Here is a 70,687-nt window from a genome sequence, read left to right as displayed (position 1 = left end):
TCTTTTAAAACTTCCTAGTTTGGATTATGATATTTATATTTTACAAGAGACTCATTTTAATGATGAAAGGGATAGGAGTCAAGCACAAAGGATGTGGACTTCAGGCCCTTCCTTTTGGACATATGGTGATGATTGAAATGATGGAATAGGGATACTTTTTAAGAGAAAAGAAAGCTTAACAATAGATACTGTTATAGAGGCAATACCTGGTAGATTACTGATAGTGGATTTTTCCCTTAAGGAATTATTATCTGATGGTAAAACAGAGATGAAAGGTTTCCGTTTATTTGGTGTGTATGCCCCTCTTGTGATGACAGCCAGGAAGAAGTTGTGGATACAATTGAACAGTTATTGTGTCACCAGGAGAAATATTATTATTGGGGGAGATTTCAATAACAGAGCAAGAATGTCAGATAGGACTACTACTTCTTTTGATAATGGAAAGAAAAAATGTTGTAAAGTTTTAACCGCTGAAGGAAAAATGTTACAAAGTTTTTTAGAAAAAATGGTGCTTCAAGATAAAGCCCTGGACATTAATAATGAGTTAGATTTTTTCCCAGTACTAAGTAGAAAGGTTTACTTAAATAAATATCCTGCACTGGATGGAGTAAGATTTACTTATTATCACGCAAAATCTGCTAGTAGAATAGATCGTATATGGGCTCCGAAAGATCTTTTAGTAGATAGATGCCGAGTAATAATAACACCTTGGTCTGACCATGGGATGCTTGCCCTTGAGTGTCATACTGGTCAGATATATCCAAAAGGTAAGCTCCTGTGGAGGTTGAATCCAATTAATCTTGACAAATCGGAATATAAAGAGTTTGTTGAAACGATTTTAGCAGAAGTGTTAACTTTGTTTGATGTTTATACTGATGATCTGCTAGAGTGGTGGGAAAGATTGAAAAGGACAGTTGTAAAAAGATGTCAGAGATTTGAGAGAAATATATACAAAAGAGAGATAATGAATTATCATAGAGCTATTTATCAGTTTTTGCGATGTCATGCAAATGTTAATAAAGGTTTTCCTGTAGATGAGACCCTTTTAAAAAACTCTAAGCAGGTTATCACTGATTTTCAAACTAAACAAAGATTAAAGAGAAGGAATTATAAACAATTTCGGGCTAGGGGAGGAATTGTAGATATTGACCAATGGGCAAAAGCTAGAAGTTCAAGGACCCCAATAGAGTGCATGGGACTGAGAGAGACAAAAAGTCAACCTGTGAAACATCATCCTAAAGAAATGATTTTGGTGATGGAACGGTATTATCAGCAATTATTCTCTCAGAAAGATATTAAAAGCCAAGAGGTTACTAAATTTTTGGAAGAGCTGCCAAAGAATGAGTTATACAAAGGTTTAACTGAGGAAGATGCACAATCCCTTCTCAGTCCCATAGAAGAAGAAGAAGTAAAGAAAGTTATAATTAGCGGGAAAGGAAACTCAGCTCCGGGACCCGATGGGTTAGGGTGGAAATTTTATAAGACTTTTAGTAGTTGGTTAGTCGGACCACTTACTAAGGTTCTTAATTTTTGTTTAGATAGTCATCAGTTGAGTACGACTTTTTATGAAGGTACGCTGATATTTTTTCCAAAGCAAGGTGATTTGACCTTTCCGCAAAATTGGCGTCCAATAGCTTTAACAAATGTGGATTACAGAATATTAGCAAAAATTTTGAATAGACGATTAGTAAAGGTGGCAAGTAAAATTGTTTTAGCCTGCCAAACTAATGCTGTCCCAGGAAGATACATGACAGATTCTCTTTGTTTATTTAGAGAAATCTTTCAGCTAGTTAAAAAGGGACAATGGAGAGGGAATCTTATTCAATTGGACCAAGTAAAAGCTTTTGACAACGTGCACCATTTCTATTTATGGGAGGTTTTGCATTGGAAAGGGATCCCCTCGAGGTTTGTTGACACACTTGAGCTTTTGTATCGAGGAGCCTCTATCAGGCCACAACTGAATGGTTGGCGTGGTCAGCGGATTCCAATTTTGTCAGGCGTACGACAGGGGTGCCCTTTGAGCCCTTTGTTATATGTCCTGGCTCTGGATCCAGTTTTAGCCCTGGTGTATATAGATAAGCATATTTCAGGGATGAAGTTAACTGTTCCTGAACAATGGGGTCTTTTTAAAAGAATATCTGATGATTTTGAAGAAAATGGAGATTTAGAAGAACAAGAACAAGCAAAGAAAAACAGTGTGGTTGTAAAGCTGGTTGCTCATGCAGATGATGTGTCTGTTTTAGTAAGAAATAACTTTGAGTTAAGAAGGCTATTGTTATTGTTTAAAAAATATGAAAAATGTTCAGGTGCAAGTTTGAATGTTCAAAAAAGTTTTTTGATAGCACTGGATGGCAAAGAGATGATAACTGTCACTTCAATGGGAGATGTATTGGGTCAAATTCATAAAAATACAGAAAAAATTGAAACAGTTAAACTATTGGGGATATACTTTTCATTAAAAAGAGATGGGTGGTTAATTAATTGGAAAATGTGGGAAAAGAAAGTAAAAGAGAAATTAGAGATTTGGAAAAATTGGAAATTGAGTTTTTATCAGAAATCGATTTATATTAAAACATATTTGATGTCTATAGCAACCAATATAGCCACAGTATTTCCTCCTCCGCAGTTAATGATAAAAGAAATAGAGAAGTTAATTTTTATTTTTCTTTGGGGAACTGTTCATTTTCCAATAGCAAGGGCTATGGCCTTTAGACCAATTGATGAGGGTGGTTTTGATCTCCCAGCGATAGGACCTTTTTTATTGTAAATTTTCTGAGTTTTAATTTTGGAAGGTGGGCAGAGATAGAGGCCCAAAAAGGCGGAATCGAAGAAATAAAGTTTTGGTTGGTAGCTTTTGCTATAGGCTGGAAGGGGAGAAAATGGGGAGATGTCTGGTGGGAAGCAGGAAATATTACTTATAAAGCAACCTTTGCAATGAAATGTACTGGACCGGACTATTTATGGGAAGTTTATAGTTATGTTAAAATTTGGAAAATTCAATCGGAATGGTTAAAAGGAGGTTTTACTGCAAAAATGATGAAAAAGAAAATGTACAGACAAATTTTAGAGAACTGCTATTTTGTGCCAGATGTCAAAAAGAAGTTGATAAAGGTTTCTTTATCCCAGTATTTGCGGAATCCGGTGTATCCTATCAGTATTGGCAACCTTCAGTCTCGAAAGACTATGGTATCGCGCTCTGAAAGGTGGTTCTGGCACAGCGTCTAGTGTGGCTGAAAAGGCCAATCCGGGAGTGACAATCCCTTCCACACCGGGAGCAAGTGCAGTCTGTCCCTGGTCTGTCTCCCTGGCTATGGGCCTTCCTTCTTTGCCTCTTAGCCTCAGACTGTTGGCAAAGTGTCTCTTCAAACTGGGAAAGGCCATGCTGCACAGCCTGCCTCCAAGCGGGCCGCTCAGAGGCCAGGGTTTCCCACTTGTTGAGGTCCATCCCTAAGGCCTTCAGATCCCTCTTGCAGATGTCCTTGTATCGCAGCTGTGGTCTACCTGTAGGGCGCTTTCCTTGCACGAGTTCTCCATAGAGGAGATCCTTTGGGATCCGGCCATCATCCATTCTCACGACATGACCAAGCCAACGCAGGCGTCTCTGTTTCAGCAGTGAATACATGCTAGGGATTCCAGCACGTTCCAGGACTGTGTTGTTTGGAACTTTGTCCTGCCAGGTGATACCGAGGATGCGTCGGAGGCAGCGCATGTGGAAAGCGCTCAGTTTCCTCTCCTGTTGTGAGCGAAGAGTCCATGACTCGCTGCAGTACAGAAGTGTACTCAGGACGCAAGCTCTGTAGACCTGGATCTTGGTATGTTCCATCAGCTTCTTGTTGGACCAGACTCTCTTTGTGAGTCTGGAAAACGTGGTAGCTGCTTTACCGATGCGCTTGTTTAGCTCGGTATCGAGAGAATGTGTGTCGGAGATCGTTGAGCCAAGGTACACAAAGTCATGGACAACCTCCAGTTCATGCTCAGAGATTGTAATGCAGGGAGGTGAGTCCACATCCTGAACCATGACCTGTGTTTTCTTCAGGCTGATTGTCAGTCCAAAATCTTGGCAGGCCTTGCTAAAACGATCCATGAGCTGCTGGAGATCTTTGGCAGAGTGGGTAGTGACAGCTGCATCGTCGGCAAAGAGGAAGTCACGCAGACATTTCAGCTGGACTTTGGATTTTGCTCTCAGTCTGGAGAGGTTGAAGAGCTTTCCGTCTGATCTGGTCCGGAGATAGATGCCTTCTGTTGCAGTTCCAAAGGCCTGCTTCAGCAGGACAGCGAAGAAAATCCCAAACAAGGTTGGTGCAAGAACACAGCCCTGCTTCACTCCGCTTCGGATGTCAAAAGGGTCTGATGTGGAGCCATCGAAGACAACAGTGCCCTTCATGTCCTTGTGGAAAGATCTGATGATGCTGAGGAGCCTGGGTGGACATCCAATCTTGGGGAGAATCTTGAAGAGGCCGTCTCTGCTGACCAGGTCGAAAGCCTTTGTGAGATCTATGAAGGCTATAAAGAGTGGCTGTCGTTGTTCCCTGCATTTCTCCTGCAGTTGTCTAAGGGAGAATACCATATCAGTGGTGGACCTGTTGGCTCGGAATCCACACTGCGATTCTGGATAGACGCTCTCTGCAAGTACCTGGAGCCTCTTTAGTACAACTCGGGCAAACAGCTTTCCTACAACGCTAAGGAGAGAGATGCCGCGGTAGTTGTTGCAGTCACCCCTGTCACCTTTGTTCTTGTACAGCGTGATGATGTTTGCATCCCTCATGTCTTGAGGTACTCCACCTTCTCTCCAGCAGAGACAGAGGATTTCATGCAGCTCAGTGACGATGATCTCTTTGCAGCATTTTAGGACTTCAGCAGGGATGCTGTCTTTTCCAGGTGCCTTGCCAAAGGCAAGGGAGTCCAGGGCCACGTGAAGTTCTTCTAGGGTTGGTTCACTGTCAAGCTCTTCCAGCACAGGCAGGCACTCAATGTTGTTCAGTGCTTCTTCGGTGACTACATTTTCTCTGGAATATAGCTCAGAGTAGTGCTGCACCCAGCGTTCCATCTGCTGCGCCCGATCCTGGATGACCTCGCCTGTGGCAGACTTCAGAGGGGCAATTTTCTTCTGTGTTGGACCTAGGGCCTGCTTGATACCATCATACATCCCCTTGATGTTGCCCGTGTCAGCTGCTATCTGTATCTCGGAACAGAGCTGGAGCCAGTAGTCGTTAGCACATCTCCTGGCAGTCTGTTGGACTTTGCTGCGAGCAGTTCGGAGGACCTGCAGGTTGCGCTCACTGGGACAGGCCTTGTATGCTGCTTGAGCTCTCCTCTTTTCCTCAATGACTGGTGTCAACTCCTCAGAGTGGGCTTCAAACCAGTCTGCCGCCTTGTTGGTCTTCTTGCCGAATATGGACAAGGCGGTGTTGTAAACGGTATTCTTGAAATGTTCCCATCTGTTGGATGCGTTTGCGTCGGCCGGGCCTGGAAGAGATTCCTCAAGCGCTTGTGCAAATTCCTCCACTTTTCTCTGATCCCGGGTCTTGCTGGTATCAATGCGAGGTCTTCCTTCCTTTTTCGTGTGGTACAGTCGCTTTGTTTGCAGTTTCACTCTGCTGCACACCAGGGAGTGGTCAGTGTCGCAGGCAGCACCATGATAACTGCGTGTGATCTTGATGCTGGGAAGGCTGGAGCGTCTGGTGAGGATCAGGTCGAGCTGGTGCCAGTGCTTTGATCTTAGATGTCTCCAAGAGACTCTATGTTGGGGCTTTGTGTTGAAGAATGTGTTGCTGACACAGAGACCGTGATGACAGCAAAACTCTAGCAGGCGTTGGCCATTTTCGTTCATCCTCCCAGTGCCAAACTGACCTAAGCAAGTGGGCCATGAACTGTTATCAGCACCAACTCTAGCATTGAAATCGCCGAGGATGAACAATGGCTCTTTTACAGGGATTTTCTTGACAGTGGTGGCCAGGTCATCATAGAATTTGTCTTTGGCTTCTGCTGGAGACGACAGAGTCGGTGCATAAGCACTGATGAGAGTGATAGGTCCTGCTGATGACTGGAGCTGCAGGGACAAAATTCTTTCACTTCCCACAGTAGGTGGGATGATGGATTTCAGCAGGGTATTTCTGACCGCAAAGCCAACGCCATGTTCCCTGGTTTCGTTTGGTGGTTTTCCCTGCCAGAAAAATGAGAAATTTCTCTCCTTGACAGATCCGGAATCTGGCAGCCTAGTCTCTTGAAGGGCGATGATGTCCATCTGCAGTCTGCTCAGCTCCATGTCGATGACAGCTGTTTTGCGTGCGTCGTCTATTTCTTGCAGGTCATCAGAGAAGCCAGGTGTCATTGTCCTAACGTTCCAGGTGCCCAGCTTTAGGGCAGTAGTTTTCTGTTTTCTGTTGCATGGTGCAGAGTTGTCGATCCGCTTGTCGGTTTTCACCCTAAACCCCACGCACCCCATGAGGTTAACAGACCGTGGCGAGGCAACACCTTACTGGCTGGGGACTGCCCAGCTTAAGGCGGGCGGTAGCTGCCCAATGAGATGCAATGATCTCTCCCACCATCGGAAGCAGCCCCTGGCGTCATGCTCTACGCCAATCGAGCAAAGACTTATAACCGGTAAACTGCTGCTTCCCGTGTTGTGCCGACGCCGTATGGCGAAGTTGGAGTGTCCTCTCCAGTGCGCGAAGCCTGGGTAAAGAAGGTATGGAGGATAGGCTGTTACCCATGCAGCAAATCCCCCCTCTCCACGTCGCTGGAATGGTCCAATGGAAAGGCAGAAGCCAATACGGTTGGTTCCAGCGGCGTCGCAGGAGTTGCCAGAACGTGACTGTGTTCAGCCATGAACTGCCTCAGGGACTCCGGCTCCTGATTTTGCCTCGAGGTTGACTCCTGAAGCCTTTTCCAGAACTGGATGTAGCCACAAGGCAGTGGAGGTTTGAGGTCAGAGTTTCCTTCTCTTAGATGAGCTGCCTTCCTAGGCTGACGAGTCCCATCTACCCGGTGGCTGTTTAGTCGCCTCTTACGACAAATACAGCCAAACTGAGGGCCTATTCTTAGCCCCCAGCCCCCAGGGGTTCTATATCCTATAGAGACGTTTAAAGATAAAAGGGTACCCTTTTACTTGTGGGACTTACGGTGGCGTTTTTTCCACCAAGTATATGGGGTTCAAGCAGCCAGACCATGGCTATCAGAGAAAGAACAACTTTGTCCTCGGCTGGCTTGTCGGCGCCAGATGATAAAAGCTAGCATGGAGAAAAAAGAGACAATTGAACATTTTATACGAGATTGTCCACCGGCCAGGGCAACCTGGAAAGGGTTGGCAAAGAAAATGGACTGGCCTGATTTGAAGTACCAGTCTTGGGAATCGATTGTTTCTGGACTGAGTAATGAGGAACATTTCAGGGGACCTAAGAAGACATTACAACGGAAGCGACGAGCAGAAAATACCGAAGCCTTAATTATGGATTATTGGATGGTTCCATGGTCCACGGTCAGATTAGTTAATCTTTTTGTCCTTATGGCTCTGACCTTTCAAAGAAGAAGGGAAATTAAAACAGGGCAAGAATCAAGTGTGAGTCAGTCAGTTTCTTTCATTTTGAAAAAATTAGAAGAATTTAGCAGATATGAGAAAGAAAGAATGATTTCTCAAAAATGGAAAAAGTTTTGGCCATGGGACCAGTGTACTACATCCCCAATAACTTAAGAGTTTTAAAGTTATTAAAATATATAAAATTTAGAAATAGGAAACTATAATGTATTAGAGGTAAGTTAGATAGGAATGTTAAAAGTATTAGTAACATTGTGAGTAAAACAAGAATTGTAACGGCTTTTTGCGATCGGGATTGTAAAAAGAAATTTAAAGTAGTATGGAATTTATAAATAAATAAAAAAATCTATATTCCTAAAAAAAAAAAAATCTATATTCCTAACCCTAACCCTAACCCTAACCCTAACCCTAACCCTAACCCTAACCCTAACCCTAACCCTAACCCTAACCCTAAGGCCAGCCCCCCGCATGTTTCAGATGCGGCGCTTTCGATCATTTGCGCAGGAATTGTTCCCTGGCGTTCTGTTCAAGATGCAGTATTGGGGGTCATAACGCGGCGGACTGCACGGAAAGCATTTCCTGTGGTTTGTGTGCAGGGAAAGGCCATGTATACCGATTCTGCCCTGAATCGGAGTTGAATATCCTTTATCCGGAGTTTTATCGCAGGGACCGAGAGGGGGTGGAGCGAGCCAGGGGGGCAGGCAAGAAGGAGGGGGAAGGGAAAAAAGAGAAAGAGACAGGAACATCCTGGTCAAAGGGTGACGGAGAGGAATGGGAAGAGGTGAGGAGGAAAAGGAGGGCGATAGCGGCAGATGGTACCTCAGCAGCAAGGGAGGAGGGGACGAGAGATGGCTGTTCTACAGGCAATAGGTTTGCAGTTTTGCAAGAGGATCAGAGGGAAGAAGCTGGGGAGCAGGAGGCAGTGGAGATGGAAGTGGTGGAAGGGGGAGAGAGTCAGCATAAAGTAGGAGAGCTGAAGAAGAGGAAAAGAAAGCAGGAGGAGATATCCCGAGACATATCTAAGGGAAATGAATCACAGCCAGATCTTTCATTCACGCACAGAGATCAGCAGTTTTTAATAGGATCAGAAGCTAGGATGGAGATGGAAATAGGGAGAGAAAGGGGTGTAAAGGTCAAGGGGAGGAATTTAACTGAGAAATCGAAGTCTGAACTGCTTTTAAAGCAAAGGGAAAAGAAAGTATTGGCAGCTTCACTGCAGGGGGAAAGAGAATGGTATGAGGAACAGCAGAGGATCAACCCGTCTGCAGAGGGGGAGGCGCACATTGTAGAATTGAAGGAAAAAGAGAAAGACTGTACAATTGAGTTATATATATTGGGAAGGCAGCTAGAGGCTCAGGAGCAAAAAGAAGAGGATAAGAAGGAGCAGAAGAGCAGTGAGGAGGGGAACAGAAGGGATTTAGGAAGGGGAGAAGGGAAGGAAAAGGAGGGAGAGAGAGAAATGGGAATGCAAACAGAAACACAAACACGAGCAGAAGCGCAAGCAGGAACACGAGCAGAAGTACAAGTAGAAACACGTGCAGAGACGCAAATAGAAATGCAAATAGAGACACGAAAAGAGGCGCAGGCAGAAACAAGAACAGAAGTGCAAGCAGAAACACAAGCAGAAACAAGAACAGAAGTGCAAGCAGAAACACAAGCAGAAATACAAACAGAAATGCAAACAGAAACACGATCAGAGATGCAAAGTGTAGTGGAGGAGAAAGGAACCTCCCATAACACTGGTTCGGCTGACAGTATTAGAAAAATAGCTGAGTCCAGTCCAAAGGAGGAGAGAATAAAAAGGGCAAAGGTAAAGAAGAAAAGGGCGAGGGAATGGTGGGGCAGGTGGACAGAGGAAATTTTGGAAAGTAACTTAACTTATAGAAAAGCAGTAGCGGAGCGAAAGGAAAGGGAAAAGATTCAGACGATTTCCTCTGTTTCAGAGGGTTTTCAGGATCGCCAGGAGCGCCTGATGGCTTCTCTACGTGAGGAAAAAGAGTTCGGGAAAGCCAGAATTCGGCAGATTGGGTACTTATTAGATAAGGGGAACAAGGTGTACGCATCGGGGGTTCTATCGGGATCTGATTATGAGAGGGCTGGAGACCAGTTGGATGATGCTGAGGAGGAGGAGCGGAATATGCTTGAATATGTGAACAAAATTAGGAAACAGATTCTGGTAGCAAAAAAGAGTCTGTTTTATGGGAAGCAGCTTTGTGAGAATGAAGTTCAGGGATATCTCAGTGCAATGGATGAGGGTAAGAGTGATTTTGATGGTATAGATTACTCAACCAGTGAAGGGAGTCCAGAATTTTCTACCGATGAGGAATTAGTATGGAAAGAGGAAAAGTTTAAGTTTACTTTTGTCAAGTCTGGAGTATAGGGTCGAGGGGAGGGAGAGGAAAGTAAAGAATAGAATGATAAGGTAATGAATGTATATGTTTCCTGTAAATAGCGTCTGTAAAAAGAAATTAGTAACTGTGTGTATTCTGTAACTAAGTATGTGCCTGAGTAATCTGTGTAAAAAGAAATTAGTAACTGTGTGTATTCTGTAACTAAGTATGTGCCTAAGTAATCTGGAATGTAGAATGGTTTTTTTACAAATAAAAATATATATTCCTAAAAAAATATATATATATATATATTCCTAACCCTAACCCTAACCCTAACCCTAAGGCGGGAAGCCCACCGAGGCCCGGGCGTGGACAGACTTCGTGCTGTCCCGCCTCCGCAACCAGGCCGGCTATGAGAGGGGCGTCCTGCCTCGGGACAAGTGGCGGCGGTGGTGGGGCTGGCTGCAGGGGGTGCACCCGCCCATCACATAGAGGGGCCTTTTTGCACTGTAAATATCTGTAAATGTTTGTATATCTGCCACTGTTTTTTGTACATAGTTTTTCCAATGTTACTTTAGAAATGTATCTCAGCCAAGATGGACCTTTGTGTATATGTATTTCTGTTTTTTCCCCTTGGCTTGCACCAGGAGGGACTTTGTTGGGGTGTGGAGGGTGCTGTTTTGGGGAATGTAACTTTTTAACTCTGTTTCTGTATTTGCTTTGTACCGGGGAGCTCTGCTCACAGTTTATGTAGTGGGCATCTCCCCTCTCTGTATTTGTGAAATGTAGAACGGTGGTTTTAACCCAATAAAAATTATATTTTCCTAAAAAAAAAAAAAAAATTATATTTTCCTAACCCTAACCCTAACCCTAACCCTAAGGCGCTCTTGTAGGACGGTTTTCTTTGCCAATAAAAATCTCATTTCCTAAAAAAAAAAATCTCATTTCCTAACCCTAACCCTAACCCTAACCCTAACCCTAACCCTAACCCATTTATTCCTAAAAAAAAATCATTTATTCCTAGCCCTAGCCCTAGCCCTAACCCTAAACCCTAACCCTTAACCCTAACCCTTAACCCTAACCCTAACCCTAACCCTAAGGCGGTGGGCCTGGCTGCAGGGGGTGCACCCGCCCATCACATAGAGGGGCCTTTTGCACTGTAAATAGCTGTAAATAGTTGTATATCTGCCACTGTTTTTGTACATAGTTTTTCCAATGTTCCTTTAGCAATGTATCTGAGCCAAGATGGACCTTTGTGTATATGTATTTCTGTTTTTTCCCCTTTGCTTGCACCAGGAGGGACTTTGTTGGGGTGGGGAGGATGCTGTTTTGGGGAATGTAACCTTTTAACTCTGTTTCTGTATTTGCTTTGTACCGGGGAGCTCTGCTCACAGTTTCTGTAGTGGGCATCTCCCCTCTCTGTATTTGTGAAATGTAGAACGGTGGTTTTAACCCAATAAAAATTATATTTTCCTAAAAAAAAAAAAATTATATTTTCCTAACCCTAACCCTAACCCTAACCCTAAGGCGGGGGAGGAGGACGTCAGGCCGCCGGAGATGGAGGCTCACGAGCCGCTCCAGTTGTGGATGGCCCCGTCCCTGGAGAGGGTGGCAGAGGAGGGGGATGGGACGGCCATGCTGCAGGCGGGCGACCCTCTGCCATCACTGCCCCTCGGTGGCGAGGGTGTCCCACTCCGTAGGGCTACACCTCTGGCATCGGAGGGGGTAGAGAAGATGGGGGCTGCAGGGGATGGGTCCGCAGATCAGGTTCCTCGGAATCCTGAACCCCCTGACGGTGTCGGGGACAAGGAGGTGGAGGTGCCCCTGCAGTAAGGGCGGTCTGTGGGTACGGGGGTTTGCTTGTACATCTCCCTCCTGTGTTTCTCTTTCCATATGCTCTGTTGTAAATAGTTGTACATAGTTGTAAATAGTTGTGCATTTCTGATTATGTATCTGTTGCTGTAACTCTTTGTATACCTGTTTTGTAATCATTAAGTATTCGCTTTATATTGATTATGTACTGCTTTTGGTTCCCAGGTCTGTCCTGGGTTATGTACAGGGGGCTGTACTTCTCCGAGGGGGGTTTGTTTCTTTGCTTCTGTGTTTTTATGATTTGTATGCCATTGCTTTGTATTTTGTCCTCTCTGTTTGCTGTGCTTGTGTTCCTTGACAACTGTTTTTATGTGCTGTAGGACGGTGGCTAGTCCAATAAAAATCATTTATACCTAAAAAAAAAAAAATCATTTATACCTAACCCTAACCCTAACCCTAACCCTAACCCTGCCCATCACATAAATGGGTCTCCTTGCACTGTTTCACTGTACATAGCTGTGTATATATGTAACTCTTCGTATTTTGTACTTTGTTTTCCGATGTCATTTAGCTTTGTATTTGAGCCCGGATGGACCTTTGTGTTTTTGCATTTGCATTTCTGTTTCTTCCTTTCTGTTTGTGCAAGGGGGACTTTGTTGGGGGGGGAGGGCTCTGTTTTGGGGGGAATGTAACCTTTTAAATTTGTCTTTTTATTTCTGTTGTACCGGGGAGCTCTGCTCGCGATTTATGTAGTGGGCATCTCCCCTCCTTGTACTTGTTTTTTGTAGAATGGTGGTTTTAACCAAATAAAAAATTATATTTTCCTAAAAAAAAAAATTATATTTTCCTAACCCTAACCCTAACCCTAAGGCGGATTCCCTCTTGATGGGTGTTCTGGTTTTCTTTGGCTCTTGTTCATTCTGTAGAGTTTGTGCTATGACATGAAACTGTTATGTTCTTTGAAAGTGGGTTTCTTGTGTGTCTATAGTGATATGAATGGTATGCAATTTAAGGAGTTCAAGATGTGCAGTGGCTAGTGATTCTGTATGTGGTTTTGCTTATTACTACAGTAATGTAGTTATAGTTCTGTACATAGTTATGTAACAATTTCTGTACTTTCTGTAGTTCTGTATTTTTTGGCTGAGTCCCTGTTCATTGGTAAATGGTATATGATTTCTTGATTCATGTATTGTTGCTTGTATCTTTGTTTTGTAACAGTTGTTCTTGGCATTGTAGGATGGTGGTTACTCCAAATAAAAACATTATTTTCCTAAAAACATTATTTTCCTAACCCTAACCCTAACCCTAACCCTAACCCTCAACCTTCTGGCTCAGGGTGTGGTAGCAGTTTTGGAAGCCTCTGAGTCAGTGCTCTGAAAGCTAAGTGTTTTCAAGGGGTTTTAGGAGTGCAACTGGGGGGTCCCCTCTCTCTGGGGAGGGGAACCTCTGGGAGTTCTGGGGAAGGGGTTTTGGGGTGTGGAGGTGGAAAGGTAGTGATGGAACAGTGTGAGGAAGAACTGCAGCAGCAGTCTTCTGCCTTGGTAGCCATTATGGATGGGAAGAAGCAGCAGGAGAAACTGCTGAATCAGCAGCAGTCTCAGTCAAAAACTTTTCAGGAGGTGGCTGGAGAATGAGGAAGTTTTATCTCCTTCTGTGCATGGAGAAGGGTGTTCAAGAGTGTTGGAAAGATCTGTAGTCTGTTGAATGTTCTGAGGAGAGGAGGGAGAGGGGTGTGCAGAGGGAAAGGTAGGTAATTTGTGTTGTGGAAAGGAGACAAGTGGAAAAGAGGGGGTCTGGATGTTCAGGCTTGTCCCAGGTTTCTGGGTCACAGGGGCTTGTAGCCCAAGAGGGGCTTCATGGATCTCAGGGACCCCAGGAGGTTGTACAGGGAGGTGTGGGGCTCCAAAAATTGAGCCAGATTGTATGGTTACAGGGAAGGCAAGATGGAGGACAGAGACTGCTGCTGAGAGAGAGTGGAACTTTTAGGGTTAGGCAGATGCTCTGCCATGGCTTGTAATCCATGCTGGACTTTTCCTCCAGAAATTTGTCCAATCCTCTTTTAAAGGCATCTAGACCAGATGTCATCACCACATGTGGCAAGGAGTTCCATAGACCAACTACATGCTTAGTAAAGAAATATTTCTTTTGTCTGTCCTAACTCTAAATTTTAGCAGATGCCCCCTGGTTCTGGTGTTATGTGAAAGGGGGGGAAAGCATCTCTCTCTCTCTGTCCGCTGCATAACTTTGTGTATCTCAATCATGCTAAACCTCAGGCACCTTTTTTATAAAGAGCACCAAATGCTTTCTGCAAAAGGGAGATGCCTCAGCCCTGTCTCCTGTAGAGTTTATAGCCTGGGGTTGCGGTACCCCACTGGTTCTCTGTCTTCCACCAGGTTTCCCTTTTGCCCACGGAGGCTTGCTTCTTTTGTGTTCACCTGGAAGGCATGCAGATGATGTAGGGGCTGCTGGAGGGGGTTACCGAGATGAGCAATGAGCTGTCTGTCCCACTCTGCGTGTTATGCTGTGGAGGTAAAACCCCTGACATTCAGCGACCTGGGCTAGCTTTATACTAGTTGCTAGTAGCTTGAAGACTGAATAACTTTAGGCCTACCTCCCTGTTGTTCATCTAATGTGACAAGTTGTGGAATGAACCCCGCAGATTGTTGTTGTTGTCCAACATTAAACCATGTCATATTAGATTATTCTTGACCATCAGGGAGAGGTTCATCTCCCCACTCTTTGCTTCTTCTTTGTCTTTTATTGGGTGGGACCTTTCTAACTGAATCTGGAACTTCCTCAGGTGATCCCACTTCCATTGTGATTTCTCCTTTCTCCTGCTGTCCCTTAACTGGGGTAAAAAATTGATCTCCTGTAATTATTTCTGAAACCGCTCCTTTTTCTAGCTTACTAGATTCTTCTCCCAATTTAGGGGATTGGTGTCCTTCCTGGGTCTGGTGAGGTTGGTGTTGCTTATTTATCTTCTGTCTTTGTTTTAAACCATTAATGACACAAATTGCAACTGAAAATTGGTAAATATGTGCATAGCTGTATCTTTGTTTGCACGGTACTTGCAGGTACCACAGCTGGTGCCATATTATAACTTCTCTGGCTGGATGAGTGAGCAACTCAGTGTATCAGACATTTTGGTTAGACTGTAACCTACAGTCTCTAGGTCTGGACTCTGCACAGTCCAGAGTCTACAGTCTCTGGCAGGAGAAGAAGCAACACTTAGTGGGCAAAGAACAGCACCTGCCACTGATTCAGCCTGGAAACCCACCCCCCACCTTGTGTGGGGTGGGTGAAGCAGCCAGAGAAGCACCTGCCATAGCGGAAGCCTGATGCCATGTGGGAGTAACCCCTAGCAAGCTTCTCTTCTTGACCTCTTCAGTGACCTCTTCTTCCCAAGGTGGAGTGTGTGCATGTGGCAGGCCGAACAAACCCTCCTCTGAGGCACCTCAGGCTGCAGGTCTGGTTCTGCAGCCCCTCCCATTAGCAAGGGCATGCTAGCCCCACTTCTGTGGGAGCCAGTGCCAGCTTGGGGGCCTCTGCAAACCAACCCTGAGATGGGCCTGCAGCCACCCTCCCCCATGAGATGCTCTGCCTTCCTCAGAAGAGGAATTCCATTACGTGGGAATGTGGCATATGCTTGGCCTCAGACAGTCTCACAGCAGGTTGGTTTCTTGCAGATGGACAACCCTGTTTGCCCAGGCTGCTCAAGCAGGCACCACAGCTGGTGCCATATTATAACTTCTCTGGCTGGATGAGGAGCAACTCCCTCCTCAACCCTCTGGGACGCAACAGTCAAGGTGCAACCCCACACACCTGGAAGGCCTGAGCTAGAATTCCTTTCTGTCTCAGTGGCACATGCGTTAAATGCATGAGTCTTGTATTAGAGGTGGCACATGCACTGAATGCATGACTCGAGTCTTGTCATTTGGCCAAGAAGAAGCTTTGTGGCGAAGGGAGGGGAGGGGACAAAAAGAAGAGGGGTTGCGCTTTTGCAGCTCCTGCTGTTGGGCCCTGAGGCACCATGATGGCAGAAGCTTCGCATCCCCATCTTACATTCACATGATGGTAGGCATTACAACTAAAGCAAGCCAATGCCCAGTGGAGCGGTCGAGTTTCTGACCTCCTACAGAGAAAGTTCTTCTCCTTAGCCAAAGAGCAGGTCCCTTCTTCACTGAGGTACAGAGCAGAGGGAACAAGATGCTTGCAAAGTCGTGGCCCAGGGTGCTGGAGCAAGGGAAGGACGACACTCAGATAGCACAAGCAACGGGGAGCCTTCACCCTGCACATACCTGGCAACCACATGACATTCCAGGGCCTTGCACCTCCCCGGGATCAGTGGTGGCAGGGCAAGAAGCTGGCCCAGTCTGGCCCTGGCCAAGAGGCCAGGACCACCAGCGGCACCGCCGGACCAGACCGAGCCCTGAATCCTCGGTGCCCTGGCAGTGGCAGCACTCAATTCACCCGGAGAGGGTGGGGGTGCAGCTGGGCACTAATGGTTCAGTGGACGGCATCAGTGGCAATTTTGTGCTGGACCAAATGATGTGTCCAACACAGCCGAGTTATGCTACGAAATAGTGACTAGAAACATGGTCAATCACACACTTTTATATTTAATATAATGCAACAAAAATAGTTAAGAATGCAAGAACTTTTACAGATTAAAAAAATAGTTTTTTAAACCATCTGATCTTAAAAATAGACAAGGGTAGTGAACCTTAAAATACAAGCAGAGTCCGGTCATCTTGTGCCACCTGCCGGGCTCTAGCGGGGCGACTGCAGAAACACCTCGCCTCGCAGGGCAGCGGCTCGGTCGGCAGGAACGGCACTTCCACACTCCAGATCGACCACAGTTCGGACTCTTGGGGGAGCCCCTGAGCATTCCTGATGTGGCCCCTCAGCAGCTGATGTGCTCAGCTTGGAGCTAGAATGAGTCACGGAGCCACTCTGGCTGCCATTGGTCTGAGAACAGACATTGTTCACTTTAGCTTGAGTGTGTTTGGGATGGTTGGTGTAAACCTTGTATTTCATCAGGAGAATGAAGATGAAAACAAGGACTGAAGCCACGATGATGCCTCCAATGATGATGATCATCGTCCCGCCCAGGAACTGCGTGTGGAGGGACCGGCACTGTCTGTATTCCTCCTCCGTGGTGAACTGCACGCACCCAACCACCATGGTTGCCGTCAGCGATGTCACACCATCATCGTAGACCGCCAGGACACAGAGATCGTAATCGCGGCCAGCAACCAGATCGGTCAGGAAGAAGGACTTGCTGGCGGCTGGAATCATCCTGCAAAGGTAGACAGAGTCAGACCATAGCAGAAGATGCACAAGTTGTGAGCCCTTGGCAGGCTCCGGAGAGCAAAGAGCCACCACCTCCTACTAGATCAAGGGTGCCGAAACTCTGACCCACAGGCCATTCGGTCCCTCGGGGACCCCTGTCTCCAACAAGCCTCTGGCCTGCCAAAGACTTGCTGGAGCCCACACTGGCCCGACACAACTGCCCAATGCAGGCTCAGGTTGAGTTTTCTCTCTGCTGCTTCACATCTGAAGGTCTCATGATAGCTTAAGGTCTATAAAAGGCTTTGCGCAAAGCAAGGCTGGGCTTTCCTTCACTGCTTCTGCTTCACAAATTTGAAACAGTTAACTCTGCCTCTGGTCTTAATATGATCGTTAGCAAAAAAACTGTGCCATGCCTCACCCAGGACCTTGGTCCTTGAAGACCAGGCAGAGCCAGTCTGTGTTATCTTGCAAATGCAGTCCACACTCAGTGTGGCAAAGGGTGGAGTAAAGGCTGGAGGGACTGAGCAGAGAGGAATTTTACTGGACCTTTGTCATCTGATGAGTATAAAAAGCTGGCTGCGTCTAGCTACACTTGTGCATGATCTGAGGCAACGGCCTCCTTGCTGCCTTGCTTCGGTACGGGCAATAAACAAGCTGTGATCTGCTACCCCTTCCCCCCAGTGTGTAATTGGATCATGGCAGCTGGGTAATGAACCTCATGCTGCCTTTGTGGGTTCAAGGATAACAGATTTTAGCATCTCAAGGTGAGACACAGCTTAATGCATCCCCCAAAATTAGCCTTGCCCGGAAAACTGACAGATGGCAGAGGACCTGGATGGGTGATGGTTTCCAGCCGGCACCAGTGAATTCACCGGGGAGACCTATTTCTAGATGGGACAGCTGCCACCCGGCAGACATGAAGGCGCAACGCGATCCCTGGAAGGTGGCAGACCAGCTTTGGGTGGAGAGGCAGTAAGTGCCTCTAGGGCTGCTCCACCTTGGTTGGCTGGCTGGGAGGGGTTGGAGCCACTATAGGGATGGCTGGCAGACCCAGGGCATCAGTTGCAGATCACGTTGCCTTTGTGGGTTCAAGGGCAACAGGAAAAAGCCCTATACTACGCTGCCACCAGCACGCTATCGGCTGCAGATTCCCGCCCACCGCTTCCTTCCTTGCGAGTAGAGGGGCTGAGTGGCACCGTGAGTGCAGTGGGGGTCAGCTCTCCATGGTGGCCACTGCCTGGCTTTGGACTCTGTTTGCTTTTTTAACCACACCCATATCTCATGTGCATCATTGCCTCTGATCAATTTATGTCTCCATATGTTTTATTCCTGGGCAAGAGGTGTGTGGGCAGAAGTTTGATTTATCCCCCCCCACACACACACCTTCTATGGCCTCTGTATATTTGGTAAAAGCACAGATTGTCCTATGTGCATCACTGCCTCAGTAAAATTCATTCATTCATTCTAAGTTCCATCTCTAATGCCAAAACGTTTGGGCACCCCTAGAACAGATGAACCTGTTGGAAGACTAAGGGCACTCTTGGAGGCCTTTTCCTGTTCTCCCTGCTTGCTGAAGGGAGGTAGGTGGTGACTAGGCGTCAGGAAGGGCCTTCTTGGCTATGACACTCCAGTATCGGATGCTCCCCAGTAATGCTCCCCTCAGGTTTGCCCTTCCTGCCTTTCTAGAGCCAAACAAAAACTTTTTTAATTTAGCAAGCTCTTCAGTGGTAGATCTTTCATGCTGGAGTTTACTTATTTTGAGTTTCCTGCTGCTGTTTCTGCTTGTAAATTATTTGTGTCATTCTGTTCTGAGTTCTTAAGCTTCTTTGTAAACTGTAGGTCACGCTGAAAGTCTTTGGACCAACAGAGTGGGATATAAATATCTGTAATAAATACAGAAAATCAATAGAAGACCGAGGGCCCAATCCTATCCAATTTTCCAGAGTCAGTGCAGCCGTACTGTTGGGGCATGCACTGGATCCTGCGGTGGGGACAGTCACAGAGGCCACCTTAAGGTATGGGAACATTTGTTCCCTTATCCTGGGGCTGCATTGAGGCTACACTGGTGCTGGAAAATTGGATAGGATTGGTCTCTAAAGGGTTAACCAGCTGCTGTTCTGACAGCAAGGAACTAGCGCTAAAATGCACTTTATTCGGACAACTGCACATCCTACATGTTGATACATGTTGACAGCCCTGCAGGACACCAGGCCTGTCCCAAGGTAGGCAAGTGCCTGGCTAGACATTCCAGCTTCTCTCACTTGCAGTTGCAAACATTACTGGCCAACATCAACATCTGAGTGGCTCTCATCCACCACCACATAAGTTAGAGGGACACAGTTTGAAAAATAGGGCACCCCTAAGTACCACTAAAAGCAGATGGTAGATGCGTTTCAATGTAAGTAAATGTAAAGTAATGCACGTTGGGGCAAAGAATCAAAACTTTACATGTGACAGATCAGGAGAGGTCTTGGGGTGCTGGTGAACAGCTCCGAGGAAGTGTCACCCCAATGCGCGGTGGTGGTAAACGCTAATTCCATTCTTGGGATCATTAGAAAAGGTATTGATAAAAAGACAGCTCATATTATAATGCTGTTGTACAAATCGAAGGTAAGGCCACACCTGGATTATTGCGTCCAGTTCTGGTCGTCACATCTCAAAAAGGATATTGTGGAGATGGATATTGTGGATGGTTGCAGAAGAGAGCAACCAAAATGATTACTGGGCTGGGCAGCTCCTTATGAGAAAAGAGCCTGAGGCTCTTCGGTCCAGGAAAGAGACGCCTGAAGGGAGGACATGACTGAGACATACAAATTATGCAGGGGATCAATAGAGTGGATAGAGGGATGCTCTTTTCCCTCTCACACAACACCAGAACCAGGGGACATACACTAAAGTTGAGTGTTTGGAGAGTTAGGACAGACAAAAGAAAATATTTCTTTACTCAGCATGTGGTTGGTCTGTGGAACTCCTTGTCACAGGATGTGGTGATGGCATCTGGCCTAGATGCTTTTAAAAGGGGATTGGACAGATTTCTGGAGGAAAACCCCATCACAAGTCACAAGCCATGATGGGTCTGTACTGTCTGAGATTAGCTGGTCGCTCATTATGAAGGCTAGGTAGGAACTTTTTTCTGTCATCAGACTTGGCTGTGGATGGTAGTTTTTTTTGCCTACCCAGACTGGTGAGGGAGGGAAGGTATATTCAGTAGATTTCATGCATTAAACATTGGTCACTGTGTTTAATTATGTAGCACAAGTTCAACCCAATTGCAATCTGGTGTCTTGCTGGAGGGTGTGAGCATAAATAGAATGCTAAATGCAGGGTGGTGGCAGTGAGATGCAGGCATCTTATGGTCTTGTGTGTACTCCCCGAGGCAACTGGTGGGCTGCTGGGGGATACAGGAAGCTGGATCCCACAGGGCTCTTCTTAGGACAGTGTTAGAACCATACAGAAAGTTCAATCCCCAACAGTGTCTCCAGGTAAGGTAAAAAAAAAACCTGCAGCCTGGAACCTAAGGGGGAGTGGGGCACAAACTGCCAGTCACTGTCATCAGACCTGGGTGCGCCAAGGTTCTGACTTGGTAGAAAGCAGTTTTTAAAATGCACCCCTCATTTTCTTGCCCTTCCTCTCCATTCATGCACAGCACTTGACACACCTTCTCTCTGAATGATAAAACTTCTCATGCAGGAGCCATGAAAATCACCAACCACTGAAGCAAGTCTTCCTATTTTTGTAAACAAAGTGGCCAATTAGTCAATTAAATATTCCACTTTTAAACAGAATTTTTTAAAAAGGAAATTCTAATCCATTTTTTCCTGCTTGCACATGTGAATAAGTTCCCCCCCCCCCCAGCCGATGACCCCAAAGCCGGTGAGCACATTCCCTCCTGGGGGTCCTCAGCACCACCAAGGACTCTCAGCTGCTGCTACTTAACCTGGGTCAGGCACAGGTACAGACCCTTGAGCTTTAAAAGGAAAGGCCACACAGAACATCATTGCCACAGACCCAAACCTGAGGCGAAAGCGCTGAGGGTGTCTTACCTGTACACCAGGATGTCATCTGCAGAGCTGTTGTACTGGATCTGCAGCATCCGGATCCCTGGAACGAAGTGCTGGGGAGGCCAACGGATCAGAGCTGAGGACGAGGTCAGCTCTGCCACCGCCACCCTCCTCTCTGGGCGGGATTTGGTTTCGTTAGGGAAGCCAGATTTTGCCACGGTGAGGATGTCTGAGGGGCCCGGCTCAGCCTCCTTGTCGCAGCTCGTGCTATTGGCCAGGTGAGGGTAGGGGTTCACCACGAGCTCAATGGGTGCAGTGGACTCTCCTGCTGCATTGGAGGCTATGCAGGTGAACGTGCCTTTTTCGTCCGCAGAGGTCACCAAGATATCCAGAGTGCCATTCTCGTAGGAGACAGTTCGGGAGGTGTTGGAGACCAGCTTTCCCCTGGGCGAGATCCAGCGGACATAAGGCTCTGGGTCGCCCACTGCTTTGCACTTCAGAGAGACGCTCTGGCCTTCCATGACCACCTGCTTGGGCGTCCTGTGTGTGATCATTGGTGGCTCGCAGACAAACTCCTCCTCCCGAATGGACCAGAAGTACTTGCCCATCAGCTCCAGTGGTGAGGCACACGTCTCCAGGTCGTCTTCTCTGGTGAGACGCCTCAGCCACACCAGCTCACAGTTACAGTGCAGGGGATTCCCCCCAAAGCTCAGCACCAGGGAGGATAAGGGGGACCCTTTTGGCCTGGCATAGACAGGAATGCGGGAGAAGAGAGGGTCAGGAGGGATCTTTTTCAGTTTGTTAGAGGTCATGTCCAGCCGAGCCAGTTTGTGAAGATTTGAGAAAATGCCTTCTGGAACAAACTCGATGAGGTTGTGATCCAGGCTGATGGTGTTGGCATTGGACAGCCTCCCAATCGTCTCCCAAGGAACATCGACCAGATTGTTATAGGACAGGTCCAGATCCTCAACAACGTCAATGAAGTCGTCCAAAGATCCAGGCGAAATATAGTTTAACTGGTTGTTGCTGAGAATTAAGTGGCGAAGGTTGATCAACCCTTTGAAGTGATCCTCGTTGATGTAGGTGAGTCTGTTACTATCCAGGTGTAAAGCGTGGAGGCCTTTAAGGTCAAAAAATGCATAAGGCATAATCTGACTGATTGTATTCCGGGAGAGTGTCAAGTGAATCAGGCTGGTCATGTTGGCAAAATCCTTCCGCCGGAGGGTGGTGATGAAGTTGTCCATCAGTCGTAGCTCTGCTGTGCGCCGGTCAATGCTGGGGGGGACAAAGAGAAGGCCAGTCTTGGTGCAGAGGATGGTGAAAGATGGCGCAAGGCTTTGGCACAGGCAGCGTGTGGGGCACGTCATCAGAGCCTTTGCAGCTGTGCCCATGACCAAGAGGGACAGGACCAGCCTTTCCATGGTCAGGTCGGTGGGGCACCTGGAAAAGGAAAAAGGAGACTAAGGAGGAAGGGGCACAATTTGCAGGGCCCTGATCCACAGTACGCCCTCTGACAGAGTTCAGTATGCTTCCAGAAATAAATAAATAAATAATAACAAGGATGAGGATGAGGAAACCAAGTGCGCATGCTGGCAAGGTTGAGCTGTTTTCACTGGGTGGCAAGAAAACCAGGCACAGAGCATTGATTTTGTGGAGCAGACATGCAATTTTACCAGCAGGTGGCACTGGTACAAACAGAAGCCAGGCTGGGAAGCAGCCAAGTCCCTTCCCTCTGCCCCCCAGCTCTTCCTGCCCCCTTGCAGACTCCGTCAGAGGAGGACCAGGACGCATACCAGGAGTATTGTGTCCAGTTCTGGTCGCCGCATCTCAAAAAAGACATAGTGGAAATGGAAAAGGTGCAAAAGAGAGCGACTAAGATGATTTCTGGGCTGGGGCACCTTCCTTATGAGGAAAGGCTACGGCGTTTGGGCCTCTTCAGCCTAGAAAAGAGACGCTTGAGGGGGGACATGATTGAGACATACAAAATTATGCAGGGGATGGACAGAGTGGATAGGGAGATGCTCTTTACACTCTCACATAACACCAGAACCAGGGGACATCCACTCAAATTGAGTGTTGGGCGGGTTAGGACAGACAAAAGAAAATATTTCTTTACTCAGCGTGTGGTCGGTCTGTGGAACTCCTTGCCACAGGATGTGGTGCTGGTGACTAGCCTAGACGCCTTTAAAAGGGGATTGGACAAGTTTCTGGAAGAAAAATCCATTATGGGGTACAAGCCATGATGTGTATGCGCAACCTCCTGATTTTAGAAATGGGTTATGTCAGAATGCCAGGTGTAAGGGAGGGCACCAGGATGAGGTCTCTTGTTATCTGGTGTGCTCCCTGGGGCATTTGGTGGGCCGCTGTGAGATACAGGAAGCTGGACTAGATGGGCCTATGGCCTGATCCAGTGGGGCTGTTCTTATGTCCTTAACTACAATTCCCAGGAGGCCTTGCAGGTCTCTTGTTATCTGGTGTGCTCCCTGGGCATTTGGTGGGCCGCTGTGAGATACAGGAAGCTGGACTAGATGGGCCTATGGCCTGATCCAGTGGGGCTGTTCTTATGTTCTTATGCTGCATCACCCCCTGCAGTCTGACTTCAATCTAGATAGTTAATCAAGCCCTTGTCCCATTTCGAAGGCCTGGCTGCTCTACATCCAGCAGGAGTCAGAATTTAAATGGTGATTAAGAGCATTATTTTCCCCCATTAAATGCAGCCATCCTATCGCTATGAGCTGGAAGAGGAGAAAATGCAAAGGTTCAACAAAGGCTGGGAGGGACCACTCCTTGTGTACACCAACCGGTTTTGAGGTGAACCTCCCCACAATTGCGCTGTGCAGCTTCATAACATCACCCAGAGGTCCCACGTGGTCTTTGCTCCTCCATCTGGGTGGAGTTGGGGGGAGTCACTTTCTGGCTCTCCCTTCTTGGCTCCCCTCTTTGTGGCGAAGGTGCCACTGCTGTGCTTGCACTCCTCTTGTCTCGACCCAGAGCCTCTCAGGGTTGTGCTCTGAATCCCAATCCCTCCACCTCTGTAAACTGGGAGGGAGACGAGCACACCCCTGCATTCACAGCTCCGTCAGCACAGGCTTATTCATAAGCAGGTCCCCATGCACCTGCTTGGCTTACTTCCACGTCACTGCTCCAAGTCTGGCCTTGAGGAGCAGGGCAAGATCTCCACACCTGCCACTGAGCTGGATAACTGCTTCTGGGTGTGGGATTGGGGAAGCACCAATGTTTCTGTTGCCACCAATGGCTCCCCAACGGAAAGGGAGCTCAAACTTCTTCTGGGTGGGGAAGAGGCAGCAGAACATGCACCGAAAGGTGGTCGGTCCCCTTTGCCAGAGGAGAGAGCTGGAAGGGGCAGACCAGTATGGCTTAGTTAGTTCCAGAACTCCGTCCATAAAGAGCTGTAGCAGAAGGGAAGGTGTCCACGTCCTGCACTCCACAACGCTGCCTGAACACTCAAGTGGATGCACTGAGCTCCAGTAACAGCAGGGAGGTGAACACATCCAAGCAGCCAAGGCCAGTCCACCAAAGAGGAGACAGATGTGCACTGGGCCACGAAGCCAGGCTGCAGCCACCTGTTTTAATAAGCTCCAGTGACAGGAGGGTGAGACACTGGACAAAATCAGGCTGGGGGATGAGTAACTAACCACAGCCCTTTCTCGGAAAGAGCCAGTCCTTGGGCTCAGGCGCTAGACCTTGATCTCAGGAGACCGGCCTACTGACGCTCTTTGTGGGGGGCACACAGCCCACTCAGCCAAGCAGCAGGGTCAGGCACCAACACTCAGCCCTGTTCCAAGGTGACCAGCCCTACCCCTGAGCACCCGGCCCATCAGTCTACTGCTGAATGGCCCTTTTCCCACCCCCCTGCACCCCCCACCACGAGCCCTGCCATTTCAGTCCCCACCCTCCACTCCATTTCCGCCTAGTGGCTGTGAGGATTCCTCCTCTCAAGCTCACTCCTGCCGAAGGCAAAGCTGGACATCAGTCCAAATCCACTGGGAATACTTGCCAGCATTAAAAGCTGGAGAAATGCATCTTCCAAAATGGGGCTGCAGTAAACTTTGGCCATTTCTCTTGCCCGTCAAGCTCACGGCCTCTTCCTGGACCTTTGGGCACATGCTGGACGGCCACGCTCCAGCAGCACCAGGGCTCACCAGGCAATGAGCTGGGAGCTCCAGTGTCACACACGTTTTGGGAGGGAGACCCCATGTCCCAGAGGGAGCTGCTGGCTAAATGGTCAGAGACGAGGCCGGCCTCAAATGGGGGGCGGGTGTGCCCCTCACCGCTCCCTCTGCTCAGGGCTCCAGATTGTGACGCGCTTCCTCAGCCGCTGGGCATCCCTGTCTTGTGCTGCTGGCAAACATAGCAGGGACTGCCGGAGAAGACACAGTCAGAGGAAGGGGAATATTAAGGAGGTCAGTTAATCTTGTTTGCTAGCTTGTCTGGAGTGGCATCAGCCAGGATGGTAGCCTTTGTCCTACAAATGTGACTGTCTCAGAACCAAAGAAGAAGAAGAACTGGTTCAGGGCAAAGCTAACACCCACAGGAGGAGGGCCCACAAAACTCCCAGCCAGAAAAGCCTCTCTCATCACACACAGTGTCAACAAGAGCACAGAAGCAGAGCCCTGCTAGATCAAGGGGGGCTACCTAGTCCAGCATCTTCCTAATTTCACAGCATCCACCAGACAGCTGCAGGAAGTCCCCCAAGAGGCTTGATGCAAATGACAACTGTTACTCTGAGGTAGCAGCTCCACCCATGGAGGTTCCAGTAATCATCACTGCAAAGTGCTCTTGCTTTTCTAATTGCTCTCTCAAAGCCTCCTTTTCAAGCAAACATCCATATCTTTTTAACTAGATATAAACTGCTCACATTTCACTTTGAGTTAAGCAACCAAGTCCTTTTCAACTGGCTGCCCCCTCTCAGCTTCTGCCCAAGGGTTCTTTCCCTTCCACAGACATCTGCAGGCACTCCGGTCATTCAGAGGCTCTCCTCTTTCCTCCTATGTCGGAAGTCAGGGAAGGGGCTATGGCTTGACCTCATCCACTTCGCTCTCCGCAGCCACCACGGGGGCCCTTCCTGTACTGATGGGCCACGCTCATCACCACGCCCCAGGCAGGAGTCCGTGTGGTTCCCTGGTGCACAACAAGCAGCCCTGCAACCACTGGCTCTCTCTGCCACAGTGCGCCAAGCTGGCCACTGCTACAACTGTCCAGCCCTACCTTCCATGGGCCCTGTGGAAGCCCAGAAGCTCTGCATACCTACCACAGTACCACTTTCCATGGTACTTCCCACTTTCCCTGTGCCTCTTGAAAAACCAGCTGCCCCTACTAGTGCCCCACTTATCAGAGAGGCTGACTGGGCCTGGCAGGCCAGCCCTCAACTTCGTGAATCCTGTCAGCAACAAAAAGGCTGCTGAGAGTTGCTGCTTGCTTCACACCTCGGACACTCAGCTCTGAGTCCAAGATGACTGCAGTGAGGACCCTGGTGTGCTCGTAACTTAGCCAAGAGGGTAAAACTGCCACTGCTCCTGGGGTAGGTTTCCCTATCCACATTCTGAAACTGGAATCTCAGTGGTCTGATACCGATTAAAACCTCCCACCCCACCAGCTGCCCAAATTCGTTCAGGAAAAGGGGACAAGAAAGGCACTGGTACAGAACAGGTCCAGACAAAGGCACCCCAAGTCACTTTTGATCAGTCACATCCTTGCTCCAGTTGAAAAGGCAGGGTCAAGTCTTCCCAGGGAGGATCTATGCAGCCCCTCGAAGTATTGGCAGCTGCGCTGGTGCCAGGAAAGGACCCACTTGGAACGTACAATTGGGGACCTCTGAGGCAACTTTAACGAGCCCTTTGAAACATCAGATTCCAACTGCCACTCTTCACATGGGATGGGCTCATTTTTTCAACAAAACCACCTGAGCTTTTCGAATGCTTCTGGGTCAAAAAAAAAGAGCCCCCCAGCACTGCACAAGGCCAGAGAAACCCTATGAAGAGAGGAACTAATGCCTGACCACAACCAGCCAGCAAGTGGTGCCTCCACACGCCCCACATTTTCTTTGACAGGCACGTGACCCGAGTGGATCCAACTGGCAGTGCCTGCAATCTTGCCCAGCCCAGCAAGGACTGGTGCAGGTTGGCTTGGCCCTCGTTGGAACCAGAATCCTGGGGTACCTCTTTGAGCTACTGCCCCCCCCCCAACTCAGCTGAGGCCAGGGAGTTTCTGGAACATCACAAGGACGACTAGGCGGAGCTGCTGAGAGGAGGCAGGTCTTGGTAACGGGCTCTGCTACAAGATTATCTCCAGTACCAGGAGGCACAGCAGATTAGCAGGCACTTGGCTTGGGATTCATGGCTTTTCAGACCAATGCCCTTTCACAGCTTATTTCCCACAGCATCTGGTTATCTCTGTGAGCCCTGAGCAAGCAGGCTGGGAGAGACACAACAGAGGCTCTGCTTCCCCTCTCATCCAGGCAAGAGCCAGCAATCACGAGAAGGTGCCCCAGGGGCAGCAGGCTGTTCCAGGCTGACTCTGGGTGGCGAAGCAGCAGTTCAGCCAGGGCACTCGCTGCAAGATTTCCCCCCCAAACTGAAACATCTGGTGCAGATGCTGTGCCAGCTGAGAAGGCAAGTCAGGCAGATGTGGATGCGTTCAAGGAGGGTGCACCATGCTCCAAGGTGCACCCTTCAGGTGCACCCTTCAGGTGAACCCAGCTCAGGCTAACCTTGCCTTGTGTGAAGGAAGGAGGAGCAACCCCTTTCTCTTCAGGCTGCAAAGTCAGCCTGCCCTGCGAGGCCCTGAAATACTTGCAAGCTCTCACGTATGCCCAAGCCTCCAGGAAGCATTTGGAACTCCATGCAACATGATCCCCAGGATTGTGCCACTGCCAGGACTATGGGGGGGGTTCATTTACCTCCTGTAGCGCCGGCCTCTTGGGGGTGCAGGGCTCCCCAAGCCTCTGTAAATCTTAAAAAAAAAAAAAATCAGAAACCACTTCTAGTTTCACAATTGAAAACTGGATGTGGTTTCTGACAACTTTTCCCCCCACATACAGAGGATTAGGGAGCTCTGCGGAGGGCTCCATGGAGCTCCCTGCACCCCACTCCCAAGGCAGGTACTATAGGAAGTAAGTGAACACCCCCCCCCGTCAGCCCCAGTAGCAGCAGGATCCTGGGGATCTGGAGGGCTAGAGGCCCACAACGCCTCAGTCCCAAATCGCCGCTGTGCAGAAAATGGTGCTGGGCTACAAAGAACGTTTCCTGCAATGTGTGACACTCACTGGCGCAGGTGGGTGGATGAGTGTGTGGACAAGCTGGTGTCAGCCTGTCAGAGAGATGAGAAAGTGGACTCAAACCCAGGCCAACCAGCCACCGTCTTTCACTAGCTCCAGCAGAGGAGTCGGGGCACATCGGCAGCAGGGCACACGTTCACAGCACAGGCAGGCAGCAATTTCCTCTCACGAAAGCTGGCCTCTCCACACAGCACCAGGCCCACCACAGGCACCACTGATACTCCACCAGATGCCAGACTCCACCTCTCTTATTCAGGCCCTGCCACACCCCGGTTATCAGCTCCACTAGCCACGTGCAACAAAAACTGCGCTATCCAGCACTCGATGACCCAGAAAGCTCCACTGAACGCCTCAGAGAGCTCACAAGCCCCATTATGTCTATTATGCAGCCAATAACCACAGCAAACCGACAGTGTCCCAAGCAGAACCGACAGCTACAACTGCCAATAACCTGAAATTACAGTACTCGGCAACCTTTCAGTCCTTGAGACACCAGAGATCACAATCTTTGCCTCAATGCAGCGGTCTTGTTCCACAACCCCCATCACAGGCTGTGCAGCAGTCACCGAGGTCATAGGGAGAGGGTGGATTTCATTTATGTTTTTAAGTACATAAATGTACTTAAGTTTTTAAGATTTCATTTATGTTCTCCAAGGAAGGGGTTCAAGGCAGCTTCCAAAAGTCATGAAAACAAGTCAGGTGATGCTAACCAAGAAAAGTAAGTCAGATAAAATCAAACAGCAGCAAAATCTACAAAGTCATAAGAACATAAGAACAGCCCCACTGGATCAGGCCACAGGCCCACCTAGTCCAGCTTCCTGTATCTCACAGCGGCCCACCAAATGCCCCAGGGAGCACACCAGACAACAAGAGACCTGCAAGGCCTCCTGGGAATTGTAGTTAAGAACATAAGAACAGCCCCACTGGTTCAGGCCATGGGCCCATCTAGTCCAGCTTCCTGTATCTCACAGCGGCCCACCAAATGCCCCAGGGAGCACACCAGATAACAAGAGACCTCATCCTGGTGCCCTCCCGTGCATCTGACATTCTGACATAGCCCATTTCTAAAATCAGGAGGTTGCGCATACACCTCATGGCTTGTACCCCATAATGGATTTTTCCTCCAGAAACTTGTACAATCCCCTTTTAAAGGCGTCCAGGCCAGACGCCATCACCACATCCTGTGGCAAGGAGTTCCACAGACCAACCTTGTATTGGCAACCTTCAGTCTCGAAAGACTATGGTATCGCGCTCTGAAAGGTGGTTCTGGCACAGCGTCTAGTGTGACTGAAAAGGCCAATCCGGGAGTGACAATCCCTTCCACACCGGGAGCAAGTGCAGTCTGTCCCTGGTCTGTCTCCCTGGCTATGGGCCTTCCTTCTTTGCCTCTTAGCCTCAGACTGTTGGCAAAGTGTCTCTTCAAACTGGGAAAGGCCATGCTGCACAGCCTGCCTCCAAGCGGGCCACTCAGAGGCCAGGGTTTCCCACTTGTTGAGGTCCATCCCTAAGGCCTTCAGATCCCTCTTGCAGATGTCCTTGTATCGCAGCTGTGGTCTACCTGTAGGGCGCTTTCCTTGCACGAGTTCTCCATAGAGGAGATCCTTTGGGATCCGGCCATCATCCATTCTCACAACATGACCAAGCCAACGCAGGCGTCTCTGTTTCAGCAGTGAATACATGCTAGGGATTCCAGCACGTTCCAGGACTGTGTTGTTTGGAACTTTGTCCTGCCAGGTGATGCCGAGGATGCGTCGGAGGCAGCGCATGTGGAAAGCGCTCAGTTTCCTCTCCTGTTGTGAGCGAAGAGTCCATGACTCGCTGCAGTACAGAAGTGTACTCAGGACGCAAGCTCTGTAGACCTGGATCTTGGTATGTTCCGTCAGCTTCTTGTTGGACCAGACTCTCTTTGTGAGTCTGGAAAATGTGGTAGCTGCTTTACCGATGTGCTTGTTTAGCTCGGTATCGAGAGAAAGAGTGTCGGAGATCGTTGAGCCAAGGTACACAAAGTCATGGACAACCTCCAGTTCATGCTCAGAGATTGTAATGCAGGGAGGTGAGTCCACATCCTGAACCATGACCTGTGTTTTCTTCAGGCTGATTGTCAGTCCAAAATCTTGGCAGGCCTTGCTAAAACGATCCATGAGCTGCTGGAGATCTTTGGCAGAGTGGGTAGTGACAGCTGCATCGTCGGCAAAGAGGAAGTCACGCAGACATTTCAGCTGGACTTTGGATTTTGCTCTCAGTCTGGAGAGGTTGAAGAGCTTTCCGTCTGATCTGGTCCGGAGATAGATGCCTTCTGTTGCAGTTCCAAAGGCCTGCTTCAGCAGGACAGCGAAGAAAATCCCAAACAAGGTTGGTGCAAGGTTGGTGCAAGGTCCCAAACAAGGTTGGTGCACAGACCAACCACACACTGAGTAAAGAAATATTTTCTTTTGTCTGTTCTAACTCTCCCAACACCCAATTTTAGTGGATGTCCCCTGGTTCTGGTGTTATGTGAGAGTGTAAAAAACATCTCTCTATCCACTCTGTCCATCCCCTGCATAATTTTGTATGTCTCAATCATGTCCCACCTCAGGCGTCTCTTTTCTAGGCTGAAGAGGCCCAAACGCCATAGCCTTTCCTCATAAGGAAGGTGCCCCAGCCCAGAAATCATCTTAGTCGCTCTCTTTTGCACCTTTTCCATTTCCACTATGTCTTTTTTGAGATGCGGCGACCAGAACTGGACACAATACTCCAGGTGTGGCCTTACCATCGATTTGTACAACGGCATTATAATACTAGCCGTTTTGTTCTCAATACCCTTCCTAATGATCCCAAGCATAGAATTGGCCTTCTTCACTGCCTCCGCACATTGGGTCGACACTTTCATCGACCTGTCCACCACCACCCCAAGATCTCTCTCCTGATCTGTCACAGATAGCTCAGAACCCATCAGACTATATGTAAAGTTTTGATTTTTTGCCACAATGTGCGTAACTTTACACTTACTGACATTGAAGCGCATCTGCCATTTTGCTGCCCATTCTGCCAGTTTGGAGAGATCCTTCTGGAGCTCCTCACAATCACTTCTGGTCTTCACCACTCGGAAAAGTTTGGTGTCTGCAAACTTAGCCAACTCACTGCTCAACCCTGTCTCCAGGTCATTTATGAAGAGGTTGAAAAGCACCGGTCCCAGGACAGATCCTTGGGGCACACCGCTTTTCACCTCTCTCCATTGTGAAAATTGCCCATTGACACCCACTCTCTGCTTCCTGGTCTTCAACCAGTTCTCAATCCATGAGAGGATCTGTCCTCTAATTCCCTGACTGTGGACTCTTTTTAGTAGCCTTTGGTGAGGGACCGTGTCAAACGCCTTCTGAAAGTCCAGATATATAATGTCTACGGGTTCTCCCACATCCCCATGCCTGTTGACCTTTTCAAAGAATTCTATAAGGTTCGTGAGGCAAGACTTACCCTTACAGAAGCCATGCTGACTCTCCCTCAGCAAGGCCTGTTTGTCTATGTGTTTTGAGATTCTATCTTTGATGAGGCATTCCACCATCTTACCCGGTATAGATGTTAGGCTGACCGGCCTATAGTTTCCCGGGTCCCCCCTCTTTCCCTTTTAAAAGATAGGCATGACATTTGCTATCCTCCAATCTTCTGGCACTATGGCCGTTCTGAGGGATAAATTGCATATTTTAGTCAAAAGATCAGCAACTTCATTCTTCAATTCCTTAATAACTCTTGGGTGGATGCCATCAGGGCATGGTGACTTATTGATCTTTAATTTATCAATGAGGTCTGAAACTTCTTCTCTTTTAACCTCTATCTGACTTAATTCCTTGGTCTGGAGGGGCCATTTCGGACAGCGTTATCTGCCCGAGGTCTTCTGCCGTGAAGACAGATGCAAAGAACTCATTTAATTTCTCTGCCATCTCTAAGTCTCCTTTTATCTCCCCTTTCCCTCCCTCACCATCCAGAGGGCCAACCGCTTCTCTGGCGGGTTTCCTGCTTCTACATATTTGAAGAAGCTTTTATTATTCCCCTTAATGTTGCTGGCCATGCGTTCCTCATAGTCTCTCTTGGTCTCCCGCATCACCTTCTTACATTTCTTTTGCCACAGTTTATGTTCCTTTTTATTCTCCTCATTAGGGCAAGACTTCCATTTACGGAAGGAAGCTTCCTTGCCCTTTACAGCCTCTCTAACTTGGCTCGTTAGCCATGCGGGCACCTCCTGGATTTAGTGGAACCCTTCTTTCTTTGTAGTATACACCTCTGCTGGGCCTCTATTACTGTATTCTTCCCCCCACGTACATGTCGAAACGGATCGCAGCATGATCACTGTTCCCCAATGGCTCTGTAACATTTACATCTCTAACCAGGTCCTGAGTACCACACAATATTAAATCCACAGTCACCTGTCCTCTGGTGGGCTCCATGACTAGCTGCTCTAAGCCACAGTCATTTAGCACGTCAAGGAATCCGGTCTCCTTTTCGTGACCAGAACACAAATTGACCCAGTCAATATGAGGATAATCGAAGTCCCCCATGATTACAACCCTGTCCCTCCTTGTCACCTCCCTGATCTGTTTCCTCATTTCAAGGTCCCCTTCCGGTTTCTGGTCTGAAGGACAACAGTACGCCCCCAGTATTACATCGCTCCTCAGGCCTGGTAATTTAACCCACAGAGATTCTACGGTGGAGTCAGACCCACCTTCAATCTCTACTTTGCTGGATTCTATCCCTTCCTTAACATAAAAGGCCACCCCACCTCCAACACGCCCCTGCCTGTCCCTCCTGTAGAGTTTATAGCCTGGGATTGCGGTATCCCACTGATTCTCCGCATTCCACCAGGTATCCGTTATGCCCACTATGTCAATGTTTTCCCTTCTCACCAGACACTCCAGTTCTCCCGTCTTTGCTCGGAGACTTCGGTCATTTGCATAAAAGCTTTTGTACACGGAATGCCCCAGGATGGGCTACTTATTCGCTCCTTTGTCTCTGCATCCTCTCATTGTGCCAAACTGTCTATCACATCCCATCGCGCTACCATTCCCAATTTCTTCTCCTACTCTGCTTTTGTCTTATTGTTCTCTAACCTCCCCATCCTTGAACCATAGGGATGAGGAGTCCCAAACTGGATGCCCCTCAGCTCCTGTCAGCCTTCCCCCAGGGATCAGTTTAAAAGCTGCTCTGCCACCTTTTTAATGTCATGCACCTGGTTCCATTCTGGTTCAAGTGAAGCCTGTTCCTCTTGTACAGGCCCCACTTGTCCCAAAACGTTCCCCAGTGCCTAACAAATCTAAACCCCTCCTCCCTATACCACTGTCTCATCCACGCATTGAGACTCCTGATCTCTGCCTGCCTAGCTGGCCCTGCGCGTGGAACAGGTAGCACTTCCGAGAACCCTACCTTTGAGGTCCTGGCTTTAAGCTTCCTGCCTAAAAGCCTAAATTTGGCCTCCAGGACCTCCCGGCTACACCCTTCCCCCTGCCTCTGCTCCTGGAGACTGCGGTCCAGGATGCCAACAGAAATCAAGTCATCCCTCAAAACCAGACAGGCAACAGGACACAGATGTAAAAGATAGAAGAAAATTAGCAGGAAGTCACGAAGGGGCTCCTGGAGAGCACGCCCCCTGGTGGCTGAAAGGAGCGCCTGCCACCCATGACAGCGTTCCCATCTTCGTTCCATCAAGAACGACACAACTTGAAGTCATCGAAAAGGCCCCTGGGAGGAATCCTCTCCACTGTGTCACCACTCCTGCTTCCAAGAGACAAGGGCCACTGGGGATCGTGTGTACTTAAGCACGGACAAGGCCCAAACGCCAGCAGGCGAATGCTGGCAGGACCCTCAAGCCCAGCCACACAGCCCTGCCTCCAAAAGGGACCTGCACTTGAGAGGAGGAGTAGAGCAACAGCCCTCATCATGAAGAGCCCCCAGCCACTGCCCCAAAGAGGGCCACCTTTGCTGGCACGTTACAGCACTTCTCCTGGAGAGGGAGCAGCCAGCAGGGACCAGGTCTGTGTGTCACTAGAGAGCCTTTCAGTAGGAAATCACTGGAGGGGGAAAGGGCACCACTGCTGAACGCTGACAGGCACCTTCCCAGGATGCAGCAAGATCCAGAACTCATCACCTAGAAACCCTCGATTCAGATGCATTCGGAGGAATCATCACCTTCAATGGAAAGACCAGAGCATCTTGCAACGGTTCAAGGAAACAGGGAGCCCACCAATCAGGACACTTCCTCATCAGAGGAGCAGGCAAGGGCACAGATGGACCACGCGGCCCATCCTTCCTGCAGACACCATCACCCAAACCACACAGGATAAGCGGCTGGGGCCATTTCCCAGAACTCTCCCTTCAGACCAGCTATGCACCTCCAGGGCTTACACATCACCCTGACACACTGGAGGAGGAGAGTGCATGCGCCCACCCAACAGGGACAGTGCAACACAGGCACAAACACCACTGTCTCGCAGAAACACAGTCACAGCAGCCCCTCTCCTAGGCCAGTGATGGTGGGCGACAGGCATGGCCTGGGACAGTCAATGCTTGGCTGAACATCACACTGCCCCCTCCTGGCACCACCAGGTGCAGGTGAAGTAATAAATGCAGCCACACCTGACAGAGCAAGGCCTCCAGCAGCAGAGGAAGGGCTGACAAGACTTTGCAGAGTCTTGGATAAACACTCAGCACCTCCCCTTCTGCCATTTCTCCAAAAGGGCTGGTCAAGCCTCAACCCACCAGGCCTCAAGTACATGCTGGGAACGCAGGCTTAACAGCAAGGGTGTGTCGGGGTATCTGGACAGAGGACCCTGGAATCTGTGGTCTGGAGGGAGCAGGGCACGCGATCCCCTAAGCTGTCAGTGATGGGGGGTGAGGTAGTCGGTCTTTTGATTGGTGCTTACGGCCTTCTAGTAGGCGGGGCCAAAACAACAGTTGCTCTGTGTGTGGACCTGTCCTGTCAGAGCTCAGGTGATGCGCTCAGGTGATGTGTTTCAGGGTTGTGTCAGAGCTGAGTTTCCTGTCTGAGGTGCTGCTGAATTCTCTTCATATCTGCTCATCCTGTACATAGTTAGATACAGGTTTAGTGTTGAGACAGACCATCTGCGCTATTCCTTCGCCGGATGGCCTCTGCCTTGAGAAAAGCTTCCTGCTGCTTCTCTGTCTTAGTGAAGAGAGTAAAATTCCCTCTCCGCCTTAACAGGGTGACATTGCAAGTGTATGTGAAGGCGCAAGTGAACCAGCCTCTGCATTCTTGTGGAGCCTCAAAGAACAGCCTGTGGACTAGGAGCCAAAGTGCTGACTACTGACATGCTCAGAAGGTGTGGCCTGGGGAAGAGTGCAAGCAAGCAAAGAAAGTCAAGCAAGAGCACGACTATGGCTAAGTCCCAGGCCTGCACGCACCTGGAGAGGGACAAGCTGACAGCCTCACAGTGGCAACCACTGGCTGCTAAGGTCTCACTGCCAGGCGACATGTAAAACATGCACACTTATCCCACCAAAGAGACAATGACCTCCTGGTCCAGCTGTCTGGAGCCACTGGTTGCCCATCATGCAGCCACCACCCTCACTGGTTTCTGAGCCCTTTATTACTAGTGTGTCTACGCATGTGGCCAGCAGGGAGGGATAAAAAATCAATGACTACTGAGACTGCCATCTGGCTTCCTAAACCCCAATGACAGGCGGCAGGAAATATGCCACAAACACACAGTGCAATTATCTGCCTCTTTCTTTCCCAAAAGCTCCCTGCGCCATCCAAGTGCACCTTTGCTCACGGCTGAAACTGCAGCAGAAGAAAACCTTAACTGCCGAGATAGACACACTCAGCATCACCCCAGGTCTGCAAAAGTCCATCTCAAAAGGAGACAAAACGTGTTCACTCTCACCCTCTCACGAGCCTTCTGGACGGAAACAAAAAGCTTCACGTACAACGATAGCAGGAGAATGCACCTGGGGGACAATTTTCTGAATCATAAAACGTGTTAATAGCTTAATTGAAACCCACAATATAAAACCGCATCGAGCTGTGAGCAGGGAGAATTGTACAACACAGAATACCCAATTTAATGACTTGCTGGCAAACAAGGTAGGTGGATTGAGTCACAGCAGTTCTAAATGCAAATTAACTTGCAAACAAAACACAGCCCTGGAGGGAGATTTCATCCTGGGTGCAGTGACCTTTTCTCTGCACTGATGGGGGGGGGGGGTTTGCTGATGCATGGATCACACTTTGCTTCACAGCCATGTGCTTCCCTGCCTTGATGTAGGATAACAGGCAGGTGGCGGCATCTGCCAACAAGCTTAACCCAGCTCTGACAGGAGGGCAGGCTTTCCAGCCCCCATCCTGACATCTCCCGTAGCTGCAGCGTGACCTGGCCAGAGAGCGAATCTGGCGGCGTGTGGGGCATGCGGGTGCCAGCAGCAGGGCAGGCCGGGGACAAAGGGGAGATCAGTTGCTCTTATACTCTCCAGCGACCTTCAGCGTGACAGCCAGATCTGCTCCGGCCTCTGACACACTTTCTTCAGCAGCTCAGGCCCATCCCTGGAGTTCCTGAAGTCACTGATTCGCCACTCAGGCTTTCCATCTGCAGGTCCCGCGCAGGCTCCGAGGCAGCCATCCCCCCTGAAAAGAAAGACGTCATGCTCTTGGCCAGAGGCAACACTACAGTCAGCAGGCGCAGCAAGGACAGCACACACACTTCAGGAACACTCCAGGGGTGCCCACTGCTCACTGCTCAGTTCAACTGGAGTCCTACAGCTCCATCCAGCTCAGCGGTGCCCGCCCCGACAGTCAGAGGCTCTCCAGGCTTTCAGGCAGAGAAGGTCTTCCCTGGAGCGGCAGCTACCAAGGGGAGGGGTCTGTGGCAGGTAAAGCTGGTGTTCCCGCACCACTGCCAAGGCTCTTCTTCAGGAACAGGCAACAGAAAGATGCCCAAATCCTCCACCCTCCCCATGAAAGCAAGGTATGCAACCAGACACAGAGGGAAAAGAAGCTCCCAAAGCAACTGCTCTACTCCTGGATGGCACTGAGCACCTGGGCGGTGGAGGAACACACAGCACTGGGTTGGGGAGAGACCCTTCCCTGCCTGAAAGCTCAGAGAGTGACAGCCAGTGAGTGCAGGCGGGAACGAGCCAAGGAACTGTCAGCTGGCCAGAATCCACCCTGGGAGATATTCCTTTGCCGGGGCACACTGCGCAAGAGGGAGGGGCTGATGCCTTTAACAGAGGGCAACCTTGGCTAGCTGTCAGTGCGCCCCCCCCCAGGCTCAGGAGAAGCCAACATGAACTGACCTGGGAAACTTCTGGCTAAGCATACAAGCAGAAAGAAGTGCTCATGTGCTCTCTCTCTCTCTCTCTCTCTCTCTCACACACACACACACACACACACACACACACAGCTGAGTTCAATCCTGATGGGGAAAACTTCCCAAATGAGGGGAGCAGTGCAAGTGCCCCAAACACCCCTCCCTTCCAGCTGCTTCACCCCTGCCTGGCAACCCACAAGTTGCTAAGGCCACAGGCAGGAGACCACTTTGCAAGAAACAGAACTGCATCTTGGGGGGGGGGGGCTGCCACAGCAGGCAGACCAGGCCCTGCCCCACACCACTGGAAGGGTTGGCCAAGAATCCTCCGCCAACCCACTTGGGGCAAGCAGAAGACGTGGGTGGCCCTCCAGGCAGACAGCACCCCCCAGCCATCACATTGTAGCTGTGCGCTTGCGTGGGATCTCTTCTGTCCTGGGGTGTGCGTGAGAAACCTCCAGGGATGGTGGGGGGATTCCCCCTCCCTCCTCTAGGTACAGCAGGATTTGTGTGCAGCAGGAGAAGCAGGTATGCGCTGTGTCCCTTCAGGGGAGCCGGAAAGCCCCGGAGTGCCCGTGAATGCAGCCCAGAGTCTGCAGTGGCAGCAACACTGCCCAGCTCCATTCTGTGCTGCGCTGCTCGCAGGCCCACTTCCCACCAGGGCTCCGCCTCCTGACAGGGGACCCAAACAGGCACCAGCCTTTGCAGAAGCCTCAGCCAAGCCTTCTTGGGTGCCTGGGATCCCAGCAGCAGCTATCCTCTCACCACCCTCACCCACGGCAGTGCCGCAGCCACACCTCATTCCTGGCTAAATTCACACTTGGGTTGCACCAAGCCATGTCTCAGCACCTCAGCAGCACAAGAACACCCATTCGCACAGCCCCTACCTCAGCGGAAGCTGCCCTTCTCCTTCCTAGATGACATCGGGGGGACACAATGTAGATCCATATGGCACAGGGTGCGGGGAGCTTCTTTAAACCCGGGTCCCTGCACAGAGAAAGGCCAGCAGGAAGGAGACGCTGCCTTGCAGCCACAGCAGGGCCCAGCTAGAACAGCCCAGCCGACTTCTCCTGCACACGCTGGGAAACAGGAGTCACGTCCAGCCCTGGCACCGACATCCGGCGAACTGGATTCAGGTGCTCCATCCCTGAAAAACACAGAATTAATGTGGGTCATATGGGTCTCTCCAGTACTGAACAAGAGGGTCTGAGTCCCCTGCCCTCTCCCACAGCCCACAGACCTTCAGGGCTAGACAGGTGTCTCTGTCTGGGACAGCTGGTCCAACCCCAGGCAGGATCCAGAGATCCAAGGCAGAGGCACCTCTGGACACAGGGAGGGAGGGACACAGGGACCTGGTGTCCCAGGAGAGGCCACTTCCGCGGGGAGACCAAGCCACTCGGTCTCCACACAGCGGGCACCTGGCCATGCCTTGGCACAGCCCACATCTGAGAACTGGCACTGGGTCTCTGCACTGCTTTTGCACCTCTGTGACGAAACCTCTGATGCAAAATAAAACCAGGTTGGGGAGGGTGGCAGAGAAGCAAAGCCCAGGTACACAACCTGACGGCCAAAGCAGTTGACTCTCCTGGCCCTGAAAGCAAGAAGGGGGAGACCACAGGAGGTGTGAGAGCTGCACCCAGCGCAAAGCACCCAAGATGTTCGCACCCACCCACCCCCACAGAGAAGGGGCTCCTTGTGTCCGGGGGCAGGTTGGAGGAAGAGGCATTTCATAGTCAGGCTGTTCAGACGACCACCATGAAAAGGATGGGCAGATATCACCTCGCCAATTGCCTGACTCATCTCTCTCCAGAACACGCCGGCATGTTGACTGGCTGAGAAACACAACGGAGCCACCTGCCACTCAGCCCAGCCTCTACCTGAAAGCGCTGGCCATGCAGCCACAGGCCTCGTGCTCTGGGATGCCTGCTAGGGCAGTGGTTTTCAACATGTGGATTGGACCCCACTGGGATCACAGAGCCTCGCTGGGGGATTGCATCAACTTTTGTAAGCCGGTGCAAGGGAGAGCTTGAATCCAAACCAGTCACGGTCCTGCCTTATCAAGACTGAGTTCTTGACATAAACCTGTACAGCCTCTTGCTGTCTCAGCCCACAGCTGGCCCTCAAGCTGCCACCTGACAGGACTGTTGTGATGACACAAGAGGTAGTGACAAGAGGGGGCGGGGGAGGTGGACAGGGTCCTGGGGGGGGCCGGCTCAGTGGTGGCTTCTGTAGCTGGTGTTCCCACCCAAAGAAAGATTCGTTTTCAAGTTATAAGGTCCCAATCACAAAGTCTAGATTGAATCCCAGCCTTTTTGCCCTAACTCTGTAGCGCTGTGAACTAAACACTCAGCAGCTGGAACAATCTGAATTTGGGACAGAGCTGACTAGGTCATGTGCCGAGTGCCAGAGAAGCTTTGCTGTGCTTGCTAAAGCAGAGAGAGAGAGAGAGACTGAGGCAGGAGGAGGAAGACTTGATCCTGGATCTTCAGCTGCTGAATTACCCTTGCTAACATATAGGAGTCGCGTGGGCCTGGATCACAGCCAGGTCCAGCCAAGGACCAGGCACCAGCTCCAGGACAGAGGGGGCCTTTCCTTCCAGGTCATCCCCCACCTGCCACTCTTCTCCACTCAGCAGACCTTCTGCACCCTGAGCATGGCTTCGTGCTGCCTTCCAGAACCTGCACCAAGCTTTTCCCTGACTGCAACACAGCAAGGGTTATTTTGAGAAGCAAATACTAAGTTGCCTGGCGGGGGGGGGGGGGGACTGGATCGATACCTCATGCTCAGCAAGACACAGCTTTTTCCTGACCAAATGCGGCACAGCTCTCTTGCCAGGATCCTGGCAAGCCAGGTCAGCACCCACTGCAGAGTGAAGGGGGAGTGAGACTGCCAGCAAGCTAAAGGCCTCCACTGCCAAGTTGCCAGCAGAACAGCCCTGAGCACCCGTCTCTCTGCCCAAGGGGAGCAAGAAGGCCTCTGCCAGGGCCTGCCGCTCGGTCCCTGAAGAAGGGCCAGACATGTCTCAGGCAGCCATCCGAGGAGGCTGCATCTCTCAAGGACTGCAACCCCATCAGTCGGCTGACAGATCTGGTCTGCTGGCCCAAGGATACTGAGGCCACCTCCTGCTGCTGGAAAGCAAGTCCCTCAGGGCTTCTGCCAGGATGTGGCCCTGCACACAGCAGGATTGGTGCTTGGGAATCCAGCAGCTGGAGCCTGTACAGCAGCACCAGACGGAGGCCCCTTCCCCAAGAGCCAGGGGCGAGAAACCTGCTCAGCAGGCGGTCGGCATCATCCCCACCTACCTCTGGCACCAGTGCCTGCAGGTGAGCTGCCTACATCTCCGACACCCAGTTATCAACCTCTGCTCGCCCCTCCCCCATAAGCCCTCTTTATATGGTGTCAGGGGCCCTGAGTTACCTCAAGGGGGGTCTCCAGAAGGGCAAGCCGGCCAGCTGGTCCAAAGGACAGCTCCCACGCCTCAGCAGGGGAGGGCTGCCGCTGTCAAATGCAGACCTGTAAGACCCCGGCAGGGACGAAAGGGGGGCAACCCCAGGCAGAGGGGGAGAGCAGAGCAATTGGGGCAGGGTCTTGGGCAGAGGTGCAAGAGGTGCCGAGCAACCCCATGCCTGAGGGGCAAACTGAGAGGTATGGGGAAGGAGGAAAGAGGATGCTGGCCATAGAACCGTGCGGGGCCAGGGGGCTTCCCTTTAAGCCTCACCAGGAAGGAAGAGGCGGGAACAGAGCTGGCCCTATAAAGAGGGAGAAGGGCAGTGATGAGCTGGCTGGCTGCAGAGAGGCAGGAGGTGGTGGTCCTCTCCATACTTGCCCAAGACCAGAACTACAGCCACAACAGGGAAGAGGACCAGGGTGAGGTAAAACCTCTCCCCCGACACTATCTGAGGCCTTGCCCAAGGGCCACTCTGGGATCCACTCCTCTGGACCCTCCCCCACAGATGGATTACAGAGTCTCCAAGAAGCTCTGCTTGGGGGGGGGGGGTGTTCCAGAGGCCGGCTGCTTTTCAGGCCAGCGAGCCAGGCTGGGTAAACCATGGTCAGATCCAGGAGGACAGCTCCAGCTCCACTTGCATCAGCCCCAGGAACAGGAAAACATTTCTGGAATAAGGTGGTCCAATGCTTCAGAATTCTGAAAGTTCCCTTTCACACCCAGAAGTGCAGGGAAAGCACCAAACCGGCATCCATGGGGGGGGGGGAACCAGGAAGGTCCTCCCATAGACCCCAATTTCTGCAGCTGCAGCCTGAACTTCTCCTCCTTGCCAACAGCAAAGCGCAACCAGGTGGGCCTGGCTGCATCTGCCAAGCTCTCCTGAAAGCTCTGCAACCACAAAGCCAAGCCTGCCAGGGAGCAGCACATGACAGCCTGGCCGGTGGCCACACACATCCTAAGAGCCCAACAGGAAGCCACAGGGCAGGCTGGACAATCCACCAAAGGCCTGAAGGGGAGGACTTGGCCATGCAGAGAGTCACAGATGGAAAGCTGCAGGCAAAAAAGACCATGCAGAACACCCCTCCCCTCAGCAAGGATGCAGCATTGCAAGCCCCAGGGAGAGAAGGCAGGCTGGCACACAGCAGGCCCTGAGAAGAAGCAAGAGCCAGGAAGCGTGTAGAGCAGAGCAGCCCAGGCCAGACAGGAGCTGAAGGCACCTTTCGGCGATCTGCAGAACACCTCAACGCCCTTTTGCCTAGACCCCCCCCCCCACACCCCCATCCAGCCACAACAGAAGTCGCCAGTCAGCCTCAGAGCTGGGCCCAAGCCAGGATTCCTCCAGCAGACAGAGTCTGAAAACCTGGCCCAGCATTTAGGCAGCAGGATTCCCTGCCCAGCTGCGGCACACAACAGTGGAGGTGGTGGATTCTCTTCCCTCCCACCACAGGGGTTTGAGAACAAGAGCAAGAGAAGGGCTCCCAAGTGAACTTGCAAGTCAGCTCCAGCTCTAAACGTGGCCGGTTTCAGACACCCAAGCAGGAGGTGGCCATGTGGCACCAAGGGCCAGCTGCCCTCCTCCCTGCCCATTAGCACCCACAGGCTGGGGTGGCAGCCGCTGCAGGAAGCAGAGGCCAGGATGTCAAGGAGGCCTCTGCCAGCCCCAGAAGGAGGGCTGAGCCCTGGTCCAGCCCACAGAGGTTTCAGGAATTCCAGAGGCCCAAGTGTGGCAACGCCGGACTGGAGCACACCCCAGCAAAGCTGCCACCAGCACCAGTGTGGGTGACTAATGGCCCGTGACTGGATGACATCACTATTCCCATTGCACAGATCAAATAAATACTCGGTGTAAAACAGGAAAACGACCCCAGAGGGGCCTTCTCTTCTTTTCAAGGTGCCAACAGCTTTCTTCGCCCTCCCAGGCTCCAGGGAACGAAGCCTGGCCAGTCCACAGTGCTTCAGGCACCCTCCCAGGAAAGCAGCATCACTGCAACCCGCCCCCCATCAGGGATTCGCTTACCTGGCCATTTTTACCACGCCTTTCCAGTTCCAAAGCAGCCGACACCACTAACATACAGCCAAGTTCAAAGCAGCATCCAGAATGCTAAGAACCATCAACACCATCCCAGCAAGACCAACTGGAAAAAGAGGTCCACTCAGCAGTAGAGATACCAAAGCCCAGGTGGAAGAGCAGAAACACAAGAGTGCCAAAGAAGGGGGGGCAAAGTGAGCCCCTCCAGGCAGCCCCAACTGCGGGGTGCTGTCACTGAAAGGGTTATGGTTGCTCCAACCCTAATCCTTGCTCAGGAAGCAGAATGGGCCAGGACTCCATTCACAACACCCACAAATTGCTGGGCAAAGTCCCAGGCGGGATGTGGGGGGGGCAGTATTTGCAAGCCACCTGTGGAGTGAATAAACTCTGGGCATCTGGGGAACTTTCTGACTCACTCCGTACGGCTGCTGAGGAAGGGCCCTCGGGGCAAGCCCTTCACGGCTGGTCATGCCTGTTCCACTTGCACAGAGCAGCTGGGGAAGCCGACAGGGCTGCTCGCCAAGGAGCCCTTTGCCGGGCACACACACACATGCCAGCCTCCTCGTCGGAAGCACATTCTGCTCCTGAGTCACCACCACACTCACCCAGCTGGCAAGGAGCACTGCAGGCCTAAGCAGGGCCTTCTCCCAGGTGTCCACCAGAGTGTGGAGGAGGACTGCGGCAGGGAAGAGAGGCAGTTGGAGGCCGGCCAGAACTTGGAGGCGGAGGCTTCTGCCCTGGCAAGCCACACTCCAAAGAGGGAGGAGAGGCACGTTTCCAGTGGGTCACAAGCCAGAAAGAGCTCTGCATGGTCCAAGGAAGACGGCCCAGCCCTACTTCACAGGGCCCCCACTCCACCAAGGGAAGGGGAGGCAGCCGCTGAACAGCCACTAGATGCCACTGGGGCCACAAGGCACGTGGACAGGCACCTTACCCCTGCTGACTGGGTAAGAGGCACTTTTGAAGCGGGTGCCCCTCTCTTATTTAGCGGGGGAGAGTAACTGGCCCTCCTCACACAGCACTGTCTTTCCTAGTGACTCTCTGCTGCTGTTCTTTTGCATCCTTTTAGATTGTGAGCCCTTTTGGGACAGGCAGCCATTGGTTGTTTGTTTCATTTTCTCTGTAAACCACTTTGTGAACTTTCCGTTGAAAAGCGGTATATAAATACTGTTGTTGTTGTTGTTGTTGTTGTTAACATAGCAAGGAGCAAAGCCCAGGGTGGGTCAAGGCAGGGGCAGAGGGGAAACCAACCCAGCTGACCCCGGCTCTCCTCCTCACATACGGCCACCACCCCAGCAGTTCTCAGACCTCTCTGAAGCCAGAGGCTGCTTATAAAGTCACCTGGAGAACAGCGGGGCTTGCCTACATTCCAAAAGGGCTTCCTGCAGCCAGAAGAGAAGGAGGCGGGGGAAGCACCGGTGGCCAGGAACGCAGAGATGCTGCCCAGCCACTCACGCAGGAGCACTCCCAGCCTCAAGCAGCCAAACCACTGCAACCAGAAAGGCTCATCTCCCCCACCCCCAAAGCTGACCACCAGCCAGCTCTGCTTCATGGGCCTGTGGAGGGCCTGGGCACAGCCCTGGAAGCAGCCGCCTCAGTAGCGCAGGCAGCTGCAGAGTCATTGTTCCTGCCCAGAGCAACACTCCAGGGTCTCGGGCAGGCTTCCTCCCTAGCTTTGTCTAGAAGTGCTGCCAGGGACTCGTCCCGGGACGTCCCATAGGCAGAGGCCTAAGAAACCCCACGAAAGCAGGCACTCCCACCCCACTGCCAGTAATCCAAAGCCAGGCAAAGGTTGTTTCGATTCAAGGGCCACGAGGGTCCCCTTAAGGGTGGTGAGTGTTGGAGTTGGTGCAACTCTGTCTGCTGTCCAGAGGGATCAAACTAGGATGTCAAGCTATGGCCCAGTGATTCTGGCCTTTCTACCTGTTCTCTCTGTGATCCTTGTGGGTGCGGCCCTAACCCTTGATCCTTCCCTTCTCCTCTGAGCACTTCCTCTTGTCCTCTGACCACCGACCTGCTGAGATGCGCACACCAGGGCTCTGATGCCCAGGCCATCTTGAGCACAAGGCTTGCAGGGCAAGGCAGCTCCAGGGCCTTAGCTGAACCTCTGGTCCTAATCAGATGCTGTAAATATGCATTCTACGGAACTGTAAGTAAAACAACTTCTTTTCTGTGCAACTTTAACAAGCCATTGCCTCTTTGTCTTTTTATTGTATAGCAGTCAGCTGGGTGAGGGAGGTTCCCTGGGGTGAGGGGGGGGGTCCGCTGCTTAAGCTACTCTGCTTCCACTCAAAGAGGAAACTATTTTTAATTTCCTCCAACAGTGAGGGCCCCCCCTTCCACCAGCACTACCAGGTTCCTTTGCTCTCCTCTGGTCATCAGCAGGGCTGCTTCACCGATTGGTGGGGGACTGTCGGACTATGTTTTAATCTTTAATTATGACCAACGTTTTAGCATTTTTAAGCACAGAGCCTTCAACTCAAAAAAGCAGAAACACTCAAATAAATGCATTTATTAGATTAACCAGTGGGGAGGGGCCATTTTGATCAGTAAAGGGGAGCCTTAATTGGCTAGGCTGCAAACGAAGGGCACGCTTGCTTGCTCCTTGAGACTGCAGTGGCTCTGGCACGAAGCCACAAATGAAATCTTCCTTGTCCAGGAAATGAAAGGAAGTGGGCAGGACGGGCGTGAGGGTGCCCAGGTGCTGTTAGGTTAACAGGCGTTAAGCAGCTGCCTTGCAGGTCACCCAGGAGTTCACAAAGGCACCCACAGTGGCGTGTTGGTACAGGCCCACCTGGACTCTCCCCTTCTTCTTTCAACCACTTCCAATTACACCACAACTGCATCTCCAATTTCACCCACTTACTTTCCTCTTTCGTCTGATTTCATCCAACCTCCCATTATTTCCGCCTCTGTTCTTTTAGTTCTGCTTGTTTATATACTTATTTACGTTTTCACTGGCAAAATAAATGTGCAAGCTACACTAAGGCTCTGCTTAGACGCTCATCCGTGTTTTACTTTCATCCATGCCCTGGTCCCTAACCAGAGGAAGTGCAAGACATTAATTCAAGTGAATTGATTAATGGGCAGGTGATCAATCAACACCCACCTCTAACTGACTAGCAGTCCCAACAATCAGGACAGCAGCAGAGCCAAAGCTGCATTGAGATCTCTCAAATCCATCCCACTGTTCAGCAAGCCCAAACTTGAGAGGGGAGGACAGGGGCAGCTCCTCCAAAGAGGAAAGGCAGCAAAAGAGGGGAGAAAGCCTGGCAGGATACAAGCAGGCAGTGGGCCAACTGGGCTGGGACCCCCTGCAATGCCTCCTTGGTCCAGCCAGTGAAGTCCTCGCAACACAAGACAAGTCCAGCAGCACCTGGCCCCTAGTCACGTCCCCACACAAAAGGGCAGGCGCCCCAAGCCACAAAGGTGGAAAAGATGGGCCTCCTGCTAACCTAGGCCAGATCTGCTTCTTGTCCAAGGACCACACAGCAGCCTGAGGGAGGGAGTGGAGTGGAGTGAATGATTATCAGCCACAGTACCAGCACGGTCTGTGAGGTGTCCACAATGCCCCCCAGCACGTGGCCAGCACACAGACACCACTTGTATTGCCCTGTGCTGTACATTCGTTCAATCTTTATTTGGCATAAATATTTGGTAAATAAGGTCTCTGAACAGATACCATACCAAGAATAGAGACCTAAGCAATACACAGACAGACAGATCAGCCAAATTACAAGCAGGCAATTACAAGACTCTGCCAGGATGTGATCTACTCAATGGTTACTTGGGACCAATAGCTTGGCTCGGTTCAAGTTACTCAGGTTTAGAAACTGTGCAACTGAAAGGGTTATATGCTCGTCGTCACCCCCCAGAAGGTACTGAATTATAGCATTCTCTGAAAGCCGTTTTAGCACTGAGCAAGGGAGAGAGAAATTGATGTCTTAGTGCTTGATATTTAGGACAGTGCAGCATATTGTGTATAGATGATTCTACTTCGCCTAAGAAGCAGTTACACAAACGTTCTCCCCTGGAGGCATTTCTAAATCTGCCGAGTAGGTCATTAGAGGGGTCACATTACAACATGCCAGGGTGAAAGCCCTCCTCTCCGGGGGGCGTATTAGGAGGGACAGATATTTTGGTTGTTGACCAAATGTAATTTTAAGGTGGAAATTCAACGGGGAACATTTTTTTTGTGCTGCGCCTAAAATCTCTTGCGTCTCTATGTCATGTAGTCTGGTTGTCATAAGCCTGATAATAACCTCAGGAGAGGGAGCCCCTTGCAGATCAACCTCAAGTCCCATCTTTTGGGTTTTTTAATAGAATAGAGCTAGGCAAGGAGTTTTCATTGGTTCGGCCAACAGCCCCTTTAGCCTTAACAACAGAGATAGATTTAGATTCATAAAAAATAATTGATTTAAAATGTGTTTCCCACAGAATAGCAGAAATTGTGGTAATACCGATTGGCTTTTTATGAAAACAGCCTGATATTATTTGCCAAAAACTCTTGACTTTTTAGATCTAACAGTGTTAATTAAGAGTGACCATCTTGCTTCTGCAATGCAATGGATTGAACAGCATCCTTCAGGCGGGCAGTCAGCTTGAAATATTGGTGTAAAAGTGGTCTACTATTAGTATCTCTGAATTTTTTATAAGTGCTGCAAACAGTTTTCAGAGATAAACAGATCTGATCAATCTTGATAGAATCATCTCTCCAACCCTCAGCTCTTCAGGGTGAAGGGATCTGACCTTATGTATTCAAGAGAGTGGATATTAGATCCTCAAAAAAGAGGATAATCCCTGGTTGATCTAAAGTAGACAACTGAGGGATTTCCTTTGTTTCTATCAATGCACAAAATGAATCCTTAGAATCTGGGTCCCATTTTATTATTTTTGTTATGCTTGAAAAGCCAGCTTCCTCCTGGATATTAGTGTTATGATAACAATTTGGAAAATAAGCTAAATCACACATCAGAAGTAGGTGGTCACTAGAATGAGGGTATCCAACACAAGTTAGCTATCTGTGGAAGGAGTTGAGGGGGGACCAAAATGTAATCAATGACACTCGCACCTCTAGATGAGATGTGAGTGAATTCTCCATTATCGCCCAATACATCTAGGCTGTTCAGCCAAATAAAGCCATAGGTAATACAGAATTTGGCTAGAAACAGCCCTGCAGCATTGATTGTTCGTCTTTCGATTGCCTTTCTAATAAGCAGGCCTCTGGCAATATCATATCTGTAGGTAGATCCCAAAGTTGATAAATTTTGCCCCACCCTGGAGTTGAGAACTCCTGTGATTAGTAATTTATAAGACGGGAATTTACCAGTCAGGTCATTGATTATACCACTAAGATATACCCATTGCTTTTCTGTTGCAGATTTATCTTTTAAAGGAGGCATGTATACACTGATTATGCTTTGGGGCATTAACTTCAGCTTGATCACTTGTATTTTGCAACAACTATCAGCCATAAACAACAACTCATACCTGAAAGCAGGTTTCACTTACATAGCAAGGCCTCCAACTGGGCGACCTTTTACTGCATTCTTCTGTGCAGGCAAAGATATAGAAGAAAACCCTTCAAACTCGATAGGTCTAATTGCCCAAGTTTCCTGCAGTAAAATAACATCTCGGTCTCTTAAGGCAGTGTCTAGCTCAGGGGTGCTCAATACGTCGATCGTGATCGACTGGTCGATCACGAGGCAAAATGAGTCGATCGCAGGCTTCTCTCCCATCCACGCATTCCTGAGAGTGAGCCCCGTTGACTCTACTGGGGCTGACTCATGAGTAGACGTGGAGAGGAGCCGCTCGCAGGCTTCTCTCCCGTCCACGCATTCCTGGGAGTGAGCCCCTGGCAGGCTTGTGAGCCCAGGGAGTGAGCCCAGGGAGTGAGCCCCTGGCAGGCTCCTCCCTGGGAGAGGAGCCGCTGGCAGGCTTCTCTCCCGTCCACGCATCCCTGGGAGTGAGCCCCGTTGACTCTACTGGGGCTGACTTACCTTTCCCCTGTTTTTGCACTGGTATGTATGGAGATCTGCCCCCCCCCAACTTCCATCTGTTGGTTCTGTATGCAAGGGGTTTTGCACTGGTCTTGCTGTGATGTCTATATAGAGCTCTTCCCTCCCCCACACCTTTCCCCTGTTTTTGCACTGGTCTGTATAGAGATCCCCCCCCCAACTTCCATCTGTTGGTTCTGTATGCAAGGGGTTTTGCACTGGTCTTGCTGTGATGTCTATATAGAGATCTTCTCTCCCCCACACCTTTCCCCTGTTTTTGCACTGGTCTGTATACAGATCTGCTCCCCTCCCCCACTTGTATTGGAATCGAGGAAGATCTGGTGAGGAGGTAGATGTGGTGTCAGCAGTGGCCCCTTTAAGGGTAAGGCCTGAGCATCCAGCAGAGTGTGCTGCACAGCTGCAGCCACTTGAAGGCAATAGGGCCCTCAGGGATGATACCAGTATGCCCAGCTCACAATATGGAAATATCCCAAGATGCCCAGTTCACCCATAAGGCTCTTCTCTGACCAAAAGCCAGCATCTAAAAATCTCTCTCAGAGAACAAGTTAGCTGTGGTATGTTCACAAGGGTAAGACAGAAAGTCATAAACAAGGGCCATAAACAAATAAAAGGGATGCATAGAGTACCAGATCCTTTGTAACGGATATCTCTGTAAACAAATTGCCGATGCGTATCGAATTGCCCTCCTGAACATCCTGAGGATCAAGATGTTGATCTGATAACCAAGCCAAATGTTTGTGGAACTGGTGGTCTGTTATTTTTCTCATGCTTACCATGGATGTGTTTTGCTTTCTTTGTGGGCTCTTGTACCCCCCTCCCCTACCTAGACCATCCTATAAAACCAGCATCTTTGTAATTGTTTAGGGTCTCTCCACGTGTGTGTGTTTGTGGAGGGCCCCGTTTGCAAACGAGTAAAACGTTAGAAGTCCTTTGAATTCTCCTGTCGCCTGTTTGTTTGCCTCTCCAAAAATCCAAAGAACCGAGTGTGTGTTCATTCGGAAACAGGGATATAAGAGCACCTGAGGCAGGAAGGGCTCCACTTATTTATGTGAGTCAGCCTTTTCCTACATGAAGATCATTAAGTTCCACCATGACTGATGAACATTTGGAAGTGTGCTTGAGGCTGGCTGTCAGCAGCTACTGTCCAGACTATGCATCCTTGGCTGATTCACTTCAGTGCAAGTCATCAAAGTAAACTCAAGTAATTACAAAAATGTTTATAGTTAATTATGTTGTGTTGTGCAATATTGGCTCATTCGGTTATGCAAGGTACATACATTGTACACGTAAATGTTATATGTTTTGATGGCGTGAACATTGTAAAAAAACTCTGGGAGATCTCCGGGCCTTGCTGGGTTTCAAAGTAGCTCTCGAGCCAAAAAAGTGTGAGTACCCCTGGTCTAGCTCTTTTCCCCGTGTCTCTGCAAACCAGCCAGCGATACTCCAGGATAGGATTTTCAGCTGGCCTCGTGGGATGCTCTGGGAGCAGTTGGGTAAGAGTCAATCTGATGGAATTGCAGTTGAGGGATTTGAGTGTCTAGACCCCTCTGGTTACTTATAACAAGTTGCTGTGTCCCAGACTCAGGGACAGAGTCCTCAGACAATCTTGATTTGGCTTCCAAGTTGTTCGGCGGATTAGCTCCTTCTGGGGCTGTTCCAGTTACTAAAAGGGATTGAGTGTGATCAAGTGTAGAAGATGTCTGCAGCAGGTGACTAAACTGAATATCCTCTGATGAAAGCTGAAGTGATTGTGCTGTAGCTTCCTCTAGATCAGCAGGTGTTGACTGTTGTTTAGTTGGTGGAGGTGATTTGAATGTCTCTGCTGCTGCTTCCTCCAACACCACATCCAGTTGGCAAGGGCCGCTGACAGTGGACATCTTAGATGGTAAGTCCATAGGATTATAAGGCCATTTAATAGGCTCAGGGATCCGAGCCACATTGACAGATGATGACCCTGAGGTGGCAGAGCGCCCATAAAAAGGGGAGGAGGGCAAACCTCTCACAGCTGGGGGCTCTTGATGGATCTCAGCCAGGAGAGACCACCACTGGGGGGGGGCACATCTGAGAAAGATGTTGGACAGTCTTGTAAAGGAGGTAAGCTCTTGGGTGGTGCAGAAGAACAGGGGGTCAGCACGATGTCCGTTAATTCTTGCCAGACCATCTCCACCTTCTTGACCATCCGCAGCTGCTCCTGTTCTTTCGGGAAGAACTCTAAATGCCTCCAGGGCCTCCCTGGTCAGTGCGTCCTCATCCATGTCCAACTGCAGCAGTAAATCTAAAGACTGGAGGCTTGTGTCACGGCTGGGAAAGCCCTTCTGAGGTGACATCATAGTTTGAGGAGGGTTGTTAGATGGGTGCTGAGGAACATCGCCGGTACTTTTAATCTCCTTAGAGCTGAGCGCAGAATTCCTCGAAGAGTGTTTCCTGGCACGTTCTGTGTCTACGTCCGGCATCTCATCCTGTAGCTCCGTGGGTGAGTTAATAACCCTCTCTGGGTATCTTGTAGAAAGTGACTCCATATGATCCCTCCTGGCCAGTTGGTCATTTGGAGTTTCAAGGGGTTGTTGGTTCAAACCTGAAGAGGAGGTTGATACCCTTTTAGCAGTCAACTCTGTAGGTAGAGGAAAATCCAGAGGTGCAGACTGATCCTCCAAGTTCCCTGAGTTATTGGATTCTTCAACAACTTCCATAGTGTCCATCTCAACGACCTCGAGCTATGCTGAAAAGTCTTCCCTGGGCTCTTCAGGCATTGTGCCCACAGCAGCACCAGCTGTTTCATCATCCTTCAAAGGATAACTTACTGACTTAGGTTCAGCTTCCCTCATTTGTTCCTGCCATGTGGCTCACATATGCATCAGGTGGGGCTCTGCTGGGAAAGCCAGGGGAAGCTTTCCACATATGTCTTTATCAGTTCCTGTGTATCGCAGGTTGGAAGAATGATTCAGCTTCCTTAAGGCTTCTTCTAGGCAGAGAGTTAGGCTGTGCAGGGTAGCTGAATCCCTTTCAATCGTGTTTTTTATTATTTTTGGGCTCTGAGAGTTTGTTTGCTCCTTGGAGGAGGATGTTGCTGCAATCTTATCAGCTGTCTGGGCAAGCAGCCAGGAATCACTTTGTACAGGGTTGGGAGATGACGCAGTGGTCAGAGGCTTTGAGCTATGTGTGGAGGAGGGCAGCAGCTCTCGGTCAGAGTCTGAGAAATCAGAGAAGACTCTCTTTGCTGTTATTTTAAATGTGCCGAGGAACCGTCTCATCCGAAACAGAGTCAGGGGAATTGTAGAGGTGTCAAAGGACAAAAGGAGTCTGGTTTTAAAGGCAGAATGACTTAGCCATTGGGCACTTATCATATCAATCTGATTTAGTTCCATACATAAAAGTTTGCTTAAGGATAATTTTATACAGATCCTATCCCGCCATTTTCCAGAGTTCACTGGCACTGCCAACTTCCAAGAGAATTTGATTTGCTTGGAGATGCGTGGGTGAGAGCCAGCAGTATTAGGCAGGGAGACAGGTTTGGTCCTAGGTTCTTTCGCAGAGACAGAGGCATCCTTGGATATTATCTGCATGTGACTGTGAACTCGTGTTGTTGCTGGGGAGCTGCCCTTAGGTCTTGGAGCTGACTGCTCCTGCAGGGCATCAATTTGGGAAGGTACTGACTTGTTCTCGAAAGACAGCCAGCACTGTTCTAGCCGCAGCTAGGAGTGATCAGCCAGCAGAGCTGGGAGGCCTGTGCGGCCTGATTCAAGGTCCTCTGGTCCTTTCGGTTTCCTTGAGCTGGGTCTTTATCTCCCACAGCACAAGCATAAATATTTTGTGGAGTCACTTCAGGGCAGGACCCAGACTTGGTGTTTCCCAAACATACTGTATTGTTACGTTCTTCCCCCTCCAGATCAGATTCAGTCTCTAGACAGTCAGGTTTGTTAAATGAAGCAGGATTGGGAGTAACACTTACTGTCTCATTCCAAGATGTTATTTGGTCCAATCGAAGTTGTTTAGAGACCTTCAATGGAGAACCCCTACCAGCTCGCTGCCTTTTCCTCCTCCTGCCCATGTTTACAATCCAAATCAATTCATAAGAGTAGACACTCCAAAGCTGTTAAATAACCAGTATCAAGGCTGCCAGCAAGATCTTCAGCAAGTTATAATATCTTGGGAGAAGGGAAAATCTCCCGCGTTGCCACTAAGGGTAAAATTGATAAGAGCTCCAGCAGCCATGATCCTGCTAGAGGGCAGCCATCTTCCTAATCCCCTGTACTGTATGATCTGCCCCAGGCTTCTTCATTTCTCAGAGTAAAAGTGGCATTGACATCCTTCAAATACATCAGCAGCTGAGTGCAGGCGCAGGGGGCAGGTGTGGGGCAGCTTCTCTGCTCTGACTACTGGATGGCTCTCATCACATCTACAGGGCATCTTCCTGTCTCCGGTCAGGCTTCCGACAGAACCTGCCTATGAATCATCGGCAGGTCTCCTTCTCACCTTCCAGTCCTTGGGAAAAGGTGAGGACTCGGAGGGTAACCTGATGCTCTCCAAGTAACTGAAGAAAAGCTCCTAACAAGAAGAGGAGGTCTTGAGAATAAATGGATGAGGTCTATTACGCTGGAGTCTTAGATTTCAGGAGAGAAACATTCAACAGAAGAGGAAGTCCATTTGCTACAATAGGCGGCCCTGGATGCCTCGATCAGAGCAACCCAAGAGAAACCAGATCCCTCCACCAAGGGAAGACTGGGCAGACTGCCTTCTTGCCACCAGCACCCTCCAGGGCCACAGACCCACCTCTGGAGCTGCTCTATTCAGTCTGAAGGGAGCACCTCAACCCACCCGCTGCCTGCAAGGCCCTTCCCTGGAAGACTCCCCAGGGAGACATCGCAGCAGAAGGTACCAGGGGGAGTCCTGGAAGCAGCAAGAACATGATGCCTCTGTTAGTGCATTTATCTATCCGGCTCAAAGCCTCCAAAGAAGTTAAGAAACTGTTTGCTACCAGGAAGGAGAAGCCACCCCACAGGTGCAGTTCACCATCGCTCCAGGAATCACACCACTTACAGCACAAGCCCATACAGGTCTACTCAAAAGTCAGTCCCATCATGTTCCATGGAGCTTACTCCTAGGTAAGTGTGTTTAGCACTGAAGCCCGAGGCACTCAATACACATTTAACCAAAACTGCAAACAGTATTCCTGGGACCTTCCATAATATTTGCCAAGGCCCATTAACACAGTTCTGCAGGGTCCCTGGGGGAGAGAACCTTCCCCACCTTTGCCCCCAGAATCATTCTGGCTGGAAACACGGCCAAGCACCCACTACTGAGCCATGGCCACTCCTGACAAAGTTGCACCCAAGGACACTGCTCCAGCTCTCCGGCCTCTGCTGCTTGGGAGCAACTCATGGATAGATTTGCTACTTGGGGAGGGGGGGACAGGACATTTTAGCTTTATTCCTTGATGCAGCTGGAAGTCTCTCCTTCTCCATTTCTTCCTCCTCAGGCTGCAACCTCCTCTGCTTTTAAGAACCAGACAGCACAATCATCAAGAGGCCCACTGGGGGGGAGGGGAGCCCACCACAGTGCAACTGCTAAACGGCCTGACTGAAAGCTCCACAAGAGTGAGGGGCTGGCTGGCAGGCTGCCCTCTGTGCAGCACAGGCCACCCAGAGCCCCTCATCAGAGAAAAGGCTCCCAGACAGATCCCAGTGGCAGATGCATCATAAGAACACAAGAACAGCCCCACTGGATCAGGCCACAGGCCCATCGAGTCCAGCTGCCTGTATCTCACAGCGGCCCACCAAATGCCCCAAGGAGCACACCTGATAACAAGAGACCTCATCCTGGTGCCCTCCCTTGCATCTGGCATTCTGACATAGCCCATTTCTAAAATCAGGAGGTTGCGCATACACATCATGGCTTGTAACCCGTAATGGATTTTTCCTCCAGAATCTTGCCCAATCCCCTTTTAAAGGCGTCCAGGCCAGACGCCATCACCACATCCTGTGGCAAGAAGTTCCACAGACCAACCACACGCTGAGTAAAGAAATATTTTCTTTTGTCTGTTCTAACTCTCCCAACACTCAATTTTAGTGGATGTCCCCTGGTTCTGGTGTTATATGAGAGTGTAAAAAACATCTCTCTATCCACTCTGTCCATCCCCTGCATAATTTTGTATGTCTCAATCATGTCCCCCCCTCAGGTATCTCTTTTCTAGGCTGAAGAGGCCCAACCGCCGTAGCCTTTCCTCATAAGGAAGGTGCCCCAGCCCCGTAATCATCTTAGTCGCTCTCTTTTGCACCTTTTCTATTTCTACTATGTCTTTTTTGAGATGCGGCAACCAGAACTGGACACAATACTCCAGGTGTGGCCTTACCATCGATTTGTACAACGGCATTATAATATTAGCCATTTTGTTCTCAATACCTTTTCTAATGATCCCAAGCATAGAATTGGCCTTGTTCACTGCTGCCGCACATTGCGTCAACACTTTCATCGACCTGTCCACCACCACCCTAAGATCTCTCTCCTGATCTGTCACAGACAGCTCAGAACCCATCAGCCTATATGTGAAGTTTTGATTTTTTGCCCCAATGTGCATGACCTTACACTTACTTACATTGAAGCACATCTGCCATTTTGCTGCCCATTCTGCCAGTTTGGAGAGATCCTTCTGGAGCTCCTCACAATCACTTCTGGTCTTCACCACTCAGAAGTTTGGTGTCGTCTACAAACTTAGCCAACTCACTGCTCAACCCTGTCTCCAGATCATTTATGAAGAGGTTGAAGAGCACCGGTCCCAGGACAGATCCTTGGGGCACACCGCTTTTCACTTCTCTCCATTGTGAAAATTGCCCACTGACACCCACTCTCTGTTTCCTGGTCTTCAACCAGTTCTCAATCCATGAAAGGACCTGTCCTCTAATTCCCTGACTGTGGAGTTTTTTCAGTAGTCTTTGGTGAGGGACCATGTCAAACGCCTTCTGAAAGTCCAGATATATAATGTCTATGGGTTATCTCGCATCCACATCCCTGTTGACCTTTTCAAAGAATTCTAAGAGGTTCATGAAACAAGACTTACCCTTACAGAAGCCATACTGATTCTCCCTCAGCAAGGCTTGTTCATCTATGTGTTTTGAGATTCTATCTTTGATGAGGCATTCCACCATGCCTGTGGAATGCGAGATACAGGAAGCTGGACTAGATGGGCCTATGGCCTGATCCAGTGGGGCTGTTCTTATGTTATGACTAACTGATCTTTAATTTATCAATGAGATCTGAAACTTCTCTTTCAACCTCTACCTGACTTAATTCCTTCGTCAGGAGGGGGCGTTCGGGCAGCGGTATCTGCCCAAGGTCTTCTGCCGTGAAGACAGATGCAAAGAACTCATTCAATTGCTCTGCCGTCTCTAAGTCTCCTTTTATCTCTGCTTTCCCTCAATCACCATCCAGCGGGCCAACTGCTTCTCTGGCGGGTTTCCTGCTTCTAACATATTTGAAGAAGCTTTTATTATTCCCCTTAATGTTGCTGGCCATTCGTTCCTCATAGTCTCGCTTGGCCTCCCGTATCACCTTCTTACATTTCTTTTGCCACAGTTTATGTTCCTTAGAGGAAGCTGTCAGGCGCCAGCCGCCCAGCTGGATCAGGCACTCCCAGCAGCTGCTCAGCTTTCAGGCCTCGCCATAGCTTACTCTGCATTTCTCCAGAACCCAGAACTCGAACCCGCTCCGAGCTAAAGGCCAAGACCCTTCTCAGGAACTGGAATGAAATGTATACAACAAATAAATAGGCCACCAGCCAAGGGCCTCCCTTAACCATTCATCACTCATGCAGCAGAGCCGGGCTGCCTCGCATTGCTCTCATGTGCAGACTTGGCCCTATTTGTCCGTCCATGCAACACCCTGTTACTAGCACCCCGTTACACACAATGGTCCACCAGCAACTCCCAGAGGGGAGCTCACGCAACAGGTGAGGAAGGCAAGCTGCCCTCTCTTGCCCCTCTCTCTCCCCTGCAAGTGGCATTCAGAGAACTGGCCCTCTAATAACCAGTGTTATTCTGAACCCAGGACCCTCTTGTCTGAACTCCTGCCCAGCACCAACACTGCACAGAGTGCCAGAGCTGAGGCCACCCAAGACCTGAGCACAATTGGAGGTTCCGCCCAGACCCATTGTCTGGACCTCCGTCGTTCCAGGTGCAACTCAAAACTGTGCACCTGATCCTTCAAATCCACCTGCAATGCCACATGCTGCAAGTCCAACATGCAACTAGGTCTGCTCAATTGCGCCAGGCCCTGGCGGGGAGGAAGCTGGGCATGTAACAATGGCAGACACTGCCCAGTGGCAGGGCCGGGGGGGGGGGGAAGAGACGGAACCCATCTCTCAGCACTTGTCCCTGTGCCTGCCAGCTCTTCACAGGTGTCCTAATGAGTACACATAGATCAAGGGGGAGCCTACTGCTAGAACACCCCTCCCCCTCCCCTCTGTTCACCCTGGGTGAATGTCTGAACAGGCTGCCAGACCAAAGCAGCTCCACTGAAGCATCTTCCTGTGACCTCCAGAACACTAGGAGGCAAAGTCTATATGCCAGTCAGAGCCAGACAGCCAGGCTCTGAGAAAGAACAGGGTTCTTCCCTACCCAGAGAGCAGGAGTCCATTAGGACTGAGCCACAGGCACACCTGGCTTCACCCGACCTTCAACCAGCTGGAGACTGTGGCTGTGGGAACATCTCCACTGAGCCCCAACAAGCTTCCAACAAGGTGGGAGGTGCCGTGGTCTACGGTAAGATTGATAAATCTGTATGTCCTTTTTGTGCTGGGCATCCAAAGGGGCAAAGAATCAAAGGAGAAAAAGTCCACCAACACGCAGGGTGGGTCCGCTTTGTGATCTCCAGAGTATACGGCGTCACGGCTTACGAAAGGGTGAGAACCGGTAGAAACAGGTGGAAAAAACGGTGGGAGTGGTTAGAGGGGTGAATCCACCTACAACGTGATGTCTCTGTGTTCTAGTTAAACAGCTGATGTAATGTGGCTGTAGCTGGAAATGTAAAATGTGATTTCTTTCCTTTGTATTATTTATTGTAGCATGAAACTTTGTAAATAATATTCCCCCCCACAAAAAAAATCTATATTTCCCAACAAGCTTCTGTTTTGTAGACATACCTGGTGAAGAATGAGCTGCAGGAATGTGCCACCTGCTGAGCCAGCAGACTGGGATGCCAACCCCCCCCCCCCCCACCTGCCAAGCTCGCCTGCTCCTTGCCTTCCACAACAATCACACTCGATGGAAGTGTTCAGGAAGGTCTGGAAGGCTGGACTTGGCCAGGATCAATCAAAGCAAGGGGTGCTGGGAGGAAAGTCACTACAAGCCCGTGCGGGCAAGAGCCGGCGCATCCAGCCAGTGCAGGCAGAGTGCCAGGCAGGCCATTGTGCCCCCCCCCCATGGCCTGGGGCACAGCATCCACAGGGCAGTGAACTGTTGCAGCAACAGCTACCTGAGAAGCACAACGTGTGGCGGCAGCTGCAGCAGCCAGTGGAAGATGCATCAGGACAAAAGCGGCAGAGCGCTGGGAGTGGGAAGCCCAGATCTGATGGCCGGCCAGCCCTTCTGCTAAGGGCAAGGGAAAGAGCGGGACCCCCTTGCTGAACACGTAAGAGCTGAGCTCCTCTGCTGCTGAGAAACTCTGCCCGCTGCAGCCCCCACAAGGCGCGGGACGTCTGTCCCCACCTGCGGGCTGGACGGCGGCTGCATCGCTCAGACTGGGCACTCCGGCCTCGCCTCCGGCCCAGCGGTGCTCTCGGCAGGAAGCCTTCCCGACACGCTCCCCCACGGCCCTCCGCCACTCTGCGCTTCGGGCGGCGGGCTTCTTCCACGGGGAGCCGCGTCCTGGGGTGCCCTGCCGGGCCTCGGAGCGCCCCCTTCCGGCCGGGGCCTCTCTTCGCTCACCCCGGGTCGCTTCGGAGCAGCGCCCCGAGGCGCGCAGGGCACCCCAGGGCGGGTCTCCCGCACGGAGACGCCCCGGCCCGCACCGGAGGGAGGGTCGGGGGCGCCCAGGCTGAAGAGGCGCCGGCAGGACGGCCTCCGGCAGCCTCCGAAGGTCCTTGCGCTGCCCACCCGCGATCCCCAGGCAGCCGCCGGGTCCTTCGTTGCCCGCCCGCCCGCCGCGAACGGAGCCCCGACAGGCCAAGGCGGCCACAGCGCCTGGCGCGGCTCCGGGACGGCGGCAGAGCTGGAGCGCCCCTCCTCCGGCCACGGCGAGAGGTAGGGCGCCCCCCCGCCGGCAGGCAGGCAGGCAGGCGCGCACGGTGGCTCAGGCGGTGCGGCGGCCGAGCGGAGCCCGCAGCGGCTGGAAGGGCGACGCCGGGAGCGGGAAGCGCCTTTAGGCCAGGCCGGGCAGGGCCGTCCACCGAGACCCGGGCGGCTGGGCGCGGCGAGTAGATGCTCCCCCCGCAGGCGCAGCCCGACCCCCTCCTCTTGCCTTGCTCTCCGCCCCCGAGGCCGATTCCACCTTCGGCCCCACCGAGACCATGCGCGGCGGCCTCCCCCTCCCGGGGCGGCGGCGACGACGACCGCTTCCACCCCCCCCCCACTCACGCGACAGCCGCGATCACTGCGGGCAGGGCAGGGCAGGGCGCCCCCCTGCTGAGGAAGCCCGGGAGAGAAGCGGGAGGCGCAGGCCGACCCCCGCGGGCGGGGGGAGTCGCCCGCGCTCCAGGCCCCGGACGGCGGCGCTCTCCTACCTGCCCGGCGGCTGCGCTCCAGAGCGCGGCGGCGGCTGCGGCGGCGGAGCTCCGCGCCAGCGAGGCGGCGGCCGGCCATGCGCCCGCCAGGGACCCGCCCGCCGTGGGCGCGGCCTCAGTCGGTGCGGGCAGCGCCGGCGTCTCCATCTCGGGCCCGGGCGCGGCCGGCTCGGCAGGGCAGCTGGCGCCGCCTCCCCGCAGCTGCCGGCGCGAGCACGCGCCCTGCGCTCCCGCCGCCGCCCACTGGGGGAGCGCGCTCGCGGGCCTGAAGCGCGCCCCTCGCGGCCCTGCCGCCTGGCCGGGCTGCCCCCTCCGCAGCACCGTCGCCCCCGGGCTGGAGAGGCCTCGTTTCCGCGCCCGCGGGCGGCGGGCTCCCGCAGCAGCGCCGCCGGGGGGAGGCTGCCGGCCGCTGCCCTGCGCGCCAGGCCCTGGGTGGAGCGGAGGCTCCGCCAGGCCGGCCCTTGGCGCACGAGCCTCCGTCCAGCGGGCGGAGGCCGGCCCGGAGCAGCGTCAGCCGGCGCGTGTCCTCGCGCGTGCCTTCCTCCGGGCACCGCCTGCGGAGACGGAACCTGCACCGCGCCCGTCGCGGGCTGCGGCGGGGCAGAGGCGGCTCCCCGGCGGCTGTACTCACCCTGACCCTGCCTGCCTGCCTGCGCCGGGCGGCCCGTCGCTCCCTTCCACGGCCGGCACACGGAGGGAGCGACGGCTGCGCCTCCCACCCCTTCCCTTCGGGTGCCACCAGAACAGGCTCATCACCAGGCTGAGATGCGCTGCCTTCCAGGCCGCCTTCGAAGCGCTGTTCTTTGCCCTGTGAATCCCTCCGCAGCCCAAGAGCTCTGAAGGGCGCTTGCTGCTCCTCCCATATGAAGACTGCCAGGGTTGGGCTTTAAATCTGAAATGAACAGGTCGCTGCTAGTCCTTGTGAAGGCCACAGGCCGTTCCAGTCCACCAGCAGCACAAGCCTATGCATGTGTGGTCAGAGGTCAGTCTCATGGAATTCAGTGGGATTTACAACCAGGACAGTTTCTATAGGGCCAAAGTAATTGGCTCTTTCCTCTTTCAGATACTCTGCCTGTCAAGCCTGGTTTCCTAGCCTTCAAAAGTGTCCTTGTTCTGAGGCTGCGCAACTTGAAATTACACAAGGGTACATAAGAGTCCAATGTCATCACCTCCTGCACACCACCCATTGATCCACTGGTTGCATGGAGGGCAGGAGGCCTGACCCGTTCAAAGATCTCCCCACAGCCAGCAGCATCCATGTGTCTCTGGCTCAGCTGCCCAGCTAGACTGCCCTCCCGCCCAGCACCTGTCTTCTCTCAGCCCTGCACATCTCCTTGAAAGATATTTGTGCTCCTCTCCCTGTGAAGATGTGAACCATTCTCCCTGCATCAGGTAGCAGGCTGGTTTGCTGCTGATAAGGCGCGCGCGCGCGCGCGTGTGTGTGTGTGTGTGTGTCAGAAGGGGTCCTCTTGCCCATGGCTCCAATCCTGAGCTGGGCTCCAATCCAAGCTGAACTTGGGGCAGAAAAAGACTGGGCACACACCTAGGAGCGGCTTCTTCCCGCTAGGTCACTTATGGCTCAGGGAATGGGTCTGGCCTAGCTAGTATTGAGGCCGGTGCTCTTAATCAGTGCTGTGGACCAAGCAGGAGTGCTGTGAAAGGTCTGTTTTTAGGGCAGCTGCTGGTTCAGTGCTGTGGCTTTGCATTGATTGCTTTTTCTCCCAAAGGAGCCTCTTGTGACTGCAAGATTGCAGCCATTCCTAGATGCCAGCCTGGCCCCTGGGAATCGAGTGCCCCACCCCTGCAATGCTACGAAGAGGCTCTTGAGTCTGCCTATGGCCATCTAGTCCAGCTTCCTGTAGCTCACAGCTGCCCACCAAATGCCCCAGGGAGCACACCAGATAACAAGAGATAGAGACTTTGACCCTGCTTTGGCAAAACTTCGTTTTTGCAAACTGTTTTGGCAAAGTTTTGGCAAAACTTTGGCAGCTTTGAATGGCTACTACCTGCTGGCGAATCTCGGCCCTTCTGTCCACAAATGAGGTTGGGGTTGGCAGGCTATGTGTGTGGTGGAGGCTGTCGGCCTGCTGTATGAGTACCCCTGCTCTCCCCTCCAAATCTCCTCCTCCCCAGGGGGCTGGGGTGCCAAACAGCCTGGCTTCTCCTCCCTGACCCACAGCCAGACCCTGCACCTGTGCCATGGCAGCCTGGTACCAGTACTACCCAACTGGCACAGGAGGGGGTTCCAGGGAAGCAGTGCAGGCTTTGCTCAAGGGCCAGCAACCTCTCACTAATCCAGCTGGAGATGCTGAGACCTGACTGGGTCCCGTGAAGGGGTGGGGACAGCCTGACTGGAAGAGGAGGAGCTGAGTGCTGTCCTGGTCCCGCTTAGGTTTCCGAGCCTCCTGAGGCAGGTCTGCAGCCCTGTTTCTGTGGCTGCAACTCAGAGCTGATGCTGAGTTTCGTGCAGAGATGGTGCTGCATGTTTGCAATCCTGCTGCTTGGTGGCCTGTTCCTAAATTCTTATCCGTTTGAAATGAGATTTCTCAGGGTGACTCTTTTGGGGGACCCTGTTCCGTTCCATGCCTGTAAGAGGCACCTGTCGCCCACACTTCTGCCCAGAAAACCAAACCCTTCTGTCAGGATTCCTAGCTGCAGGTGAACTGGGCAGAACGGAGAAGGGTGAGGCAGGACAGGAGCCGGGGCTGGGCAACTGTGGCTGCCTGGGGCTTCTCTGTTCCTGGACATGCAGTTCTGCTCACAGCCCTTGGACTTTCCCAATCTCTGCCTGGCATTTTTGTGATGAATAATCCATAAGGTTGTTCCCTTGCAAAGAACTCATGAGACGTCTCCCCTGAATATTTCATGAAGGTCAAGGAGAGCATGGAGTTTGAGGAGGGCAGCCCCGTCTTGCTGGTGCTCCAGGAAGGGGACTGCCTCCCTCATGCAGCATCTTCGGACCCTGCATCTGTGAGCTGGGAGGCTGCTTGGCCTTGCTCCGGTGTCAGCAAAGGGGAGAGGAGCCCAGTGGACTCATCACCAGAAAGAGGACTCCTATCCAGGGAGAATTGGAGGCAGCTTTCCGTCACACTGGCGGTATTGCAACCCCACAGATCCTGGAAGGGCTGGAATGGGTACTGTTTGGGGATTCTCCACATCAGCAGCATAGCCGGGGATGGGGTTACAGGGCCTTGGGTGTCAGGCTTCAGGGTCACTTGGGAGTTGCCACTTCTCCAGCAGGGAGCCCAGTCCTCCAGAACTCTCCAGTGGCAGCACACAGCTTTCCTGGGCTTCAGACCTCCTCCCAGATGCAACTGGGTGTGTGTGTTAATTTTGGTTTTGTCATCTGGGAGTGTTAAAAGTTTTTGTGCACCTGGGTGCCAGATGCCTTGGCTATGCCACTGCTGTGCACACCCTGAAAAGAGATGCCCCACCCCCAATCTCATCTCCCCTGCAACACTCCAACACTCCAATCCAGCAACAATAGGGGGGAGAGCTAGGATGCAAACCCTTTGAATAAATAAGGGCACACTCCTAACCAGGTCTGTTCAGAAGTAAGTCCTGTTTTGTTCAATGGGTCTTACTCTCAGGAAAGTGTGGTTAGGATTGCAGCCTAACAGCCCAATCCTTTCCATATTTTCCTGGGAGTAAGCCCCATTAACTCTAATGGGACTTAGTTCTGAGTAGACATGCATAGGATTGGGCTGTAAATAGCTGGCTGCGGTCTCCACACGAGAAGGGCGCATGTGGCCTGCAAATGATTTTTTAAAAATTGAAACCATGGAGTTGGAGGAGGGTCACTCCATTAGCACTGGGGCGGTTGCAGAGTTTTCTTTTTAAGGTATGGCACAAATGTCCTACCTCTCCTCCTCTCTGCTGGGACTTGTCCCAGTGTCCAGGCTCCAGTCATCCTGTCACTCAAACCCAGACTCCCTCAGGGCCTCGGCCAGGCAGCCCTGTGCTCCAGGGAACAGCCAGAATGCAGACAACAGGCGGGGCTTGTTTGCATGTCTTTGCAGGGAGCCTAGTCTTGTAAGCACAGCGTGTCCCACAGTCCGACTGCTGGCTGCTCTGCCCGCCTGCTGCTCTTCCGGCAGAGTGCTCTAGGAGCAGAGTGTGTCTAGACCAGGTGCATTCTACACAAAGACCAAAAAAAAAGAACCCCTCATTCTGTGCCTGTAAAAGGGCAGCACTAGCCAGCCAGCCAGCCATTCCTGAGTTCCAGTCGGGTGGTGCAAGATTCCACACTCCTAGCCATTGGGTCTATGGAATGGGGATCTTCATTGGCTCATCTGGGGGGAGAACCAGAGCTGGGATCACAGCTCAGAGGTGGAGCCATTCCTCTGAGCAACCAAAGAGTTCAAGACTCAGTTCCTGACAGCAGCAGCTCCAGAAAGCCTGGGGAAAGACCTTCCTCTGCCCTGTGGCTGCCTCCACTCAGTGCAAGGCAAAACTGTGCTGGGCCAAGAGGCAGGCTGGGCAGAGAGCCACTTCGTTGGGTCATGACTCCAGACCATGACATCGCCCACATTTGGAGTGCCACCACTCTCTGTTCTCCCTCTGTCTTTTCTCAGGACTGATTTTGGGTGATTTTTTTTTTTTTTAACATTTTAAATGCCATTGCAGCACAACCCTGTCCAGGCAAAGCACAACTGAGGCTTTCCAGGGTGTTTTGCCCTTCATTTCATTTTCCTTCCTCCTTTAAGGAACAAAGGCAAGTTAGGGCCCAATCCTATCCAGCTTTTCAGCACCAATGCAGCCCTGAGGTAAAGGAACAAATGCTATCTCACCTTGAGGAGGCCTCTGTGACCGCCCCCACACGACAGGATGCAGCACATGCCCCGTTGGCACAGTGTGATTTCACAACTGTGATCATAAAAACATTACACACTGAGCCATGGTTTTAGCTGCAAAGTGAACACCAGTCATTTGATTCCCCCCTCCCCCATCCCTGGAACAGAAACTGACCCATGGGGGGCGGGGGGGCGGCACTTGAGCAGGAAGCAGGCAAGGAGCCCACATTAACAGAAGGGGCAAGCTACAAATAAAGGAACAATGGTGGGGGACCGCCTTTGCCAAGTGGCAATGACTTCTGGGGGCACTTGGGGCGGGTTCTTTCCCACAGGGTTCAGACCCGGCAAGGTCTTTGAGGAGAAACTAGCAGCACATTTCGTGATGCGGAGAAGCCCCGTTTCCATTCCTCCTCTAGCTGAAGAGCCTGCCATGGCGCTTGTGGGGCAGGTGAAGCTTGCTTGGCCAGAGCCCAGAGTTGGACACCAGGAAGACATTCTGGATGCTCAGGGTGGCTCAGCAGTGGAACAGGTTGCCAAGGGAGGTGGTGGATTCGCCCTCACTGGAGATCTTCCAGCAGAGGCTGGACAGGCACCTGCTGGAGGATTTCCTGCTACAAGCAGGGGGTGGACAGTTTGTGGGTCGAGGATTCAATGCCGCTCACCTGCTGCCTGCACCCGGGTCTCCTTCATGTCCACAGCACTCACTCAGCTTTGTAGCTAGTACAGCACAGCTGCTCAGGTCCACGAGCCTCCTGTTGCGAGGATACAGAGCTTCACCTTGATTGTGGAATAGAGCAGAGTTGCCCCACCTCCTCCTCCACCACCACCCCTGGCAAATTCCCAGTGTGATAAATAGAAGGAGCCGCTCTGGAAAAGGCAACACTCTGAACACTCCGACAGGGAGAATCCCAGTCGCGGTTGATGCGTACAGTGGAGGCCGCAGCCCACTTCCTTCAAGGCTGTGAGTGGGTGTAAGTGCTTTCCATTCCTCCTGCATCTCGCCTTCCTCTGACCTTCAGTCACACGATTCCAAAGCAGCATATTAGGGAGGACAGAAGTGCCCAGAAGCACATGCCTGAATCCCCAGGCTTGGATGCATCAGGCAGGTGCAGCTCTATTGGGGGATTCCAAGAAGACAGAGAAGTGCGCAAGTCTCCATTTACCCCAGGGTGAATTCCTCCCCCACCCCCACCCGCACAGTGCTACCCCAGGCCTCCTCCAAAGACCGACTCTGCTTTGTCAAGTCACTTGGCCAGAGCTGCATTGTGTGGGCAATGGGAACTTGACCCTTCCCCAAGAAAGCCCCACCGGGGGGGGGGGGAGGAAACAAGACACACCACATGGATCTTTCCTCCTGCTGCTCCTTTTAGGACAATTCTTCCCTGGAGTCCCGTGGCCTGGCCTGCCTGTTCTGGATTGTTTTTTGCCATCTCATGGGGGGCTTGCAGTCATGTTTTGCATGGGGAAGGGGGGGCCATTTGAACCACAGTGCCAGGTGGTCTCTGCTTCAGGGGAGTCAGGAGCACATACTCTGCCACAGCCCAGAGGGCTTCCCGCCATCCCTGTGCCTGAGCGTCAGCTGGACTTGGGGCCCATCCCCAGCTGGCAGGCACTGTCTGTGTGATTTTTGCCCATTCTTGCTTCCCCCCCTCGTAAATCTGTGGGTCTGCCCCCAGGCAGATCAGATCTGTGCCTCACCACATGTGGTAATATCAGACCCGGTTCCCTTGTTCCCACAACTCTTTTGTCATCACCCACTACTGATCTTGTAGCCTGGTGCTGAACCCAAAATGATGCCCTGGAAGTGACATCACATCCAGTTTTTTAAAAAGTAAAAATTGGAGGAAAACCTGCCTCCTTCCCCCAGAAGCTCGCCAACCACTTGCTCTGCTGCACCCCCCCCAGTCAGTGGCATAGCTAATGCATCTATCTGCTACCTGGGGTCAAAGAAGATTTTGTAGTGTCCCCCCACAACAAAATAAACTTTAATAAACTCTGCAGACGCGTGTGGCCTCTGGGAACCAAGTGCCTCGGGAATTAAGTGCCAGGTAAGGCACAAGAGTTTAGCATCTGGGCGAGGAGAAGGCAAGGAGACCTCTGAGTTTTGGAGAAGGAGAGGAGGAGGAGCAGGAAGAGGAGGTAAGTGTACTCATTCTAACGCTTTGTCTTTCTAACTCCCTGTCTTCTAACCTTAACCTTACCTTTAAAGCAACCTTAAATCAAAATTGAAAGTTAGCACCTAAGGGAGGTACATAGGGCTACTCTGAGCAGGAGCAGAGTCCTACTCGTGAGTAAGAGCAGGGTCCTACTCGTGAGTAAGAGCCCAAGGGTCAGGCATTTAAATCAAAGTTGAAAGTTAGCTGCACCTAAGGTAGCACTTAATCGAAGGAAGGGAGGAGGATAAAGTGGAAAGCAGGTTTTCTACTTGTTTAAATTAAACCTATACTTAACCCAGGTTAAACCTAATCTAAGTTAGAACATAACCTAAACAGGTCAGTAAATTGGGACACAGGATCTAGAGAGCAATAAATAATTAAACAAACCCAAATAAAAACTAGCTTGAGGTTACAAAAACAGTCCAGCCTAAGAGAACAGAACTAGGAGGGAAAGGACCTAGGAAGGGCCAGTTCCCAACCCATTAAGAGCCCCATTAGGCTAATCCAAGCAGTCCATTCAGGAGCCTGCAGAGTAGGTCACGCCCATCAGCAGCCATTTGCCTTCCTGAGCTTTTGTAAACTCACCTGGGAAGGCCAACCCCCTTTCAATCAGGAAGGAAGGAGGGGGGAGGAGCCAGCCAGGAGTATAAAGCTAGGCGGGCCTTCGCGTGAGGCTCTCTGCAGACGCGTGTGGCCTCTGGGAACCAAGTGCCTCGGGAATTAAGTGCCAGGTAAGGCACAAGAGTTTAGCATCTGGGCGAGTTCAGCAGCAGGGCGAGGAGGCCAGGGCCCCATACGCTGCCCTTCCTCTTCCCTAGAGAAAAGGGCTGCTATCCAGTGTACGGTTTTTAAAAGGACCCCTAAATAAAACAACAACAACAAAAAAAGCTATGCAGTCAGACAGCCAGCAGCAGGGTGGGGGCTATCCAGTGTTCTGCATCGAGTGCCACATGTATGATTATATGCCTCTGGGGCATAAGTCATGGGTGTGTCCTCGATGCAAGGAGCTCCAGGCTCTCAGGGAACGCGTCCGCTCCCTTGAAGCCTTGGTGGCCGACCTGGAGAAGCGCAGGCAGCCAGAGGAGGACCGTGGGGAGACTTCTGGGGACGATCAGGCTTCGTCCCAACCTCAGGCGTGCAGCTCCTCGGCTGCCCGGGTGGGAAGTCTCGGGACTGGAGGACGTCATCCTGGAGAGGAGGGAAACAATCCCCTAGGGGGGACCCTTTCTCCAGGGGATGGGCCCGTATCCGAGCGCACTCGGGATACTCCTCGGCGGGAGGGGGGTCGGGGGCTTCTTGTAGTGGGGGATTCGATTATTAGAAACATAGAGAGGGGGGTTTGCGACGGATGTGAGGACCGCATGGTGACTTGCCTGCCTGGTGCGAAGGTTGCGGACATCACTTCTCGTCTAGACAGGCTGGTAGACAGTGCTGGGGGAGAGGTAGTGGCTGTGGTGCATGTCGGCACCAACGATGTGGGCAAGTGTAGCTGGGAGGTCCTGGAGGCCAAATTTAGGCTTTTAGGCAGGAAGCTGAAAGCCAGGACCTCAAAGGTAGCATTCTCTGAAGTGCTACCTGTTCCACGCGCAGGGCCAGCTAGGCAGGCGGAGATCAGGGGTCTCAATGCGTGGATGAGACGGTGGTGTAGGGAGGAGGGGTTTAGATTTGTTAGGCACTGGGGAACGTTTTGGGACAAGCGGGGCCTGTACAAGAGGGACGGGCTCCATTTGAACCAGAATGGAACCAGACTGCTGGCGCATAACATTAAAAAGGTGGCAGAGCAGCTTTTAAACTGATCCCTGGGGGAAGGCCGACAGGAGCCGAGGGGCATCCGGTTCGGGACTCCTCATCCCTATGGGATGAGGATGGGGAGGTTAGAGAACAACAAGACAAAGGCAGGGTAGGAGAAGAAATTGGGAAAGGTAGGGTGATGGGATGTGATAGACGGTTTGGCACAATGAGAGGATGCGGGGACAAAGGAGCGAATAAGCAGCCCATCCTGGGGCATTCCGTGTATAAATGCTTTTATGCGAATGCCCGAAGTCTACGAGCAAAGGTGGGAGAACTGGAATGTCTGGTGACAAGGGAAAATATTGACATAGTGGGCGTAACGGAAACCTGGTGGAATGCGGAGAATCAGTGGGATACCGCAATCCCGGGCTATAAACTCTACAGGAGGGACAGGCAGGGGCGTGTTGGAGGTGGGGTGGCCCTCTATGTTAAGGAAGGGATAGAATCCAGCAAAGTAGAGATTGAAGGTGGGTCCGACTCCACCGTAGAATCTCTGTGGGTTAAATTACCAAGCTTGTGCAGCGATGTAATACTGGGGGCGTGCTATCGTCCTCCAGACCAGAAATCTGATGGGGACCTTGAAATGAGGAAACAGATCAGGGAGGTGACAAGGAAGGACAGGGTTGTAATCATGGGGGACTTCAATTATCCTCATATTGACTGGGTCAATTTGTGTTCTGGTCACGATAAGGAAACCGGATTTCTTGACGTGCTAAATGACTGTGGCTTAGATCAGCTAGTCACGGAGCCCACCAGAGGACAGGTGACTCTGGATTTAATTTTGTGCGGTACGCAGGACCTGGTTAGAGATGTAAACGTTACTGAGCCATTGGGGAACAGTGATCATGCTGCAATCCGTTTTGACGTGCATGTTGGGGGAAAAATACCAGGCAAATCTCTAACAAAAACCCTTGACTTCCGACGGGCGGACTTCCCTCAAATGAGGAGGCTGGTTAGAAGGAGGTTGAAAGGGAGGGTAAAAAGAGTCCAGTCTCTCCAGAGTGCATGGAGGCTGCTTAAAACAACAGTAATAGAGGCCCAGCAGAGGTGTATACCGCAAAGAAAGAAGGGTTCCACTAAATCCAGGAGAGTGCCCACATGGCTAACCAGCCAAGTTAGAGAGGCTGTGAAGGGCAAGGAAGCTTCCTTCCGTAAATGGAAGTCTTGCCCTAATGAAGAGAATAAAAAGGAACATAAACTGTGGCAAAAGAAATGTAAGAAGGTGATAGGGGAGGCCAAGCGAGACTATGAGGAACGCATGGCCAGCAACATTAAGGGGAATAATAAAAGCTTCTTCAAATATGTTAGAAGCAGGAAACCCGCCAGAGAAGCGGTTGGCCCTCTGGATGGTGAGGGAGGGAAAGGGGAGATAAAAGGAGACTTAGAGATGGCAGAGAAATTAAATGAGTTCTTTGCATCTGTCTTCACGGCAGAAGACCTCGGGCAGATACCGCTGCCCGAACGGCCCCTCCTGACCGAGGAGTTAAGTCAGATAGAGGTTAAAAGAGAAGATGTTTCAGACCTCATTGATAAATTAAAGATCAATAAGTCACCGGGCCCTGATGGCATACACCCAAGGGTTATTAAGGAATTGAAGAATGAAGTTGCAGATCTCTTGACTAAGGTATGCAACTTGTCCCTCAAAACGGCCACGGTGCCAGAAGATTGGACGATAGCAAATGTCACGCCTATTTTTAAAAAAGGAAAGAGGGGGGACCCGGGAAACTATAGGCCGGTCAGCCTAACATCCATACCGGGTAAGATGGTGGAATGCCTCATCAAAGATAGGATCTCAAAACACATAGACGAACAGGCCTTGCTGAGGGAGAGTCAGCATGGCTTCTGTAAGGGTAAGTCTTGCCTCACGAACCTTATAGAATTCTTTGAAAAGGTCAACAGGCATGTGGATGCGGGAGAACCCGTGGACATTATATATCTGGACTTTCAGAAGGCGTTTGACACGGTCCCTCACCAAAGGCTACTGAAAAAACTCCACAGTCAGGGAATTAGAGGACAGGTCCTCTCGTGGATTGAGAACTGGTTGGAGGCCAGGAAGCAGAGAGTGGGTGTCAATGGGCAATTTTCACAATGGAGAGAGGTGAAAAGTGGTGTGCCCCAAGGATCTGTCCTGGGACCGGTGCTTTTCAACCTCTTCATAAATGACCTGGAGACAGGGTTGAGCAGTGAAGTGG

General features: G+C 51.2%; 1 protein-coding gene across 2 annotated transcripts; it reads right to left on the bottom strand.

Annotated features, from left to right (window-relative positions):
* Positions 1-16,287: 16,287 nt before the first annotated feature.
* Positions 16,288-60,417, bottom strand: LOC136661466 (leucine-rich repeat and fibronectin type III domain-containing protein 1-like protein). 2 transcript variants are annotated; one of them, XM_066638746.1, is made up of 5 exons: positions 60,387-60,417; positions 38,441-38,700; positions 36,728-36,874; positions 21,012-22,409; positions 16,288-16,975 (listed from the first exon to the last, which is right to left on the bottom strand). In XM_066638746.1, the coding sequence occupies exons 4-5, from the start codon at positions 22,388-22,390 to the stop codon at positions 16,447-16,449; spliced, it is 1,908 nt and encodes a 635-aa protein (XP_066494843.1). In that variant the 5' UTR covers positions 22,391-22,409; positions 36,728-36,874; positions 38,441-38,700; positions 60,387-60,417; the 3' UTR covers positions 16,288-16,446. The 2 variants fall into 2 exon arrangements, with proteins under 2 accessions (XP_066494843.1, XP_066494842.1); XM_066638745.1 differs by lacking the exon at positions 60,387-60,417 and adding an exon at positions 59,756-59,839.
* Positions 60,418-70,687: the final 10,270 nt, after the last annotated feature.

Source organism: Tiliqua scincoides, chromosome 10, assembly GCF_035046505.1.
Source record: "Tiliqua scincoides isolate rTilSci1 chromosome 10, rTilSci1.hap2, whole genome shotgun sequence".
In the NCBI taxonomy this organism is placed as follows: Eukaryota; Metazoa; Chordata; class Lepidosauria; order Squamata; family Scincidae; genus Tiliqua; species Tiliqua scincoides.
This window is presented reverse-complemented; position numbering and strand designations above follow the sequence as displayed.

What these genes read in the sequence shown, in the direction of transcription:
- LOC136661466 (XM_066638746.1), bottom strand. Translation starts at nt 22,390, where the DNA reads ATGGAAAGGCTGGTCCTGTCCCTCTTGGTCATGGGCACAGCTGCAAAG. An exon ending in GATGACATCCTGGTGTACAG is followed by an intron (nt 16,976 to 21,011) that starts GTAAGACACCCT and finishes CTACCTTTGCAG; the next exon opens with GATGATTCCAGCCGCCAGCA.